General features: G+C 37.8%; 2 protein-coding genes across 2 annotated transcripts; one reads left to right on the top strand and one right to left on the bottom strand.

Annotated features, from left to right (window-relative positions):
• Positions 1–12,498: 12,498 nt before the first annotated feature.
• LOC109211290 lies at positions 12,499–13,553 on the bottom strand. The gene is made up of 2 exons (XM_019374813.1): positions 13,373–13,553; positions 12,499–12,944 (listed from the first exon to the last, which is right to left on the bottom strand). Exons 1-2 carry the CDS (start codon positions 13,551–13,553, stop codon positions 12,499–12,501), a joined length of 627 nt encoding a protein of 208 aa, XP_019230358.1.
• A 4,907-nt stretch (positions 13,554–18,460) lies between these two features.
• On the top strand, positions 18,461–50,599 carry LOC109211296 (protein tesmin/TSO1-like CXC 5). Its single transcript, XM_019374818.1, has 8 exons — positions 18,461–19,393; positions 20,242–20,352; positions 35,053–35,230; positions 36,750–37,106; positions 37,398–37,501; positions 37,576–37,670; positions 43,157–43,540; positions 50,146–50,599. The coding sequence occupies exons 1-8, from the start codon at positions 19,038–19,040 to the stop codon at positions 50,394–50,396; spliced, it is 1,836 nt and encodes a 611-aa protein (XP_019230363.1). The 5' UTR covers positions 18,461–19,037; the 3' UTR covers positions 50,397–50,599.
• Positions 50,600–72,089: the final 21,490 nt, after the last annotated feature.

Here is a 72,089-nt window from a genome sequence, read left to right as displayed (position 1 = left end):
ACAGGAAGAACCACAAAGGTTCAATCACACAAAGTAGCTATACTAGTTGGGGTTACAGGACAGGGAAAACACAAAAGTAAATAGGTTGTTTAAGACCATATTGGATACTTAAGCAAATAGACATGCTGATTAAAACACTGAACAAGAGAGGGTGAAACTTAAGCATACTGATCACACTAGCAAACGGGGGAGAATAATTAAGTGCCTAAGCAATTAAACTAGTGCAGAAAGAGACGTGGATTCAACAAGGAGCACATAGATTTGAATTTTGGAATAACATTGAAATAGGAACATACCAGTTAAAGAAGCAAAAGCAGAAAGTAAAGTGAGTAGGGTTCCACAGTCTAGCCTTGGCTTTCAGCCGGCTAGACAAGCAATGAGCACAAGTAGCAGAAAGAGAGATGAGAAAAAGTTTGTGTGTGTGTGTTTTTTGAACTATTGTTCATGTCCTTGAGGCAGAATGAGAGTGCATATATATATAGGAGTCTAATAGTGTAGGTAATAAGGCAAGGCAGATTGACATTGCAAAATAAGGTAAGGAAGTAATCAAGTAATCAATCAAGCTTGATAGGGGACAGAAAATTAAGGAGTTATACCCATTGTTTACCGTGAAAATGGTAATAACAATTAAATTTGATTATGGGATTCTAAAAACACGTGATCTATTTTTATGCTGGTTGTTAAGCAGTTGATGCTATGTGTGAGACTTAGAAATGAGATAAGAGTTAGGAATAAGGTGATAACCAAACCGATAGGTTAGCAATCGGGGCCTCGGTCTTGTCGATTCGGGGGCCTGGAGGTCGATTCCGATGCTCGGTTGGGAGCTATCAAAAGCAATCGATGAGCGAATAACAGTGAGAATAAGATCAATGGAGGCTCTTTATGGCCAATGATAAATAAATGATGAACAATAATGAAGATAATAAATGGAAGCAATAATATCGAGAGAATGTGTTAGAGAGAGAATATTCTTATGTATTTAGTATGGAGCAACTAGTGGTGCATAAAATGATAGGGATCCCCTTTATATAGTAGGAGAAATCCCAACGTAATCCAAACGTATTAATTACAAATAAATGGAGATGGGACAGCTAGATACTGCCATGGTGCGGGCTCAGACTAGCCTGACGGACTTTGTCGGCTCTAGCTGCACGCCTTGGGAACTCCCCATCTCTACCATAGCCGAGGTCAACATTGTCCTAAGATCGAGCGTCGACGAACCTTGAGGGAGGAAACTCGACCGTAGCCTCGAGCCTTCGAGATGATCCTCTGAGGTGCCTCGATGACGAGGAATTGGACCCTACGATTTCACCGTATACACCCATAAATAACTCTGATTGAATTTCAAATAAGGCAAGAAGTGGGTTTATCAGTCAATTAGGGTTAGAACCCTTAAATCAGGTAATCAATTTCACACATAAGGCAACACGGGTAATCAAAGACCAATCAAGGGTCAATTAACCCGTAAATACGCAAGAGACATAAATTAAGAACCTCAAGATTAAGGAAAACAAATAGAAACAGTAAATTACTTCAGTAAACAAATGAAACCCTAGATAATTAGGCTAATCAGTCAATTATTCAAACAATAACGGACAAGAGTTTGAAATCAAACAATGCATAGTCGGACAATTGAACCAAAAACATAATCATGAGAGAAAGATTAAACAAAACATAAGGATCTCAGAAAACCTTTCGCGAAGCCAAAACCCTAATTTGAAAAATACCTGAAGTTGATTAATAGTGGGAAAATCAGAGGACCCTTAAAGAAAATAGCCATGGAAACTTGAAACACTTCAAATATGCAGAGATTCAGACAACAAATAACAAGGAAACCAAAAACCCTTCGTAACATAGTGCTAAAAATCGGTTAACAATAGAGAAATAAGAGAATCTTAAAGAAAAATCAGTGATGAACTCAGAATCGTTCCAGATCTACAAAGATCTAGACAGATTCAAGTCTAAACATTAGAGTTTTGAAGAAAAAGGAAAGGGTAAAGAGAATCTGGCCTTGAACCAGAGATTTGCACCGTAAAACATCGATAGAAAAGCACTCACAGACCATAGACGGACTTTCAGAGAGTCTTGGACAAGATCTAGACTAGATCTCTTCGAGATCTTTCCATGAGATCGCAAGAACGAGCAACCAGGAGACGTAGGAGACAAGTAGAAGTCTCAAACAGCCATGGAAATCCATGGATCGAATAGGAATCAAGGGGATTAGGGCTGGTTTTGGGTGGCGACAGCTAGGGTTAGGATTAGGTCTCAGGGAGACGGAGAGGATCAGGGATTCTAGGGCGGCTATTTGGTAAGAATGAATTAGGTTAGGGGGTCATTCAGGTTAAAAATGGTAAGAGTGAACGGTGGTCGTTGATCTCTGTGATCAACGGCCAGGATTGAAAGGTTTGGGGGCCGGGTTTTAATTCTATTTGGGCCTGGTCTTAGTGGGTTAGGGATTTGGGGTTGAAATTGGGCCATTTAGTTAGGCTAGGTCCGAAAATAAAGGGCTATTTGTTAAATACCCATTTAATTGCTAAAAAAAATTTTAAAATAATAAATAGATTATAAAAAATAATTTTCATGCCTAGAAATGTTTTAATATAATTACTTAATATATTAAAAAATGTAAAAGGTTATTTTCTAGTAAAATAATGTAATAATGTATGCATGGGCTATAATGGCAAAGTAATTGCAATTCTAACCCCAAAAAATGCAAATGTGGCTATTTGTGAAGTAATTAAAACTTAATACGAATGGAAAATGATAAAATCAAGCCATAAAAATTATTATAAAAGCATTTGTGATGCAATCAGTGATTGTTTATATAAATAAAATACTGGGATTAATTAATTAAAATCTTTAAAAATGCAAAAATTACGGAAAAATATTAATTGATGCTAATGCATAGTTTTGAAAATATTATAGAAAAAAATTGGGTATCAACACAAGGCATGCGAATGGAACAATAGTGCTACCTCGATATCTCCAACTAATCTGGATCCAGCTCACAAGTAACTATCACGATCAGCAACACCTGGATCTGCACATGAAGTGTAGAGTGTAGCATGAGTACAACCGACCACGTGTACTCAATGAGTACTGACAGGTTTTGTTAAGGTCCAATGCTCATTTTCACAACCAATAATAGCAATAACAGCAGAATAATAGCATATGAAGGAAAACATCTCAAATAATAACAGGCTCAGCTTAATACAACAGAGGGAGATATAGACATGCTTTTCAGATTTGGCAGTCAAGGCATAAACTTCCATAGAATCCACTTAGACAGGTATTTACAAGATAAAACTGTAATATCAAGCTCTAAATATCAGGTTGGGTCATCAAATACCAATTAGCATGACGGATAATATAATTGTATGCCTGCATGTCAGTTATACATGTCAAATCAACAAAGAATCTTAGTTTAAATATCAAGTGTACATAATCTCAGCACCTTTATAGTGCTTGAAACAAAGTACCCTTAATCATACTCTAAGCATGCTCACGGTGCCTGGCTCAAAGCCCATGGACCCTCATACACACATACATACTCTTAGCATTGTACGGGTGCTTAACACAAGTCCCTCACCCAAGCACATATATATGACCCTGTGTATATGCCCACAGTTATTACCTAACTCTGGAGGGGCGGGTCCTTGCCCAAGCGCTGATCGAATCTAAGTCAACAATCAATATGACTTATCCTAATATGGGGCTTGGCGCACGCATCACCTCATAATTATAACACTCTGCCCAACATGGGGCCTGGCGCACACGTCACCTCATTATCAATATCAAATTAGCTCTATTGCCCAAGATCAGTCATCAATCTGCTCAAGTCTCCATATGCCAACATCCCACGGAAATATAATTCAATATACCACACCGAATATACCAATGTACAACAATTCAACTCAAACTCATTTCACGATCAAGGACACCAACAACATGTGAGATAACATATCAAAAGTGTACAAAGACAAATATATAACGCGCGAATATAATATCATGACTGAAAAGTATGACTACGACTAAGGCAAATAGATCAACATAGAAAACTTAGCCCAATCATGCCTCAACAAGTAAGCAAATAGCCTAGACATGATTTCTAGCATGAATGATAGCTCACGTAGTCATACAAATGGAAAAAACATGATATCAAAAAAGAAATATAGCCACACAAGGCATATGATAGCCTAAGATCTACCCGGATCATTAATAACCATGGTGCACGCGTATACGCTCGTCACCTCGCATATATAACACCCCAATACATAACAAATATCATATCCAATGGGGAAATTACCCTCAAATCAATACCCTCAAATCAAACTTAGGCAAGATACTTACCTCGTATGGGCTAATCTTTAACCTCAAATCGCGTTAAAACCTCGATCTATCCCTCCAATCGTGCAATTCCAAGCCAAACCTTGCCGAAGGAAGTCAACAATGCCATAGGAAACGGTCACAATCCATAAAGATTCGATCTTTGAAGAAATTCTCAAAAGTTAACAAAAGTTAACTCGGGCGCATGCCCGAAATCCGAAACCAATACCAAAATTTAATGACCCATAACCTGTCGGATAAAAATATGTAATTAGTTTCAAAAACTGAGTTCAAAGTGGTACTCAAATCCCGAAAATACACTCTGTCAAAGTGTAGGCAAAAACCCCTATTTTTTCGTAGATTCACCAATCAAATGCCTAAAATCGAAGATACAATTAAGAATAATAATCAAATACAAGTTAAAAATACTTACCCATTCCAAGTGGGTGAAAATCGCCTAAAACGTTGCTCTAATACGAGTTCCCAATCTCAAAATATTATAAACTCAAGCTAACCCCCGAATATAATGTTCCGCCCAGTGGTTTTGCATCTACGATGACTTTTGTCGCTTCTGCGGAGTTTCTTCTATGACCAAAGGCCCGCTTCTATGAGTTCCACTAACTTCCCAACCAACTACACTTGCAACAAAACATCTGCTTCTATGGATCCGCTCATGCGAACAATCCATCGCACCTATGCAAGCGCTTCTTCGCTCAAAGTTCCGCATATGCGGTCTCCTAGCCTAAGGCTATACCTCGCTTTTGCACTAAATTCCTCGCTTCTGCAGCTTCTCAAAAGTGCAACATTGACTGTTTCTGCGACCTCGCATCTACGCCAAAATTCTGCAGGTGCGATACACCAGAACCAGTTCTTCCCACATGCCACCTGACAATCTGAAATCAATTTGAAACACCCATGATCCCCACGGAGATTTATAGAGGGACTTGCTTATAGTATTAGAAAGATGGCTAGAAAGGCTAGGACTGAGACTTTTTTCCTCAACAATAAGATAGCTAGGAGGATCGAGCACATTCGTAGCTAGGGAGAGAGGCGACTCTAACAAGAGGCCTCATCATTTTGGTGGTTTCAGTAATTCTTCGTCTAGAGTTAGGGGTCATTTTGGTAGAGGTCATGTTATCTGTCCAGTTCAATCAACACTCTAGGTTTCTCGTGGTACTTCATGTGGCCATGGTACTTATGGTCCTCGCTCAGAGCAGTCATAATTCAGTGTGTCTCCAGCTTATAGTCTCATCAGTGCACCTCCAATATGGATTTTCTATGGTGGTGATTCGGGACGTTAGGGACAGTGTTAGTCATAAAAATTATACCAGTTGAAGGGTTGCTTTGAGTGCAAAAATACAGTTCTCCATTAGGGGGTATTGTCCTAGGTTGCAAAGTGGTAAGCCACAGCAGGGTACTCAGGTCATGTTTCTAGAACAAATTGCAACACCGCTAGCCTAGCCAGCTAGGGGTGGGGTTCAACTAGCTAGAGGTGGAGGCCAACCGGACAGACTAGTAGAAGTTAGGCTTGTTGTTATGCATTTCCTGGTGGGCCTGAGCCTAAGTCGTCTGATGCAGTTATCACAGGTATTATGTTAGTCTGTCATAGGGATGCTTCTGTGTTGTTTTATATATTTATATGTATCTTTATATATTGCATCGCACTTGAGTATGCCTCATGATTCTATTGATATTCTTATTTCTATATCTACAACGGTTGGAATTTCTATAGTAATTCATCAAGTATATTTGTCTTGTATTGTTATTATTAGTGGTTTTGATACCATGGTTGATCTTTTGTTGTGGATATGGTGGATTTTGATGTGATATTGGGCATGGACTGGTTGTCCCCGTATCATGTTATCTTGGATTGTCACACCAAGATTATGACTTTAGCTATGCCAGGGTTGCCTATGCTAGAGTGGAGAGGGACCATTTGCCATTCTATGAGTAGGGTAATTTCATTTTTGAAGGCTCGGTGCATGTTTGAGAAATGGTGTTCAGCGTACTTGGCTTACATTCGAGATTCTAGTATGGAGGTTCCTTTTATGGATTCAGTACGGGTGGTAAGGGAGTTTCCAGAAGTGCTTCATGCACATCTACCGGGCATGCCACCTGATAGGGAATATTTGTATTATCTTGGTTTTGGACACTCGGCCCATATCTATTTGGCCATACCATCAGGTGAGTCGAAAGAGTTAAAGGAGCAGTTGTAGGATTTTTGTGATAATGGGTTCATTAGGCCGAGTATTTTTCCTTGGGGTGCACCAATGTTACTTGTGAAGAAGAAGGATGATTCTATGAGGATATGCATTGGTTATTGGCGATTGAACATGGTTACTATCAAGAACAAGTATTCATTACCTCGTATTGATGATTTGTTTGATTAGCTTCAGGATGCCAACATGTTCTCCAAGATTGATTTTAGATCTGGCTATCGTCAGGTGAAGATTAGGGCTTCGGCTGTCCCTAAGACGGCTTTTAGGACTCGTTATGTTCATTATGAGTATTTGATAATGTTCTTTGGGTTGACTAATGCTCCAACAACTTTCATGGATTTGATGAATCGAGTGTTCAAGCCTTACTTGGATCCTCTCGTGATTATGTTCATTGACAACATCTTGTCTTACTCTTGTAGTACAGAGGAGCATGAGCAACACTTGAGAGTAGTACTTCAGACTTTGAAAAAACGGAAGCTTTATGCCAAGTTTTGGAAGTGAGAGCTATAGTTGGACTCAATTGCATTCTTAAGTCATAGTGTATCAGTGATGGTATCAAGGTTGATCCTAAGAAGATTGAGGCATTACAGTATTGGCCTAGACCTACTTTAACTAAAGATATGTGGAGTTTCTTGGATTTGGCAAGCAACTATCACCGCTTTGTGGAGGAATTCTCATCTGGTGCATCTTTATTGACTAAATCGACTCATAAAGGCATTCCTTTTATATGGTCTGATGTGGGTGATGGGAGCTATCAGAAGCTCAACATTGACTTGACTATAACCCCCATTGTTGGTGTTTCCCACAAGTTCAGGGCCCTACATGGTGTTTTATGATACTTTACGCATTGGCCTAGTTGTGGTGTTGATATAAGATGGTAGGGTGATTGATTATGCATCTTACCAGTTGAAAACCCATGAGAAGAATTATCTAGTTCATGATTTAGAGTTGGCAGCTATTGTGCATGCATTCAAGATTTATAGGTATTACTTGTACGGCGTGTCATGTGAGGTTTACACCGATGATCACAGTCATCAACACTTATTCAAGCAAAAGGATTTGAATTTGAGGTAGAGAAGGTGGCTTGAGTTTCTTAAGAATTATAATATCATTGTCTTGTATCATCCGGGCAAGGCGAATGTGGTAATGGATGCTTTGAGTAGGAAGGCGGAGAGCATAGGCGGTTGGGAATTTATTCCAGCTGAGGAGAGGCATTTGGCTATAGATGTTCAGGCCTTAGCTAACAGATTTATGAGATTGGATATTTTTTAGTCTAGTAGGGTTCTTGCTTGTGTTGTTGCGCAATCGTCCTTGTTTGAGTGTATTAAGGCTTGCCAATATGATGATCTACATTTGTTGGTGCTTATAAGGTGCAACAAGGTAGTGCTAGAAAGATGGTTATTAGAGATGTTGGTGTATTGTGACTTCAGGGTCAGATTTGTGTTCCTAATGTTGATAGCTTGAAGGAGTTGATTCTTGAGAAGGCATACAGTTCGAGGCATTGATCCAGGTGTCACGAAGATGTATCGTGACTTGAAGCAGCATTACTAGTGGTAGAAGAGGAAGAATGACATTGTTGGGCATGTTTCACGGTGTTTGAATTGTTAGCAAGTGAAGTATGAACATTAGATACTAAATGGTTTGACTTGGAAGTTGGTTATACCATAGTGGAAGTGGGAGCGCATTACTACTGACTTTGTGGTAGGCTTACCACAGACCTTGAAAAAATTTGATGGCATTTGGGTGATTGTTGATAGATTGACCAAGTCTACATATTTCATTCCCTTGATGACTTCTTACACTCCAAAGAAGTTGGCTTAGATTACACCGGAGAGATTGTCCGTACAATTAAGATCCAAAGGAGAAATTCTAGCCTGTGCAAATGAGGCGTCCAAAGGCTCCACTAGAGCTGTGGATTGGCGCCCAAATTAGGGCTAATATGGTGCCCAAATCTTATCATTTTTATAATCTTGCTTTTGTAGGATTGTTTCATGGTTTAATATGTGTACTATTTATTGTTTTTCTAGCAAAGTAGAATTTCTTTTCTTTTCCAATTATTTCTAGTTTTTCTTACCTATCAAGTTCTAGAATTATTCTTAGAAGTTATTTTCTTAAGTGTTGCCTCCCTATAGTTCCTTAAGAGTTGGTCATCCTCCTCTCTTCATATATAATGAGGTTCTTCCTTTCAATGTTTCTACTTTGGACGTTGATTAATAATATTATTATCGTGAGTTTCGTTGAACCTTTGTAGGTTTACTTTAAGATTTATCTTTCAATCTATAACTAGTTCATAGCTTAAAGTACTGAGATAACTCTTCCAATTTGATATCTCTAATTTCTTCTTAGTATTCTTAGAAAGTGATTAGTATCCATTACTAATCATTGTCCATTATTGCTCACAAATTGGTCGAGATTTAAATATAAGTTTTGATTCACTTCTAAAATAAAGGTGTTTGATTCATCTCATAACCAATTCGTTATTGCCTGGATCTTGTTAAAAACTCTAGACTTGCATTATTGGAAATTCTTGTATCTCTCGAATTTTCTCATATTTCATTTATTTGTTGTTTCAGTTTTTTAATTCTTTTAGATCTTTTGCTTTTGTGCATTGTTTAAATTCGTGCTCTAGTTTGAGATTTCTGACCTTTTATAATCACATGTTTTCTTCATCCCTCCTCTTTTTTTTTTACCCTACTTCATTTTGATATTTAAAAAATACTTTTGTCATATGCAGTTCTTGACCAAGTTGCAACTCCTCTTCATTTTATTTTTTTGCCGAGGTACTTTCTCTTTTCTTGCTTTTTCGTCCTTTATAGTGCTTATTCATGATTTTTCCTTATTTGGTCTATGCAACCTTTTCGATCTGGCTTTGATGACATCTCAAAGCTATGAGCTTCTGAGATTTTTCTAATGGAGAAAGATAGTTTATTATTCCAATGGTAGATTTTAATAAAGTTTTTGATATTTTTCCTTCTCTATTTTGGGGAGAATTTTTGGTAGAAATGGTGGTGAATAATGGGGCTATCAGTATAGTAGTGTTTTCAGCAGCTAGAGAAAATTTTAGGTGGGAATCTAAAACTGGGTGATGATGTTACTGGTGGAGTTGGTGGATGAGGCAGTGGTGTTACTGATGGAGTTGGGTATCATGTATGTGTGTGTCTATATATATATATATATATAGTACTGATATATTGATGTACATATTATATACATATGTCGTCATATTAAATTTTCATAAAACCCTATAGTTTAGAGTATAATTATCAGACTTAACTATTGTGCCTAATTACGGTTCGTAGCTTTCGTTGTATCAATGCATATAGTCGCATTGGATAGAGTCACGATATGTTGTATGTGTTTGCTCAATTTTGTTGTATCAAGGCATACAGTCGCGCTCGATGCAGTCATACAGTCAAAATAAGTTGTATACACTCGCTCAACAGAAAATATTTTATCTCTTATATAACGAAATACAATGTAATATATACAAAGAAGAAGAAGATTCAAATTTTGCCGTATCAACGCATACAGTCACGATAGGCTATATGCGCTCACTCAACAGAGTGTGTTTTCTCTCTCGTACAACTAACTACAGTGTAGATACATAGGGAAAAAAAGAAGATGACTCATATCTATACATACAAAACATACAATCGTCCGCCATTGAAGATACATACAACATATAGTCGTCGAATAAGAAGAAGACCTAGATCTATGCTTTTTTCCTTCGTATAAATACCAATCACCAAAATAAAATTACTAGACAATTCCCTCCGTGCATTTACATCTCCTTCTCACAAAACAAAGCTCTTTCGTCTCTCTTTTTTACATGGCCTCTAATTCCTTCCTTGGAATCTCTCCGAATAGTTTCTCTTACACCTTCAACGGATGTATTTTGAGATTCGCAAATGATTCATGCTCATCGTGGAACGACTTTGGAGAAATTGAATTAGTGGAGATAGATGAGCAAGTTGGATAGATCTTAAGGCCTCGAGAGAATCGAAACGGAGGAATGAGGTCTTGAGAAGGAAGAATCGTCTACCAGGACCAATGACGATGACAACAGTGCTGAGGCGCGTGGGACTGTAATGGTTTCCATCACACCAACCACTAAAAGAGAGTTTGCGTTACCAAAAAAGGGAATGGATCGTGATTTAACAAGCCAGCCATGTTTAATGGAAAAGGTTTGGGTATTTGCTATTAAACTCAAAGTGTAGCTATATATTATATTATTTTAAAGTGTATTTATTTATAATAAATATAGTGTATAAGTTAGTTACACCATGTAAATTTTCCTAATGTTATCCTTTCTCGAATTCTTAGAACTCTCTAAGAATATGTTTGAGTTCATAAGGTCATGGTTAACATTTATCTACGAATATTTTCGAAATCCGGGGCACGTGGGACCGGGGGTGACTTTTAGGAATTTTCCGATTTGGGTTAGAAAATTACTATCATAGATGGATTATGAACCTTTGAGAATATGTTGATTAGTTTATACGAATTTTGACTACTTTTCGGGTTGCTTGGCATTTTTTTGAGGCTATTAGTGTTGTTTGGGGGCCGAGAAGAGAAATTACTTTACAAAAGCATTGAGTATAGATTATAGGAGTAGAGTAGAGATATGCCAAAGGTGTTGGTTGGACGCATGGTACACTGGTACATGGTACACTATGCATGGTTGCATATTCCCCAGGTCTTGACAGGGCAAATGTAAGCCTAAAAGCATGGCCTCGTTTTTGATATCATATGCTCTTTTTATGTTTGCACGAAATGGTTTACGTATATGGTCAACTCGAGGATAGGAGCATTGGTACGCATCATACGGTTGGTTATATCGCTAGAATATGTCATTGGTCGTGGTCTATGTCGCTGGCCTATATCGTTGAGCGTGACCTATGTCACTGTCCTATGTCTTTGGGTGCGCCCTATGACGGTGGACTATGTCGTTAGGGACGGTCAATGTCTATGGCCCTTAGCAAGGCTCTTCAAGGTTATTGCTGTTAGTCGGCCTACGGTGGCCAGTGGGCAAGTCAACATGTAGTGTTGGTAGCCTACACGATCATTCCGTGCTATATAATTGGCATCCCCAAACTACGTTGCATTCGGATATCCGTTTTACGGGATTCTTTTTGTATTTTGTGTGTTTCTCGGAGATCTAGTGGGATAAAACAACGTAAGATGGATTTACTATGTCAGTGTTGAGAAAAGTGCATGTTATCCTGTTTAATTGTTCCCCTAAATTTATGCATATTTTTGTAATGGACTTGTAAGTTTGATATTAAATAGTAATCGAACAAGAATTGAAACTCAAATTGGGATTTTATTGATTCAATCAACAATTACAGTAGAACTGAAAGATTAACCCAATAGGAACTACAACTAAGAATTAAGCCCAAATGATAACTACAACTAAGGATTAGGTCCCAACTCCATTGATGAGCTCGAGTAACTGAAAGAACAGAAATGAAGGTGAGGAAGGTTCTAGAAGAAGAGAGAGACAGAGAAGAGAATTTAGAAAGAAATAGAGAGAGGGAAATGGGAATTTACCGGATTCTAACTTACTCCTCTTCTCTATTCTGTTAGTTGTTATAATGGCTAAGAATCAATCTGGGTCGTCCGATGATCTATAGTGCATCTTCTAATCTGGACCGTTTATTCCTTTTTTCTTAGTCATCAGCTCCTAACCGTCCACGTGTCCTTCCCTTTACCAAATACGCCTAATATCTACCACTATCTTCTTTATTTCTTCAGGCCCGTTTTCCTTTGCTTGTCTCCTAACAAACCCTCTTCGTTCAAATCAACCTTGTCCTCAAGGTTGGAGTTGGGCCACAAATGTCGGAAATTGACTCTCGATATAACCCAAATCCTCCCAAGTAGCTGCATCGTCACCCAAACTAGCCCATTTCACTAAAACCTTCACCCCCACTGCGTTATTAACCTTGACCATTTTTCATTGTAAAATAGCCTCTGGTTGTATCAGAATCCTTCTGTCGGAGTCACAAGCTGGAGGCTGCTGTTGTGGTGTGATATCTGGGCCAACCCTGCGTTTCAGTTGTGACACGTGGAATACTAGGTGGATCTGTGAACCTGGAGGAAGATCTAAACAGTTAGCCACTGAACCCACCTTCTGTATGATTTTGTAAGGCCCATAGTGCCTAGCACTTAGCTTCAAATTTCTCCTCACTGCAACTGATGATTGGTGATATGGTTGTAACTTGAGATACACCAAATCCCCTTCTTGCAGTTCCCTATCTGTTCTGTGTTTGTCTGCGAAAACTTCATTCTTGCTTGGGCTTGCTTTAAATTTTCCTTTAGATTTTGTAGAAATTATTGTCTCTCTGCTAGTTGTAGTCCAACAGTAGTACGGGTAATGTGGGGTAAGGACCCCATAGGAATCTGGGAAGGGTTGTACCCATAGAGAGCTCGAAATGGGGTAGTATGTAAAACACTATAGTGATTTGTGTTGTGCCACCACTCTGCAAGAGGCAACCACTTCATCCATCTTCTTGGTTCATTTAGCACCATGGCCCTAAGATAAGTCTCAAGGCACCTATTGAGCCTTTCCGTTTGGCCATCAGTCTATGGATGATAAGATGTTGACATGGTTAATTTGGTGCCAGTGGCTTTGAATAGCTGCTGCCAAATCTGACTAGTAAAGATAGGATCCCTGTCAGACACAATGGTCCTGGGCAGTCCATGTAATCTATGTATCTCTGCAAGGAATAATCCAACCACATCTTAAGCTGAAAAGGCGTGTTTAAGGGCTATGAAATGACCATACTTAGTTAGTCTGTCAATAACCACTAAGATAGTATTTTTTTGACCTGAAAAAGGAAGCCCTTCAATAAAATCCATAGCAATGTCTTGCCATGGTAATTCTGGGATAGGAAGGGGCTGCAGGAGCCCTGGTGGTTGAATGTTCTCATTCTTTACTCTTTGGAAAATGTCACACTCAGAAACCCACTTAGAAATATCTTTCTTCATGTTTGGCCAATAGAAAACCATGTTTATTCTTTTGTATGTCCCCTGCTGTCTTGAATGCTCTCCCAGTGGTTATTGATGTAGTGATTGAAAGATTCTTTCTCTTAAATTGGCTCCTCTGCCTATGAAGATCCTCTGATCACACATAATAATGCACTGAGCTAGAGTGTAATTGGCCTTGCTTCTTGGGGTTGCAATCAACTCAGTTATTAGCTGCAAGGCTGTGGGATCATGCTCATAACTCTGTATGATCTCCTCCATCTATGTAGGCTCCACTCTTGAAATAGCATTAAGGGTAGGACTTTCTTCATCTCTTCTTGATAATGCATCAACCACTCTGTTTTCTGTCCCTTTTTTGTACTGCACCTCATAATCCAACTCTAGGAGTTTAGTTAGGCCCTTTTGTTGCAGTGCTGTAGTGACTCTCTGCTCCATGAGGTACTTCAAGCTGTGGTAATTAGTTTTAATAATGAGATGGCCTCCCTGTAAGCAGTGCCTCCACCTATCTATTGCTGAAAGAACTGCCATGAACTCCTTCTCATAAGTTGATAGGCCTAGCTGTCTAGGGGCTAAGGCCTTGCTGAAATATGCAATGGGTCTTCCTTCTTGCATCAACACAGCCCCTATTCCTTTTGAACAAGCATATGTCTCAATGATCAAAGGCTTAGAAAAGTCTGCTAATGCTAAGACTAGAACAGTAGTCATAGTTGTTTTTAACTCCTGAAATGCAACTTCTGCTTCTTCATTCCATTTGAATGCATTCTTCTTCAGTAAATAGTCAAGGGCCTGCAAATCAACTCATACGACCTCACAAACCTTCTATAGTAGCATGTGAGTCGTAAGAATCCTCTCAATGCCTTGATAGATTTTGGATTTGGCTAATTAGTCATGGCTTCAATCTTAGATGGATCTGGGACCACTCCTTTCCTAGTGATTACATGGCCTAGATACTCCACCTTACTTAGCAAAGATTTGTTCTTTTCGTAGAACCTCCATAACTTTTTTGACATGCTGCACGTGCTCTCTCATAGATGCACTGTACCAATATCATCAAAAAACACTAATACAAACTTTCTCAAGTAAGTAGCAAACACTTGATTCATCAGACTTTGGAAAGTAGCTGGGGCATTAGTCAGCACAAAAGACATGACTTTGAATTAATAATGCCCTAAACGAGTCCTGAACCCTGTTTTATGTATATCCTCCTATTTTATCCTTATTTGATGGTAGCCAGCCCTTAGGTCAATCTTAGAGTAGACATTAGACCCACATAACTCATCCATCAAGTCATCCACCAAAGGAATTGGAAACTTATCCTTAATGGTCATTCTATTCAACTCTCTGTAACCAATGCAGAATCTCCAACTGCCATCTTTTTTCTTTACTAGCAATACTGGGGAAGAAAAAAGGAGAGTGGCTAGGTTGAATTATACCATTACTCAGCATTTCATTTACTTGTTTCTCAATTTTAATTTTTCGGAAATAGTTGTATCTGTAAGGCCTAATACTCAAAGGTGTTGCATCATTCTTCAGGGGAATGAGATGGTCATGACTTCTGCTTGGTGGCAAGATTTTTGGCTCAGCAAAGACATTAGGAAATGCCTGCAAAACTTCTTGGATTGCCTCAGGTATCTCCCCATCCTCCTTGACTTCTGTGGCTGTGATTGTGAACAAGTGTGCCCATATGGCCTGGCCTTTCTTTAGGAGTTGTTTCACTCCTTTTTGCAGTCATACTCTGCAATTCTGCTTGGTGGTGTATCCCTTTCAACTCCACCATTTTTCCCTTATGTGTCACCTGTGCTTTATACTCCACAAAATCTAACAACACTGGATTATGACCCCTCATCCAATCACCTCCTAGAATCAAGTCATTGCCCCCCGGTCTAACCAGCCTGACTGCATCCTCAAACTCTACCCCTTGTATTCTCCACTTAAATTTAGGACATTTGTGCCAGCTTGTGATATAATTACTATTAGCTACTGTAACTCTCAAGGCCTAGCATTAATTAGGCACTCTATCTTTTTGGCAGTCTACCAGAATCCAGCAATATAGTAATTTTGTTCTTCTTAGACTCACCTCCTAGCTTGATGGTATTGGGTACCTCAGTCCCAGACAAGGCATTAAGACTTATTGCTTCATCCAGTACTTGCTCCTCATGTAGTTCTACGATGTCATCATTATTCACCAACCCTTCCGGTTCTTCCTCTTGGGTTTCAGGTGCTGTTTCTGCTATCATGGCATTAATATGCTTCTGCTTGTATTGATGACCTACGAAGTATTTCTCCCCACACTTGTAACACAACCCTTGTGCTATCCTAGTTTCAAACAACTTATTCCTTTGAGTATTGTAGGTATTGGTGGTGCCCTTGTTGGGTTGTGTTAAGTACCCTGGTGCTGTATTCTTACCCCACTGTACCTTCTCTTTTTTGTACAAGGATTCCATTAATTTTTTCTTGTGTCTAGCCTTCCCCACAGCCTTGCTGAAAGAATAGGGGTCTAACATCTTAACTATTTGCCTGATTTCTTCTTTCAACCCTTCAATGAAAAATTCTAAGAAGAATTCTTCTGGAATAGTAGGGTTTCTTACCAACACCCATGCCTTCAGTTGTTCAAGTTGTTCTAAGTATTCATCCACAATACTTGTTTGCTGTATATTCTTGAAGGTCCCAATTAGATTAAATTTACTGTTGGCTGCACTTACAAATCTGCTATAGATTTCAGCAATGAAATCTGCCCATCTAACATTGCTTTTACTCATGTGGTAGGAGAAAAACCAAGACTTAGCTTTCCCATTCAAATGAAGAACTGCTTCCTCCAATTTTTGTTGGGGATTAGTGATGTGATTGTATTGGAAGAAGCGCTCACACTTCCTCAACTAAGCACAAGGATCTTCACCATCAAAATAAGGAATCTCATATCTCGAGTGGGAATTATGGCCATGATTCCTTCCCACAGAAGTATCCTCTTGATCTGCAACTCTAGGTCGATTGATCGCACCGTTGATATGAGGATTCTCCAAAGACGCACTACCCAATATCCCATCTCTAATATAAAGAAGAAGTTTCTCCACAAGATTATCCAACTTCTTACCCAGATCTTCCATTCTAGAATCATTGACTGCCATGTAACTTTTTAATTGCGATTCCAATTTCCTCACAGTTTCATCAATTGTCTTCGAACTTGTGTTCTGCTCCTGTCATATTGAATGGGCCACGTTGTGGCTCTAATACCAATTGTTATGGACTTATAAATCTGATATTAAATTGTAATCGAACAAGAATTGAAACTCAAATTGGGATTTTATCGATTCAATCAACAATTACAGTAGAACTGAAAGATTAAGCCCAATAGGAACTACAACTAAGAGTTAAGCCCAAATGATAACTACAACTAAGGATTAGGTCCCAACTCCATTGATGAGCTCGAGTACATGAAAGAACAGAAATGAAGGTGAGGAAGGTTCTAGAAGAAGAGAGAGAGAGAGAGAGAGAAGAGAATTAGAAAGAAATAGAGATAGGGAAATGGGAATTTACCGGATTCTAACTAACTCCTCTTCTCCATTCTGTTAGTTGTTATAATGACTGAGAATCAATTTGGGACGTCCGATGATCTATAGTGCATTTTCTAATCTGGACCGTCTATTCTTTTTTCCTTAGTCATCAGCTCCTAACCATCCACGTGTCCTACCCTTTACCAAATACGTCTAATATCTACCACTATGTTCTTTATTTCTTCAGATCTGTTTTTTTCTTTACTTGTCTCCTAACAATTTTCATTCTTCATTTTGGGTAAAACTTTAAAAATTTAAATTTCTTCCTCAAAATCAACTACACAATTGAATTTCAGAACTTGGACAGTTGACTGGTGCCTCCTTTGAAAGGAATAAATTTGGGCCTTAAAGAAAAAAATATTTCTTAAAATTTATTTTGTCTTCATCTTGATTCAAAATAATTCTTGAAAGAGAGAAGGGATAGTGTGTGGTGTAAAGGTTCTGGGTTTGTGACTATACTGATGGTATAAAGGTTATGGGTCTGCGATCGAAATAGTGGTTTAAAGGTTCTGAGTTTGTGTGAAACGGTGGTGTAAAGGATTATGAGTTTGTATTTTTAAAAATGGTGAGAACACTGTTTGATGTTATTCAAAATCGTCTGTAATTGTTTTGGTAATAATGTGTAAAATCGATTTTAGGAGATGCCGAGTCTAAACATTTGAGAAAAGTTTTATATTTATGAAATTTTCCTTTTAAAAGAGTTAAAACCCAAGAAGATCCTTACTATAAGGTAGTGCAATAATAGTTTTCTAGGTTTATAAAATTCTTCGTATTTAATCAAACTAAACTATAATCGTCTCTTCTCTCTCATATAACATACAATACCATATTTTCTTTTTTTGGTTATCATAAATTTAATTTTTTTTCATTACTAAAGGTACAAGCACATGGGTTGAGTGAGTTGGTTGAATGAGTGACTTTCTATGTGAGAGATGTGAGATGGATTCCCTTCACTGTGGCAACCTTCTTCTCAAGAATTTTTTTCAAAAAAAAAAAAAACATTAACATACAATAATACCCTATATTTTAAGATATAAAACATCTTTGTTTTGGAACAATTCGTAGTACGCATTTTTGCTGAAACAGAAAGAACCCGTCATTTGGGTGAAAAATGAAGATAGAAGAAAGAACCACTTATTTCTGATTCTCATCGGATCTGCAAACATGAGTCAATCTTGAATAAACAACACGATTTATTTTAAACTCCAAGTAGAATCCCTCGTCAATCATGTCCGTCTATTTCTAAACCTTGCGGAGCAATCGTCGCCCTTCGTAACATTTTCACCCAACCCTGCACTTTATAACTTATTTAGCGCCAAAATCCCTGCACTTCTTAACTTATTTTTATTCCACTATTTTACTTTTAACCCAAAACAAAAAGAATCTTAGGTAGCGCATTTCACTCCCTCCAGATTATCATAAGCCACGTGGCGGTAAATGATTTGATGAGTTTTATATTCCAAGCATCCTAGTGTAAAGCAGCCAGTCATCTAACGGTGGATAAGAAAACCTTCCATACTTCTATGAATTTGAGCCGTGAGATTAATTCTCGCGATATTAACCGTAGGATGAGGTTGATGTGACGATCTTACCGTAATTACGAATTGAATTTCAAAAGCTAGAGAGGGAGAAAGGGAGAGACAAAGGCTCTTTCTTCTTCTTTGAAAAGATCCCCTCTTTTCTCCGTCCGTCCATACGTATAGAGGATTTACACGCATGCGTATGTAACTGCGAATCGAGATTTTGTGGATTAAGTTTGAAAATTCCAGCTGATATTGGGGCGATTCTTCTCTTTTCTGTGAATGACTGAATGTCACTGTGTGAATGACATAGCTTCTTACTCTCGGATTTTGAATTTTTAAGATTTTCAATTCTATGAATTTCGAGGAATTTCCGTGAGAATTTCGCAGGAGAATCAGTGAATTTTCGAGGATCTTTTTGTACTATTTGTTTTTGAATGGAGAAAACTGAGGGAGGGGATTTCCCTCCAAAGAAAGCTCAAACGGAGCCGGCAGATACAGCGGCTAGTGCTCACTTGGTAACGGATTATCCGGCGAAGAAGCTAGCGAGGCAGCTGGATTTCACGGGATTCGGGGGAGCTGCGGCGGCGGCTTTGCCGGAACAAGCTAAGCAGATTCAACAGCAGGTAATGAAGTCTGGTCAGTTACCAGTGTCGATGAAGTCAACACAGATGACAAGGCCACAATTACAGACACAGACACAGGCACTGCCGCAATCGCAGCAACAACATATACTGTTGATGCCGATGCAACAAACTCCAGTGCTGCCTCCTCATCCTTCAATAGGACCTGTGTAAGTTTAGCCTGCAATTCGCGAGAAATTTCCAGCTTTTCTTTTTTTTTTTTTGGGGGGGGGGGGGGGAGGGATAATAAATATCGTTCTATTGAGCTAAATTCGTTATTGAAGGTAGGTGCTTGAATAAATGTTTTCACAAATTCTAATGCAATTGTTTGAAGTCCACCCGAGCAGCCTTTTTGAGCTCGTATTAACAGATTTTGACATTCCCTTCACCAAACATATGGCTGTCCATCTCCAACATTGATGTAACTATGACAGATTATTTGGCACTAATACCTAGACATGTTTCTGAGCTTTGTTTCTTGTATTGTATATTTCACTAGGATTTTATTAGAGTTTGGCTGCTTCTATAGATTTGTTGATTAGCTAGGCATTCTATGAATTCAGAAACAGAAAAGCTCATTTCTTGCAAGCCAGGGGAACTGTGGGATGTGCTCGAAGGAACTATTAAATAAGAGTTGTGTTCTCCCTTCTTTCTGTTTTCTCACATGGTATAATAGCAGGCAGAGGTCCCGATTTCAATTCTCACCACCCAACCATTAAGAATTTTCAATTGCTTGGCTCATGAAAAAGGAAAAGAATTAGGCCAACACGTGAGGGGGTGTATTGAGACATTAATTAGTTAAATAAAACCTGCGTTCTCTCTTCTTTCTCACATATGATCTTTGACAACTGATGCTAATCTATTAGGATACTGCGTGTGGTGTTATTTGTTATTCATATTCGAGGCTATCCACTTCTTTCACCTCCCATGTCTAGCAAAGAGGAGGAGGGGGAGGCATGTAGTGTTCTCTAGCAACACTTGTGAGATCTGTATATCCTAATACACTTCCTCTTTCCAGGAAACCTGAATCACCAAAAGCCAGGTCAAGGCAAAGTGCCAATGAAGCAAAAGATGGTACACCTAAAAAGCCAAAGCAGTGTAACTGCAAACACTCTCGATGTTTGAAGTTGTAAGTACTTCCTCCTTTCATGCACAATATATGTAGAATCTCCTACCAATATTTATGGCTAATAAATGAAGGTTTATTGAACTAGCTCCCAGATTAGGAAGGCCATTACTTAGTAATGATTTAAACTGGACCTGATAAGCTTTGGGATATCTTTTATTTTGTCCCTTTCTCATATCGCACGCAGTTAACTTGAGATAGTGACAGCATAAAACCCCTCTAACTTTTCAGCATCCATTGTCTTTAGCCTGTGGTGGGAGTATTTTTGCTGTTTCCATTGCAACTATGACTTCTCTATCAGAAACAAGGTAGACTTTTTCTTGTATATTGTTATGTTTTGCTAACCACCTCTGAAGAGGCAAGCTCCAAGTAGGAAACTAATGAAAGAAGGAAAAGCTCCAAGTAGAGCAATAAAAAGAAGGAAAAGCTCCAAGTAGGAAAGCAATGAATGGAAGATGGAAAAGCTATATATTAATTAAATACCTTTTGTTCAATATTTTAGAGAAGGCAAAGAAAGAAATGTAATCATCATTTATAGAAGAAAAAACCTGTTGTGTAGCCTGCATGTAATCCAACAACAGAAGCAATAGGAATCTAGGTAGAAGTTCTTTCCTTAGAAAACATGATCATTGAGAGAGATTCTTCCAATTGGTCTAATGATTTAGTGTTGCTTGGCTTACTAGGCTTATCTTGGACCTGAGTGCAGTTTATATTTTGCTATTAAAATCTTTGACATTAAAATATTGCTTTGCCTTTGAAAGGGATATTTATTTGGAGGCTAAAGGCCCAAGGAGGCACTATGAGTTGGAAAAACGGTTCCACTAAATTGAGGCATGAGTGGAAGTATATAGAAGGGGAATAGGGGTTCACCTTAGTTTAAAATTTTGTGCAAAAAGTATTATACTATTTTCCCTGCATGTTGACGAATTTCTGTCCTTTGAAGTGGATTTATCATATTGACTAATACAACTATGTTTTTATAAGCCAGATAACACAACGATTTCCTTTGTTGAGTCATAAATTGCACAATTCCCAACAAGAAGGGGATTGAGAATTGGAAAATAAAAGGAGAAATGAGGCTGTTTGTAGACATCGTTTTTCCTTTTTGTGTCTTTAGCATGTTCAATCACTTGCTCAATCAAATCAATAATACCTTAATCCCAAACAAAGTTGGGATCAACTATATGAATCCTCTGCAATCATTCTCATCTGCAATTGTTTATAGCTTTCCACTCTATTTGTGCCCAAATAATTTAAACTTGTCCACACTTTTCACTTAGACACTTCATTTTAAGGTTGTTCCATCTAAACACTCCAACCACATCTCAAATGTGTCATCTAGACACAACTTGGTGATGTGGCATAGTGCGTGTATTGCATTATTTTTCAGAGCGTGAGAGAATAATTTTTCCTTCTAATTCTTTTCTCTTTTTTTCTTCTCCTATTCGTTCACACACAGTCATCTCTTTCTTCGCACACCAGGTCAGTGCCTTCCTATCTTTTCTTTCACAATGTTTTGCTCCTCTTTTTTGTTCTTTATTTGCTATTGTCACCCCCACAAAATGAAGAAAAGCTGCCTGTTTCAAATTTACACAGAGAAGCATGGAGAAGCAATAGTAATTTCAAAATAGAAAGGGAATACATAATAATGCATTTACTGAATAGTCCATGTTCGTTTCTTTGCATTTGCAAACCTGGGACAATATTAAACTTTGTGACTTGAATCAGAAGAAAAATCACATTTACATCTCAAAAAATTTTCGGCGAAGCTTCATTTTTTCGGGCGAAGTTTCATGAATCTAAAGAAGAAACAAATCATATTTGGATCTTTCAAAATTTTTTCACCGAAAGCTCCAACGTGAAGAAGAAGAAGAAAGAAAATGACCAAATTTCTAGAGAAGAAAACAGTTGGAAAAGAAATGGCTGGTAATTGATTTTTTCCGGGAAAAGAAATGGCCGGAAAATGACCAACATAATGTAAGTGTACAATAAGAACTAAACCTTAATGTCAACTTGTTGATATTGCTAGTTTGGATACTTTGCTTCCATTATATTTTGTCCTTAGCTAAGCCTGCATGATTCCGAAAGGTTGTATGTCTCTGAGAAAACTTCCTTCCATTTGATTTTAGATCTATCTTGTCCCCTTTTAGCACCTTTAACCATCATAAGGTCGTGCCTGTAAACCAGTCCATTGGAATCTATGACATAGCCAAACCATTTTATGTAACCTTCTCTAATTTGTCCTCTATGTGTGCTACTTGCATTCTCTATCTGGTCTGATTATTTTCAACCAAGAACTTAATAATTTACTACATTTTAAGAAATTCTAGAAAATTTTGATTGAAGATTTCTTTGGTAATTTTGCTGAAGGATGAATGATCGTGAGATATGGTGCTGGAGGGTGATTGATTGTGAGATATAATCAATCCTACCAATCAACTCTCATGATCAATTTGATTAGATGTCTTGTACAGCTAATTTGGTGAAATGCTCAAGCGCAGTAAAATTGCATTTGCAATTTTGCAGCAGTCTCTGCACATTATTTTCTTGTCTATCATAGTAAGGACTGATTTTATAGTCTTTGTATTTGTCGATGTGTGCATGTGCATGGTGGCGGGGTTTATAGAAAAGGAATTACTTGCTTTGGGATCAATAGTTGCCTAGTTACTCACGCTTTTAGATTGACATGGATTAGCATTCTCTTGTAACAAAAGAATACAAATCATCATATGGAATTTGATAATCAGTTCCCTGTAATTGACGGCGTTCTTTGAAGTGATATTCCATATTTAACTTGTTATTTTGAATGGATTATTCATGTTCACTTATTCTGGTCCTCCATGTTGGAAGGTCTTGGATTGAAAATTGATCTAGTTCATCTTATTTGAAGTCTCATGAGGAGTTCTGCTGTGTTTTAACTCTTACAAGCCTACCCTTGGATTAGCGAAATGAGCTCCTATGACTACATTGATGATATCCGGACATTATTTTCTTTCGCCACTGAAGGACATAAACATCACAAGTTGTATCTTTTTAACAAATGGTGGTTTTGTATAATCCTTCTCCTTCTGTCCGTTGTCACAATCAAATCATTCAGCAGACATAAAACAGAAGCTACCTGTTGCTGATTCTGATAAATAGAATAGATAGTTATGTAAATAACCTTAGTCCCACATAGAATAGGAGCAGAATATGTCTTGTATATAGTTATAAATAGGGCAATTGTAAACACTTAATAGAGTACATCAATAAAATATATTTTTCTCCCGTGCTTTCTCACATGGTATCAGAGCATCAGTGAGGAAAACTCGTTGTGCGTCATTCCAGCGACATCCGGGAACAAAGAACTCAATCACCATGCAATTTTCCGGTGACCTAAGTGACTAATTTGCGTCATCTCACGTTTGGTGAGCGTCGTGCACAAACCAACACCACCATTAGACTCGGAAAACTCCGGCGACCAAGCCCTACTCAGATTCTTCTGCAACAGATAGCTCACGTGCCTCCACGCGCTTGTCAGATCTGTGACTCCGCCGGCTCACCTGTCCCACGCGCCGGCGCGTGCGTGCTTCTCCGGCCTTTTTTAGCCGAGCTTCTTCAGGACAGCTTGTTTACAAGGCAATTCCGACCCTACCAAGCCTGTTTACATCTAATTTCGACGACCTTTTTTTCTCGGTGAGCTATTTGAAGTTTCCGGTGACTGTTCCGGTGGCTAGTTCCTTTTTCTAGCAAGCCACAATTTCTGGGAGCTATAGTGGTGGTAGACCTCTCTTTAATCCAAACCATACAACTTTTAGTCAAGAATTTGAGAAATTGGTTGTAGCAAAATGAGATGCAATACTATGAAAAGTTGTATGGTTTGAATTGAAGAGAGGTTTAGCAACACTATAGCTCCCAGAAATTGTGGCTTGCTAGAAAAGGAACTAGCCGCTGGAACAGTCATCGGAAACATCAAATAGATTACCGGATGGTTTCTATTATCACGCCCCAACCTCAGGAAGTGCGACCGGCGCTCAACCGAGTGGACTCGATCGAGCAAGCCTGTTAGACACTTTCTACCGGACTCACTTATGATCAAGAGAGGGCATGTTTTCATTAATTAGACATTAAGAAGATCACGTATACATTACTAAATCATTTCATTAGTTACATCATTGTTAAGTTTCAAAATACACACATTCTATTCTTATTATAGAGTGGAACAAGAGTCTAAAACACAACATAATCCGTTGACCTTTCTAACACCCATATACAACCCACATAGTGTCTACGGAGCCTCTAAAGATACAAAAGAGTGTTAAGATAGTGCCGGCGACAAGGCCTCGGCTTTACCTCAAAACGTGACAACATTATGAACAAGAGATACCATACATGACCTCGGGATGAAATGGGGCTCACCGAGTCCGCTGGGAAGAGGATGAACCACTATCTGTTATCAACACTGTCCGCTATGGAACCACCTGCATCCATTTAAAGATGCAGCGCCCCCGGCAAAAGGGACGTTAGTACTGTCGAATAGTACTAGTATGTAAACTAAACACCATCTCAATAGAATGAATAGTAATACAGGGGAAACAGTCAAGAATTCAATATAAGCTTCAAATAACACTAAAACATCAAGTTAAGAATCACATAGATTTTCAAGTCAATTTCCACGTTATTAGGTTGGGTGATTTTTAGTGTCGATATGCCACAATCCACAATACCACCGTGTTCTTACACGGAGTCCGATCTCGACCCAATCGGCGAGGTCATCTCATTTGAGACATCAACTATATCCACAATTTCAATTACCAATTCAGCATATTTACCACCATGTGTACGGCATGACGTCCGATCACGGCCCGATCGGCTAGGCCATCGCAACCTTTTCCATAGCTTGATGCTTGAGGTTTGGTCCTATCAATTCAGCTTCCCCAGTCTCGAACCACCCAATGAGAGACCTACATCTCTTACCATATAGCGTCTCAAATGGTGCCATCTGAATACTAGCATGATAGCTGTTGTTGTAATCAAATTCTATGAGTGGCAAATGATCATCCCAGCTACCCTTGAAGTCAAGAACACAAGCACGCAACATATCCTTAAGCGTTTGAATAGTCCGCTCTGCCTGCCCGTCAGTCTGTGGATGAAAGGCTGTACTAAGATTCACTTGAGTACCTAAACCTTGCTGAAATTTCTTCCAAAAGTTAGCTGTGAACTGAGCTCCTCGATCTAAAATGATAGAAATTGGAGTGCCATGCAGCCTGACTATTTCCTTAATATACAACCGAGTCTACTGTTCTGCTGTTTTGGTAGACTTAGCTGGCAAGAAGTGTGCTGATTTCGTGAGTCGATCCACAAAAACCCGAATTGAGTCAAATTTGCTTGGAGTGCGCGGTAGTCCTACCACAAAGTTCATATTAATCATTTCCCACTTCCACATTGGAATTTCTATGTTCTGAGCCAACCGACCGGGCCTTTGATGCTCGGCCTTCACTTGCTGACAACTTGGACATTTTGCTACAAAGTCCACTACATTCTTCTTCATGTCATTCCACCAATAGATTTCCTTGAGATCATGATACATCTTCGTAGAACCTGGGTGCACGGAATATCTGGAAGTGTGAACTTCAGCCATGATTCTTACCCGAAGACCATCTACATTTGGGACACATAGTCGCCCTTGGTAACGTAGTGTAGCATCATCCATGCCAAGAGAAAAAGTTGTGGTCTTGTGTTTATGAATCCCCTCCTTCAGCTGTACCAACAATGAATCATTGTATTGCTTCTTCTTGACCTCCGCCACAAGCGATGATTCAGCCCTATGCTGCACAATTACCCCTCCTTCATTAGAGTCCGCAAGACGAAATCCCAAACTAGCCAACTGGTGAACCTCCCTGGTAAACGGTCTTCGGCATACCTGTAAGTGAGCCAAACTACCCATAGATTCCCGGCTAAGTGCATCCGCCACAACATTGGCTTTTCCTGGGTGAGATAGACGATGTCGTAGTCTTTGAGTAACTCAAGCCATCTTCTCTGCCTCAGATTCAACTCCTTCTGTTTGAAAATATATGTAAGGCTTTTGTGGTCCGTGAATACATCCACATGGACCCCATACAGATAATGACGTCAAATCTTCAATGCAAAAACCACCGCCGTAAGTTCTAAGTCATGTGTTGGATAGTTCTTCTCATGTTTCTTGAGTTGTCTAGAAGCATAAGCTATAACCTTGTCGTGTTGCATTAATACACACCCAAGCCCGATCCTTGAAGCATCGCAAGATACCACAAACCCATCTGTACCTTCTGGCAGTGTCAACACCGGCGCCGTAGTCAATCTCGATTTCAACTCCTGGAAGCTCTTTTCACAAGCATCGGACCATTGGAACTTAACCGCTTTCTGAGTCAATTTAGTGAACGGAGAGGCAAGAGTAGAGAACCCCTCCATAAACTTCTTGTAGTACCCTGCTAAGCCCAAGAAACTGCGAATCTCGGTTGGCGTTGTAGGTCTAGGCCAATTCTTCACCGCTGAAATCTTTTGAGGATCAACCTTAATTCCTTCGCTGGAGACGACATGACCCAAAAATGTGACAGATTCAAGCCAAAATTCACATTTCAAAAAACTTTGCATACAACTGGTGCTGACGAAGAGTCTGCAGAACTACCCTGAGGTGATCGGAATGATCCTCTCGACCCCGTGAATATACAACGATATCGTCAATGAATACTATCACAAAGGAGTCAAGAAAAGGCTTGAAAACCCGATTCATATGATCCATGAAAGCTGCCGGGGCATTTGTTAGCCCAAAAGACATTACCAGAAATTCAAAGTGCCCGTACCGGGTCCTGAAGGCTGTTTTCGGAATATCCTGCTTTCTGATCTTCAATTGGTGATACCCTGAGCGTAAATCAATTTTGGAGAAGTACCTAGCGCCCTGTAGTTGATCAAACAAATCATCTATTCTTGGTAGGGGTACTTATTTTTGATTGTGACTTTGTTGAGTTGCCGGTAGTCAATACACATCCGTAGCGACCCATCTTTCTTTTTACAAAGAGAACCGGTGCGCCACAAGGCGACACACTCGGTCGGATGAAGCTCTTCTCTAACAAATCCTTCAATTGTTCCTTTAGCTCCTTCAATTCTGCCGGTGCCATTCTATTAGGTGGAATAGATATGGGCTGCATGCCTGGCATCACATCAATCCCAAAACCAATCTTACTGGCTGGTGGAATCCCAGGGAGCTCATGGTGGAATCCCAGGGAGCTCATCTGGAAAGACATCCGGAAATTCATTCACAACCGGCACAGATTCAAGTGTAGGTGCCTCAGCACCGTGTCCGTGACCCGGGCCAAATTTTCAGGTTTTTAGGTAAGATTTTACGGGGCCTTACTTCTCTACCGGGTTATATTGAGTTACTTCTGTACAAAGCATGTAAACAGACATCTTCAGAGATAGCTTCCGTTGTTCAAACAGGTAGTAGCATGACTTGTGGCTCCCAATCTTCAACCTCCGAGTCTTGGGTCATTGATTCAGGTGCATCCGATCATATTTCTGGTAACAAATCTCTTTTCACAACTGCTTCATGTTCTCAATCTCTTCCCACAGTCACAATGGCCAACGGGTGTCAAACCGTGGCAATTGGAATTGGTCAAGCAAGTCAACTTCCTTCCTTACCTTTATATTCAGTTCTTTATGTCCCCGATAGTCCTTTTAATCTCATAGCCGTTAGTCGCTTAGCCAAATCACTTAAATGCTCTATTTTATTTCTTGATGACCTTGTTTTTATACAGGGGCGTAGTACGGGGCGAATCATTGGTACCGAGCGTGAATCGAATGGACTTTATTACCATATCTGCAAAACCACATGGACTCACATCTTGTCTTCTTTCAACAACTTGTCATGTTACTGATTCACCAGATTTATTACATAAACGGTTAGGACATCCCAGTTTGTCAAAACTTTAGAAAATGGTACCTGGTTTATCTCACTTGTCCACTCTAGAGTGTGAGTCATGTCATCTCGGTAAGCATACTCGCTCTCATTTCCCTCGGCGTCTTGATAATCGAGCAGAGTCACCTTTCATTTTAGTCCATTCAGATGTTTGGGGTCCTAGCTGGGTCAGTTCTACCTTGGGATTTCGTTACTTTGTCGGTTTCATTAATGATTATTCCAGGTGCACTTGGATATTTTTGATGAAAAATCGATCAGAGTTGTTTTCTATTTTCCAGACCTTCCACGCAAAATTTAAAATCAATTTGGGGTTTCTATCCGCACATTTCGTAGTGATAATGTCCTAGAGTATCTGTCTTCCCCCATTTCAGTAGTTTATGAAATCTCATGGGATTATTCATCAAACATCTTGTCCGTACACATCCCAACAAAATGGGGTAGATGAAAGAAAGAATACACATCTTATTGAAACTGCTCGTACCCTACTCATACAATCTCATGTTCCATTGCGTTTTTGGGGGATGCCATTCTTACACCTTGCTATCTTATTAATCGCATGACATCCTCAGCTATCCGGAATCAAGTTCCATTGTCTGCTTTGTTTCCGCACTCACCTTTGTTCTCTCTTCCACCCCGTGTCTTTGGGAGCACGTGTTTTGTTCATAACCTTACTCCAAGAAAAGATAAGTTAGCTTTTCGTGCTCTTAAGTGCGTATTTCTAGGTTACTTGAGAACACAAAAGGGATATTGATGCTATTCACCTGACCTCCAATGGTTCCTCACGTCTGCTGATGTTACCTTCTTTGAAACCCAATCATACTTCACAGGTCCAGGTAATCACTTGGATATTTCTGAAGTGTTACTAGTTCCATCTTTTGGAGCTTCAATCACTATCTCCCATTCATCTTCCTCTACAACTCCATCTCCACCACCTACAGTTCTAGTTCCAGACTCCTGACCAGTGTTTTTGAGAGCGCAAAGCGCAAAAAAGCGACAAGGGCTCGCCTCGCTTCAAAAGCGAAGCGCACGCTTTATTAAAGTGAAGCGCAATTCTTAAAAAACATAATGTAAAATTATAAATAATCAAAAACATCAATTTAAATACTTAAAATTAGGTACTAGGTACCACCAAATCATCCACAAACCATCCACAAACCATAGGACAAGCAAAATCAAAGCTACTAAATTACTAGAAGTCAATCAACATCTTATTCTTCTACTCTTCTTCTTCTTCAAGATTGTCAAAATCTTGAATTCCTCTAGTATCTTCATATTGCTCGTCATCTTCTTCTTCCCCCTCCTCTTCATGATCACTTTCCTCTTCATCAATTAGGGATAGGGATCGACTTGTAGTAGCCACACTTTTTCCCTTCCTAATAGAGCTTGAACTTGGAGTATATCTCCTTAAACCATAAGGATTCTCCCCAACTCCACTACCAACCGCAACATCACCCCAAGTGAAATCGGAGTCGCCTTCAAATACTTCTTCATCTTCACAATTTTCGGGGACTCCGGTTAGCCACTCATTAGCCTCATCAATATTGTCCAAAAGAATTGGATCAATTATATTGCGGTGGTTGTACCGACGCCTCAATGCTCTATTGTATTTTATAAACACTAGATTATGGAGGCGCTTCAAGGTTAGTCGATTCCTTTTCTTTGTATGAATCTGCAAAAAAGATGTGTCAACTAATTAGTATTTAGTAGGAGTTTGGACAATTGAGATATAATCTACTTTATCTCAAAACACGAAATAATTCTTTTTATTTCTCACGTGTTCAAAAACACTCCAGTTCCTTTCACATCCGGATGAGCTACAAGTTAAGCTTAGAACTTTGATGGCGAAAGCCTGTAACTCCGGAGTCTCTACACCATATTGGTCCCACCATTCAACTATAGAAGTCAAAAAAATATTCAAGAGTTAATAAGTATAAAAAATACATTGAAGTTAGAGCTATAAAATAAAGAAACACTTGGTCACCTGGCGACTTCGTCGTTCTTTGTTTAATAGCAAGTCGAAGCTTAAAAAGTCCTTCAGCTGCCTTGTAAGTAGCAAACTAATCTACTATCTTTTCTTGCAAGTCTTCATCTGGGTTCAACTTGATAACAACCTGATGGAATCCTGTCCACACTTCTTTAGCCAATGAATTCTTCTCATGCTGCTCATAAAAGAGTGATGGGTTCAGAATAAGTCCAACTGCATGCAAAGGTCTATGAAGTTGCTCATCCCATCCTTGCAATCAATAATCTGAAAGACCTTTGCATATTTTTGCTCATCACTGAATGATGCTTGAATAGTCTCCTTGGCCCTATCCATAGCTTCATAGAGGTAGCCCATTGATGATTTTGCCTCCCCATCCACCAAACGGAGTACTTTAACCAAAGGGCCACCAATTTTAAGAGCATGAAGGACATTATTCCAAAAAGAATAAGAAAGAATAATGCGTGCAACCTCTTTCCCCGCACTTTCCTTTGCAAATTTACTCCTGCTCCATTCCTCTGAGTGACCATCTTTCTCAAATTGTCTTTTTGACAGTGGAGACTACGCAAAGTCAAGAAAGCAATGGCGAACCTTGTCTTGCCCGGTTTCACCAAAAATTTTTTTGCATGGTGAATCTTCTCATCATATTCATAACAAGGGCCGCTGACAAATATAAGAATGTAATCTAACGCCCTGGCCAAAAACTGTAGAGATAGGGTCTTTCCTTGAAAATATCCCCGAACATCAAGTTGATACAATGAGCCGCACATGGAGTCCAATAGACATTCTTGTACGCTCCTTCAATCATGCCACCCGCTTTCACATTTTCACTTGCATTATCAGTGACCACTTGAACAACTTTGCTTGGACCAATCTTTTCGATAGTGTTCTGAAACAAGGTGAACATTTTGATGTGGTCGGTGGATGAGTCACTAGCATCAATGGACTCAAGAAACAAACTTCCCCGGGGAGAATTCACCAACACATTAATAATCATTTTCCCCGTTCTTGCCGTCCACTTGTCCATCATAATGGAGCAGCCGTACTTGTTCCACACAACTTTATGCTCCTCAACAATTTTATTAGTCTCCTCCACTTCCTTATTTAGATAAGGACCTCTTATTTCATGGTAAGTGGGAGGCTTCATTCCAGGTCCGTATTGACCAACGACCTCAATAAAGTCTCCAAAAGTGTCATAGTTGACACAATTGAAGGGGAGCCCAGCATCATAGACCCATCGTGCAAAAGCTCTAACTGCACGATCCCTCAAAATGTCTTTAGCAATTTTTTGTACATCTTTTCCACCGCCCTTTGCTCCCGGCTTATTTGAGAAGTAGCAATCTATAGGACCTTTAGTCGATGATCCAAGGCTTGACCCATCTCTTCCCCGTTTTGTTGGAAGTGACAATTCTTCAATATCGTCATCATCATCATCATCATCATCAAGATTGGTCACCATTGGTTGATGAACCATTTGATTTTTTTGCTCCTTTTTCTTCTCAACAAAATTCTTTATTTCTTCCCTCACCTCCGGTGGACATTTCGGACAACTTGTGACGTTTCTATCGCCACCAATTAGATGGTATTTAAAGCGATAAATTCCACCCGTTGTAATCTTGTTGCAAAACTTGCATACAACATTTGTATGCTTCTCATTAACTCTCTCGCCATATCGCCAAGCCGGGTCTCTTTCGAACTTTGAGACATTTTAATATCTCTATTAAGATATAAGAAAAACATAATCAATAAACTGAAAATACATATAATATATATAATAATTAATTATATAAACTGAAATATACATTTAAAAAATCACATAAACTAAAAATAATACATATATATAATTAATTTTATATCCTGAAATATAATAATAATTTAATTTTATATGCTGAAATATAATAATAATTTAATTGTATATGCTGAAATATAATAATAAATGAAATACATATAATAATTAAATATATATGCTGAAAATATACACAAACGAAAAGGAAAAAGAAAGAAAAAATTGTTCCTTAGTCCTTACTCTGTTCTGGACTGGAGAAACAGAGAAAGAAAGAAAGAAGAAGAATGAAAAAAAAACGAGAAGAACTGAAGAACTGAAGAAGAAAGGAGAAAGGAGAAGAAGAAATTACTTGGGTCAGCAATGGCGAGTGTCGCGAGCGAGAAAGGAGAACTCGAGCGAGAGAGAAAGCGTCAGCAATGGCGTCTCTGCTTTTGGATTTCAGCTTCAGCAGGTAAAAAACCCTAGGTTTTATGAGTCAACTCTGTTTTGTCGAAGGGGAAGGGGTTTTTGGTCGATTTAGGGTCTGTTTTGTCTAATAAAATAACAGACCCAAAGTTTTTTTTTAAAAAAAAGACCCCCTGCGCTTTTCTGGAAAGAAGCGATCGCTTCATCGCTTTATCCGCTTCGTCGCTTCATCGCCTTCTCCTGTGAAGCGCTCGCTTTCTCAGATCGAGTCGCCTCAGTGTGCTGGAAGCGACAATAGGTCGCGTCGCGTCGCTTCACGCTTAAAGCGACGAAGCGCGCGCCTTTCTAAACACTGCTCCTGACTTATCATCGTCGTCCGCGCCCAACATCAGGCCCAGCTGATTCACTTCCTGCACCTGACCCTACTAATACTGCGGACCTGTCTCCTCTTAGTTAATCGATTGCACTGCCGAAAGATATACGGTCCACACTAATCCTAATCCTCATTATGTTGGTTTAAGTTACCATCGTCTGTCATCACCCCATTATGCATTTGTATTATCTTTGTCCTCTGTTTCCATCCCTAAGTCTACAGGTGAAGCATTGTCTCATCCAGGATGGCAACAAACTATGATTGACGAGATGTCTGCTTTACATACGAGCTGTACTTGGGAGCTTGGTCCTCTTCCTTCGGGTAAATCTACTATTGGTTGTCGTTGGGTATATGCAGTCAAAGTTTGTCCAGATGACCAGGTTGATCGACTTAAGGCTCGTCTTGTTGCCAAAGGGTATACTCAAATATTTGGGCTTGATTTTAGTGATACTTTCTCTCCCGTGGCTAAAATAGCATCAGTCCGCCTTTTTCTATACATGACTGTTGTTCGCCATTGGCCTCTCTATCAGTTGGACATTAATAATGTTTTTTTTTCACGGTGACCTTGAGGATGAGGTTTATATGGTGCAACCATCTGGTTTTATTACTCAGGGGGAGTCTAGTGGCCTTGTATGTCGGTTGTGCCGGTCCCTCTATGGTCTAAAGCAGTCTACTCGAGCCTGGTTTTGTAAGTTCAACACAGTTATTCAGGAGTTTGGCATGATTTGTAGTGAAGTTGATCACTCTGTGTTTATCGGCATTCTGCTTCAAATCTCTGTATTTATCTGGTGGTGTATGTTGATGATATTGTTATTACCGGCAATGATCAGGATGGTATTACTAAGTTGAAGCAACATCTCTTTCAGCACTTTTAGACTAAAGATCTGGGGAGATTAAAATATTTTCTGGGTATTGTGGTCTCTCAGTCTAGCTCAGGTACTGTGATCTCACAATGGAAGTATGCTTTAGACATTCTTGAGGAGACAGGAATGATAGGCTGTAGACCTGTCGACACTCCTATGGATCCGAATTCTAAACTTCTGCCAGGACAGGGTGAGTTACTTAGCGATCCTGCAAGATATATGCGGCTGGTTGGTAAATTAAATTACCTCACAGTGACTAAACCTGACATTTCCTTTCATGTGAGTGCGGTGAGTCATTTTATGGATTTTCTCTGTGATAGCCATTGGGATGCAGTTGTCCGCATTCTTCGATATATAAAATCAGCTCCAGGCATATGGTTATTGTTTGAAGATCGAGACCATGAGCAAATTGTTGGATATTCAGATGCTGACTGGGCAGGATCACCTCCTGATAGACGTTCTACATCTTGATATTGTGTTTTAGTAGGAGGTAATTTAGTGTCTTGGAAGAGCAAGAAACAGAATGTGGTTGCTTGGTCTAGTGCAGAAGCAAAATATCGAGCAATGGCCGTGGCAACGTGTGAGCTACATTTGCTCAAGGAGTTGAAATGTAGTGAAATAAGCAAAATGAAACTTGTGTGTGATAATCAAGCTGTCCTTCATATTGCATCAAATCCGGTGTTCCATGATATAACTAAACACATTGAGATTGACTCTCACTTCATAAGAGAAAAGATACTTTCAGGAGATATTGCTGCAAAGTTTGTGAAGTCGAATGATCAGTTTGCAGATATTTTCACCACGTCCCTCACTGGTCCTCGTATTTGTTACAAATGTAACAAGCTTGGTACATATAATTTGTATGCGCCGGCTTGAGGGGAGTGTTAGATAGTTATGTAAATAACCCTAGTACCACATAGAATAGGAGCAGAATATGTATTGTATATAGTTATAAATAGGGCTATTGTAATCACTTAATAGAGTACATCAATAAAATATATTTTTCTCCTGTGCTTTCTCACAGAGGTCTCAATATATTCCTGTTTGCCATTGCTTCTTAGCCTTTTCCTTTTTGAGATCCCAGTTTTACATGATGGTATTAGGGGATATGCAGGTTTTTTCTTCTTTAGGGATGGTTAAGTGTCTTCTAGACGACAACTTCTTTTGTTAGGTAATTATCTGTTTTTGTTCTTTGCTTTTGGCAGCACAGTTTTTCCTTTTCTTTTTCCCTTCAGTTGCTCAACCGTTATCCAGATCTTTTGCTGAAAATGTTTGCATGAATTGAAATCCTGGCTACCATTACATATGCATTGTGATTATCTTTGATTGCTTCTATATATTTTTTGTTAAATTTTGGGTCAGGTATTGTGAATGCTTTGCTTCTGGCATATACTGTGATGGGTGCAACTGTGTCAATTGTCATAATAATGTCGAAAATGAGCCTGCTAGGCGAGAGGCAGTTGAAGCTACTTTAGAGCGTAATCCGCATGCATTCAGGCCTAAAATTGCCAGCAGTCCACACGGAGTTCGAGAAAATAGGGTATTCTTTTAAATTTAAGCAAATTCATGGATGATGCATCATTAAAATATTAAGCACTGATGAAATTATCCTTATTTTAATTCTGTATGAGGTCTGAAAGTATCTTTGGTATATGGTTCTGGTTGATGTATAGTTTCTTGTCTGTGGAACTGTTTCAAATTTTTTTTTGGGGTGGGGGTGGGGTGGGGGGTGGGGTGGGGTGGGTAAATAAAGTTCTGGTCTTAGTAACAAACTGAAATGGTGCAATACTATATGAAAGTTATGTAACTGGTTTAACCAGAAATATCTATCAAGCTATCCTGGTCATCTATACATGCGGAAATGTTCTCTTTACACCAAAAGAGTAAATGAAATAAAACTATTTTCTTAAACTCTTTACATCCTTTTCATGATTTGGAAAATTATCCTGTTTCTTTTGTTCCAGATAATCCAAAAAGTGCATGATGGTGTGGTTCTCCAAATTACCTTCTCTCTTTGCCAATCTTCTTAACATTCAAGCTCGTGACTGCTTTTCCTAGACTTTAGTAGGACCCAAGAAATATTAAATAACGATAATGCAAGACTTCGAAGCTGATTAGTGATCTTGCAATGCACCCAAAGATCCATTTCATCTCCATTATCCTTTCAGTATTGTATCCCTCAACGCCCACCATGTGAAAAATGTTACTCTTCAATTTAAATGACACACTTTCCTTATTAGTCCGTTCCAGAAAGAATGACATATTTTATATTAAGAAATAATTTAAGTTTAAACTTTTCATTTTAAACACTTTACTCTTAATGAGAAGCTTGACTAGCCATCATATATTTCATGGCACCACAAAACTTTTGTCCCTTAAGCTTTTAGGACAACATATTTCAAAAGTCTTCTTTTTTCTTTAACTTTGTGCCAAGTCAAACTACATCATCTAAATTGAAACGGAGGGAGTACTTTTTTGTTGGCACCTTGGTGAAGGATAAAAAGCGGAATGAACAAAGAAAACTGTTTTTCCTTGTATTTCAATTGTTGTTAGATAAGGCCTCCTGTTATTCTCTAAACTTTGAGAAATTAAGTCAAATATCAGTCTCCAAACTGGTCTATCTAAGAATCAAATGAACTTGGTTAACTGCACGTGCAATGGGGTATTTGTCTAACAGAAGCAAATGAATTTGAGTCATCAAAGTAATAATATTTATTTTTGATGACTAGAGTTTTCTCCTAGTTCGAGGCAGTACGGCAGTATTGTTCTTCTTGTTTCACTTTATGCTTCTTGCTTTGTGTTATTAGTCCTAATTTTTTAGCTTTTCCTGTTTGTGATAGTGTTGATTTCCAAGATGACCTAAGTGATTTTTCTTTTCTTTTCTATAATTTTGTGGATTATCTAGAACTGTTGCATGCAAGAAGTTTCTGAAGAGACGGATCTTGATGCGTTTGCTTGTAATGGATTACAAACAGCAACTGTAATTTGTTGCTGTACTGGAAAAACTTGCATGTCTCTGTCCTCTATGAAATCTTAGAACTGATCTTCAATCTATGCAGGAGGAAGCTGGGGATGGCTTAGTACTGCCAAAGCATAATAAAGGCTGCCACTGCAAGAAATCAGGTTGCCTTAAGAAGTACTGTGAGTGCTTCCAAGCCAACATTCTTTGCTCTGAAAATTGTAAATGCATGGACTGCAAAAATTTTGAAGGAAGCCAAGAGAGGCAGGCTCTTTTCCATGGAGATCATGCCAACAACATGGCATATCTCCAGCAAGCAGCAAATGCTGCTATAACTGGTGCCATTGGATCCTCTGGTTATGGATCTCCTCCAGTGAACAAGAAAAGAAAGGCTCAGGAGCTGTTCTTTGGGTCAATGATTAAAGACCCTGTTCATAGGCTCGGTCAACTTCAGCAGGTAAACAATAACTGTTGTCCAATTCAACTTGACGTGTTTCTCAATTGTGCATGTCATCTTCATAGTCTGGCATGGGATCTGTTCTGATAATAATATAGTAGAATTAAAGGTCATAGGTTTCATTATAAGACATGGAATTTGTAATGAACAACAAGAAATTGTTTTACTTGGTTTTGTGATCATTTATCAGTGTTTCTATGCTATCTAATAAGCAGGAGAAACAACTTGCTGTAGCTCTGGCTTAATATTTGTGATAATAGTTGATTAGTGAACTCAAATCATACCATACAGGAAAGCCAAATCAAAGTTTCAGTTCCACCATCTCCGCTGTCTTCTATTCCTGGTCCTCGCGTTGGTAATGCTGCAGCATTAAGTCCTTCAAAGTTTACCTACCGGTACTGCTAACTACCCTTGAGAAATTAACACCCACTGCTCCTTCAGCAGACTAATTGTTGCCTCATTGTTGTAGGTCTCTGTTAGCAGACCTAATCCACCCACATGATATCAAGGAGCTTTGCTCTGTTTTAGTTGACTATGCATGGGAAGCGGGCAAGATGCTTGCAGGTATACTTTGATGTTTATTAAGAACATGGCTTCATTCATATCTACTTGTATCACCAGTACTTTAAGTATATCTTTCATTGTATTGACTTTCCAGCTTGTTTGCTTTAAGGTTGTTTTGATGATTTTTCCATGGGGTGTACTTACAATTGTTTTTAAGTCTTTTCTTGAATCATCACTGAAGTTTCTTCTGTCTATATTTGTTTATTACTTTAACGGAAAATGTCCAAATATACCCCTGAATTATGTAAAATGGTTCACATTTGCCCTTCGTTAGTAGTTGGGGGCAAATATGTCCTTGCCGTTACTAAAATGGGTCAAATATTCCCTTATTTCAAATGGAAAATTATTAAGGACTGATTATCTTTAATTAGTCTGATAAGCATAGTTTGCTGCTGACGTGGATAAAACTTAGCCCAAATCCTTCGTCTCCTCTTACTCTCTTCCCCATATGAAAAGAACCAAAAAGATACTTCTAGTCAATAACAGCGAGGTAAGAGTTTTCAAGCTTTCATTCCCGTTCAAAGCAGAATATCGAGCAATGGCTATGGCAGCATGTGAGCTAGTTTGGATCAAACAATTGCTCAAACTCAAAGAGTTGAAATTTGGTGAAATCAATCAGATGGAACTTGTGTGTGATAATCAAGCTGCCTTTCATATTGCATCAAATCTGGTGTTCCATGAGAGAACTAAATACATTGAGATTGACTGTCACTTCGTCAGAGAAAAGATACTCTCAGGAGATATTGCTACAAAGTTCGTGAAGTCGAATGATCAGCTTGCAGATATTTTCACCAAGTGTCTCAATGGTCCTCGTATTAGTTATATATGTAACAAGCTCGGTACATATAATGTGTATGCACCGTCTTGAGGGGGAGTGTTAGTTAGTTAGTTGTTATGTAAATAAGCAGTCTTACATGGAATAGGAGTAGTATAGGTATTGTGTATTGTTATAAATAGGGGTACTTGTATTATAGTTAGGGTAGATTAAAAATATAATTTTCCTGTGTCATATTTCTCACACTGCTATTTGCACGAATCTGGAAAATAATCATGCTATTGTGTTAGCGGACATCGCCCCTATAGACAGATTTGGACGGTCAAAAGAATCTGGGCAAGTACCTCCCCTCCTAAAATTGGTTTTTTTATTGGACTGAAACTTTGGTTATGAAAATTGTGGATTTTGAGATGATGGGATGAAGAAAAAGGAAAACAGAATGGTGGCTTTGGTGAGTTGCAGAGTGCTTAAATTGGATGACCAAATTCCACCATTTTCACAACCAAAAAGTTACATCCGGTAAACACTAGTTGAATGAGTGCTAAATTACAATCTACCATTATTAGCGTTTTGGATTTTCTTTGGTTGGAATATATATTTGGTTATGAAAATGGTGGAATTTGAGATGATAGATGAAGAGAAAGAAAATAGATTGGTGGGTTTTGATGAAAGTTATTTTACATAGTAAAATAAATTATACGACCAGCAGTGTGTGAGGAGTAGTTTTAATTTTGGAAATTGGTGATTCAGCTTGGGAAGTGGTTTTTCCAAGAGAATTTTCGATGGTAATGAAGATGATCTATTATTAAAAAATACTTTAAAATAAGATAAAAGTAGACATGGCAAAACTTGGTGATAATTAGTACTAATAATTTTTCCATTTGAAATAAGGGTAAATGTGACCCATTTTAGTAACGGCAAGGATATATTTGCCCCCAACTATTAATGGAAGACATATGTGGACCATTTTACATTGTTCAGGGATATATTTGGACCTTTTCCGTTACTTTAATTATGCCTTTTTCCTTCTTAATACCTGGGATCTATGACCCAAGTAGCAGTACCTTTAATTTTTCTCCGAATCTAATACTAGGTAATAGCTTAAATGGGGTGATAATGTTTAGATTAGATAATACTTTTCTGCCTCTGTACTAAATTGAGATCAAGTAAAAACATTCACCCAAACTGAAAATATCAAACTTTAGAACTATGGAAACCTTAGCTAAATGGGTCATATGTGTGGCATGGACAGCTATTTGAGATTCATTTATGTGTTTAATGCTTTTTATCCATTACTGAGGATTAAACGAAGCTGCTGGTTTTGTTTCTGTTTTTTTTTTTTTTTTGCTACTTTTCTTCTTTTCTTGTGTGGGGATTTAGGATGCGTAGGGATCACCTTAATATGGCCTTCGGGCAGGGTACTAGAGTAGTTTCCATCATGTCAAAGACTTCTTTTCTCTATTTTTTATCTGTCCTGGTTCATTTTCTTTCCCATCTATTTCTTCTGAACAGAACCAAGCAGGAAGAGGACACAAATTTTAAAAAAATGAATGGAAGGAAAAAAAAAAGAGAATGGAAAAGATAGGAAGAACGGGCACAAGAGCAGACTAAAGGAGGGAGACTTAAGTACTGGGGATACTGTAGACATGTTGCTGAAAGTGATCTAGAGATTAGGGAGATCTATATACTTGTTAGATAGTTAATGTACATAGTTAAAGTGTGTATAGTTATGCTTAATGTTAGTGTCGCAGCATTGGGAAAACATGATTATCTACTACGTACATTGTGGATAAAGGGCTCAACATATGACAATTGTTTTCATACATCTCCATAATCGTTTCTCCTGTGTCTTTATTTCTCACGTGGTATGATAGCCTGGTGAAAAATTTCGCGCTATGGAGTCACCAGCGACGTGTCTGGAAAAGGAAAAGCTAGTCAATGCACATTTATTCCGGTGACTTTCAGGGCTGTTTGCGTCAACTATCTGTTTCGTGAGTGTTGTGCGAAAACCAACACTGTCACGGGGTTCGGGACCTTCTGGCGGCCAAAGCCAATAAACCCTTAGACTCAACCTCCAGCCTCTCGTTAACACCACCCCGCATCTCGTCAATAAGAACAATGTCATTAGCAAATAACATATATCGTGACACTTCTCCTTGAATGTGTCGGTCAATGCGTCTATTGCCAAGGAAAATAGAAATGGGCTTAGAGCAGATCCTTGGTGCAACCCTATCACAACCGGAAAGTGTTCCGAGTCTCCTCCCGCCGTCCTAACCCGAGTCTTGGCTTCATCATACATGTCATTAATCACCCTAATATAGGCTACTGGGACCCCTTTAGCCTCCAAACATCTCCAAAGCACCTCTCTCGAGACTTTGTCATAAGCTTTTTCTAGGTCAATGAACACCATATGCAAATCCTTTTTCATCTCCCTATACCGCTCCACCGATCTCCTCACAAGGTGAATGGCTTCCATACTCGAATGCCCCTCTCCCTTGCTTCAACCACCCTCTCCCAAACTTTCATCGTATGACTAAGCAGCTTAAACCTCCTATAATTATTGCAACTTTAGATATCACCCTTGTTCTTATACAGTGGAATCATCGTAAACTAGAACTAATGTAAGAGTTATTATTGAATACTATGTTCTAACAAGTTAGAACACTTAGCTACTAGAACCCTATCTAAACTAGTGGATAATATATATATATATATATATATATATATATATATATATATATATATATATATATATATGTATGTGTGTATATGTATATATATGTAAAATAAAAAAAATATGAGTTTGGGGGGCGTTGTTGTTGCATACAAAGAGAGAATAGTCTACTGCTAGATTTAAGCTATTACATTCTGAAATGTTTCTATAGAAAGTAGTTCCTAGAATGTCAGCCAATAGTGCTTCATTTGCAAACACTAGAAGAACTGGCCCCTTCCTTAGCTAGGATGTTTGCCACTCTAGTTGATTCTCGGTGGCTTACGGCCGGATTCCCCAACCTTGCTAGCAATAACCTGCATGCAGAAATTACGGAGTTATAATAAAGGTTTCCTTTGTTAATCATGTGTATTACCTCCGATGACTCGCTGAGTCAATAGCCTCTTCAAGGGGAGTGAAATTGTTATCCACAGCTAACTGCAACTCCTGCAATCGTGCTAGTAATTTTGATCGAGAGTTAGTGGTGCGTGCTAGACCTTTCATGAAGCCCATTACCTAGTCACCACTGGGGGTATCAAATGGGTAGGTTGAGCCGATTTTGGGCGGTCAAAATAAGCTGAGCAATAAATGGGCGGGTCATTGGCCCCGTCCAAAAGTTTGGGCTGAGATGGGCTGGGTCAAGATGAGCTTAAATTTGGGTCATAGCCCAACCCGCCCAACTCTTACTAAGTTTTAATTAATATGTGTTGTTTTCTTATGAATTGTGTAATTACTAAATAAGACTTTTTTTCTTTTGTTATGGTCATATATAATATATCAAACAACAAAGAATTATTTCTAAGATATTTTGGCAAAGTTACTAATAGATCAATTTGGACTAAAAATCAACCCAACTTTAAATGGGTTGAGATGGGTTGGGTCAAGATGAACTGAGTTCAATAAATGGACGGGTCAATAACTAGCCCAACCTTGGGCAGGTTGAGCGGGTCATTTGGGCTTGGGCCAAATTTGACAGCCCTAGTCACCACTACTATTTCTAAACCCCTTCCTATACCACCTGGATTTGTTAAGCTAGAGCCATGAGTGTGTAGCTTATAGGAACCCTTGTGTGGAGGTTCCCATTTAACATTGATGGTCTGCTTAGTAGCGGTTGAAAGTTTGTCTTAGCAACAAGGAGAAATTCCACTGCCTCAGCAATGGTGTTCTTAATAGGTAGCCTCTTTTTGGTTATTGAACATGTTGCTATTTCTGGCTAGCCAAATGTGCCAGAAACAGAATGGGAGGTGTCCCCGGGTGATGTTGCTGTTAAAGTCCATACTCCTAATTTTGGAGTAACAGACCATTCATGAGCTTGGAAGTTAAGAGCATTTGTACAAGAACTGTAGGTGCATTCTTGAGCAATGCTCATCTACAGTGAGAGATAAGATTATCTACAATTTCTTTATTACAAAATAACAATAAATAAAAGTTAATAAAACTGCATTTTTGAGATGCATATATTGTATATGAAAATTTTATCTGCCTTTTCCTATTTAGGGAGTATAGATAAGATCAGAATTACTTAAGAAGTTTGCCAAATTAGGAATAAATGGAAATTGCATCTATGTGCTTGAGTATACCACTAAAAGTAAACCAGAATGCTCCTTACCAGAGCAAGAAAGTCAGGCCATCTATTTCAACAGTTTAATGCAAGCTCCTGAGTGGAGGATGACTAAGCTCGGGCACTTATGCATAAGCTGGTACAGCGCTTCTGGTTTAGATGATAGCTAATTTAAGATCTAAATTTATTTACAAATTAGTCTGATATGGAAAAAAGCTTTATTAAAAAGAAAAAAAATTGTTGTATCTCTTTTACCAGATAGAGGACCATATCATGATAAATTATCATTTGGACAATCATCAGGATTTCTTTTTCTTTTTTTCACCATGGAGAGATTTAGCATCTATTATCTGTTGGTTTTTCCATGTGATTGTTTGGTTTTAGCTGACATTTCCACTATGCATAATGTTTTAATTGATTATGTGTTGGAATGCTTTCAGATGAAAGAGATGCTTCACTAAAACAAGCGAAGTGCCACAGTGAAGCTTCTTACCCTTCATCAGGTGTTGAGAAGGTTATACCTGATGATTGTTCAAGTGCAGTCCGGGCCGAGAATATTGATGAGTCTAGTTTGGATAGTGCTAATGTACCAAAAGAAAGGCCAATGTCTCCGGGAACATTAGCACTCATGTGCGATGAACAGAATACGATTTTTACTGCGGCTGCTGCTCCCCCTAATGACCGAACAAGCCTTAGCAATAATACATCTTCCCAACTTCCTCATGGGCAGGGCATGAAAGAAGTCTACCCAGAACTGGAGAAGATCGTATTGACGCGAACCCGTGATTGCCTTAAAAAGCTGATCACTTTAGGAGAATTAAAAGGTAGGTTTCTAATCTTCTGTCTGAAAATCTGATTCTACTTCATTTATTGATAGCACTTGCCAAATGCATCTGAATCAATGAAACCAATAATAAGCCCTAAAATTCCTATCAATGAATATATGCCCTCAGAATGATACAACAAGAAAGCTTCTCAATTGTAACGACCCAAACTCCCACCGGAGCCGTGACGGTGCCTAACACGGCTTGCTAGGCAAGCCAATCCTTCCGCAATAACAATAACTAAATTAACAGAAGCTTAATAATCTCAACAACAAGCTTAATAATCTCAACAACAGTAATATCATAACATATCTGAGAAAAACAACAATAACACAACTACAATCATCCCAATGATCTGGTGTCAATGAGTGCATGGACACTACAGAGTCCCAAAATACATAGTAAAATCCTCGGTACAACTATCTGAATGATAAAATAGTGATAACAGAAATAAACAAAAGAGTACTTCAAGTTCTGCGAACGACATAGCAGCTACTTCATAGTCTCCACAAGCTGAATCCGATGCAAACCTCTAACAATCGCCACGCCCCGAAGTACCTGGATCTACACATAGAATGCAGAGTGTAGTATGAGTACAACCGACCCCATGTATTTAATAAATAACAAACCTAACCTTGGGCTGAAAGCAGGGACAGATCAGAAGAAAGTCAGTGTTCATCACCAATAATCAATAACAACTTATAATATAATGAAAACAGTAAAAGTAAATAACTCAAAAGATATCATGTTCAACTCTTTCACAATTATAGAAAATTAGACATGTTTTCCAAGTATGACAGTCAAAGCCCAATCTTTCACCAAAATTTCTAAAATATGAGATTATCGAGGAATTTGTGATTTTTCCAAACTTTCAACAACAGATAAAACATTTCATTTATCAACTAGCATGAGGAAAATATATTTCTATGCCTACATGTCAAGTCAATAACATCAAAGTGAAATCATTAAGTACACTCACTCTCAGCACACTCAAGTGCCTGGAACAAATGCCCCTCACCATTACACACTCAATCACTCAGCAGACACTAATGCCCCTCACCAAAACACATATATATCACTGCGCCTGCGTTCATTGTAATATCAGATTCCGGAGGGGCGGATCCTGGTCCAAGCGCTAATCAATAATCAATATCATTCCGTTGCAGCGTGTAACCCGATCCAACATAACCCACAACACGGCTCTATGGCCCACATCAGTCATCAACCGCTCAAGTCTCAATAGCTCACATCTCATAGAACTCGGCCCAACTAGTATCACATATAGAAGGAAAAAACAACACGCGATATGACAAACAAATAATGTACAGAGACTGAGATACAACTTGCAGATGAGGAATTATGACGAAGAATATGACTAACAATTAAGGCAAACATCTCAAAATAACAAGATCATCCCTATCATGTCTCAAACAAATAAGTTCATAGCCTAGGCATGATTTCTAGTACGAGTCATAACTCAAATGATCATACAAGTAGATGAAACACAGATATAGAGGCATGAAAGCAACCAAGTCACATAGTAGCCTAAACTCTACCCGGATTATGAACATCCCGGTGCACGCACACATGCCCGTCGCCAGCACGTGCGTCACCCCCAAAACATCTCAAGTATCATAGTTCACAAGGATAATTACCGTTAAACCAAGTTTAGATATGTTACCTTAAAGCGGGGAATCAAAACTCCAAAAAGCTCTTCCCACACGAATCGACCTCTGAACTGCTCGAATCTAGTCAAAAACAACTTCATATCATCAAATAATGTTGTAGGAAACAACCCCAAACAATAAAGCTTCAATCTTGGACAAAATTAAAAAGTCAACCCAAAACGTCAACCCGAGCCCATTTCACGGAATCCGACACAAGTCACAAATTTCCAACACCCATTCGTATACGAGTCCAAGTGTCCAACCATACTAGTTTCATCCAGTTCCGACTCCGAATGGCGGTTCAAATCCTCAAATTTCATTTAGAAAAGTTTTTACTAAAATCCCCAATTTCTTCACTTAGATTTATCAATCAACCCTAAAATCAAGGTTGGGATCATGAATAATGAACAAATCCGAGTCGAAAAATACTTACCCCAATCCAAATTGTGAAAATCCTCTTCAAATCGCCCAAATCCGAGCTATATAACTCAAAATGTGATAAAATAACTCAAATCTCGAAAATGATATTTTAAAGGTCTGCCCAGGCATATGCATCGCGACCGTGGGAACCTTATCGTGATCGCGAAGACCAAAAATTTCACTTCCATAAAAGACCTTATGCAAACGCGGCCCTAGGCTCGCGATCGTGATTCACTAGTTGCCAAGCCTACGCGAACGCGAACATTCCCACGCGATCGCAAAGGCTAAAATCCTGACGCGCCCGACCATCCTTCCCTTCTACCCGAATGCGACTCCCCGTATGCAAACGCAAAGGCCACTGCCCCACAAGGTCCGCGAACGTGACCCCTCCATCGCGAACACAAAGAGCAAAACTCACCTGCCACCAAATACACTCCGCGATCGTGACCCTCCTTCCGCGATAGCGATGAACACCAGAAGACAACTCATGCAAAACAAGGAAAATTGGTCCAAAACCACCCGAAACACACGGAGGCTCCCGGGATCCCGTCCAATCACACCAACCAATCCCAAAACATAATACAGACCTGCTTGAGGCCTCAAATCACATAAAACAACATCAAAACCACGAATCGCACCTCGATTCAAGCCTAAGGAACTAATGAATTTTCAACTTCCAAAACTCATGCCGAACCATATCAAATCAACTCGGAATGACCTCAAATTTTGCATACAAGTCCTAAATGAAGCAACGGGTCTATTCCAGCTCCCGAAACTACAATCCGAACCCGATATCATCAAAGTCAACTCCCGGTCAAACCTATGAACCTTCCAAACCTTCAACTTTCCTACTTTCGCCAAAAAGCACTAAATCAACCTACGGACCTCCCAATCCAAATTTGGACATATGCCTAAGTCTAAAATCACCATACGAACATATTAGAACCATCAAACACTATTTCGGAGTCGTCTACACAAAAGTCAAACTCCTGTCAACTCTTACAACTCAAGCTTCCAACCTTGGGACTAAGGGTCCCAATTCACTCCAAAACCTCCCCGAACCCAAACCCGAACCAACCATCCCCGCTAATCATATAACAACAATTACACATATGTAAAACATCAAACAAGGGAAACATGGCTAAAATACTCAAAATGACCGCTCGGATCGTTACATCAATCAACCAATCAACCGGCTTCGCCTCAATTTGAAGCTATGCAGGGACTGCCTTCTGTATAAATCCTCTTATAACTATTCCATTCTATGTGGTCCCAACTCATTCCAATATTAAGACAAACTAGGAATTCACTGAAATAGGGTAAATCTCAGACTTACAATACTGATATACAAATCTACAATCAAGCTTAAACACTTACCAAATACCAGACTTAAAGTTTGGCCTTTGTTACCAACTAGTTAGTATTACCCATATGGATTATTTTCTTTTAGTATGCACATGTAGTTTGATGAAAAGTATGATTTTTGGAAAAATCTGAATAAGAAGTTATAGTTGTGTGCTGAAATATTTATGGATTCCTGTCTCCATGCCAAGGACTGCGAAAGTGAGGTAGGCCTCAATTAGAAACTTCCATTAAATAAACTTGGCAAAATACATAAGTTACCCATGAACTATGGACCAAATTCGTGTTATACATTTTTTGCGAATGAAGTTCACCTTACACCACTCAACATTTCTAGAGTGTCTAATACACACAACTTTGCCTACATGGTCGGCGCGTGGTTTACCAACAAAATGAGGCGTGTGCAGAAACAAAAAAATATACTTGATGCTTTATTTGAACGATCCAGATCTAATAAATTGATCCAATTTAAATTGATTTTTCTATTTTCTTTTCCTTCTTTTGTTCCTTTTCTTTTATGTTGTGTTTTTCTTTCTTCAACAAACAAAACTCCTCCCATGTTTGTCTTTTACAGTCCCCATCGTCCCCGGATCCTCCATTTGTTTTCCCAAAATTCCTCCCTTAAAATTAAGAAGAGTCCAATAATAAAGCTTGATCGCCTATGGAACTTTAAAGGTGGAGAGGGATAATATATAGTTTTGAAGAGGGATCTTCTAGGTTTGTCCAAATTATTTTGGGATTTTTTTGAGAGGATTGTTCAAATGAAGGGATTAGAAGTAGAGGAAGAGGACAAAGCTAGTGTAAGTGTTTGCATTCCGCCTAAGTATGCTTTGCTTTTAATGAGATGTTGCGGATCTTACTAATCGTTTCTAGGAATGACCTGCTCAAAAAGAAAAGAACGAAGAAGAAGAAGATAAGAAAAATAATGGAGAAAGTGATGTGAAAATAGAAACTATGCAAAGAAATTTGAATGGTGGCCGAGGGGATGATAGCCATGGTGGTGGATTTGATGAAGAAGATAGGTTTAACTACAATTTTAAGTTTTTTTATTTTTTAATACGTCAATGACACATGTCACTATTTCATTGGAGCGTGACATTACACATGTTTTGAGAAATTGGTCAAGGAAAAAGTAGTGTGCATTAGGCAAACTATGAAAAGGTTGAGTGTTCAAGGTTATTTTCGTCCGCAAAAAGTATATAATAGAGATTTGGTCTATAGTTCAAGGGGTAACTGTATTTTTCCATTAAGCTTTCTGGTAAATCAGCTGGTTAGGTAGTTTCAAAGCTGAAATAATAGTGCATAATCAGTTGCCAAGAGCTGAAAAGTTTGGAGTTTAGATGAGACAAGTAACCACATAAAACTAGCACAAGTCCCATGCAGTGGCATATCTAGGTTGGGGGCCTGGGTTTACGTACACCCATGTTCCCCTCCCTAGATCATGTATAATAATGCTATCTCTCTGTTTCAATTTATGTGAACCTATTTCCTGTTTAGTCCGTGCCAAAAAGAATGACCACCTTCCATATTTGAAAATAATTTGCCTTTATGCAATGATTTATAACCACAAAAAATATGTGTGTCTCATTTTGCCTTACAATTTCAAAAGTCTTCTCTTTTTTCTTAAATTCTGTGCACAGTCAAATAGGTTCACATAAATTAAAACAAAGGGAGTATATTTTCTTATAAAATACTTAAACATATGTGTAGCCAAGTTCAAAGTGTCATATGGTGCAATAATCGTTGTGTGCACCTCTTTAAGTGAGATCGGGGGTTCAAATCCTATGTGTATTTTGTTGCTTTTCCTTTCTTTTTTCTAGAATTGGGTCCACCCACGAGGACAGGCATGTCTGGTATCTGTTCTTGCATTTTATTTGGGTACGTTTCTCTTTTTCTTATTTGTTTGGTTTATTTTTTCTAAAATTCCAAGTCTGACACATTGAAATCCCTATTTTCCTTTTGTCGCCGTAAAGTTTTATATAATTAAAGCAAATGTGTATATTAAAACTAGTAAAAGTAAAGGATGTAGCATATAGCCAATGGGTTTAACTGATCTGAACATTTTTGCACGGAGATATATGTAAAAATTGCTATTAATTTTATTAAGCTATAATTTTAAAAGCGTAATGGGTTCAATCGTAAGAACCTAAAAGTTGAACCCGCCAAATTTATATCCTGGATCCACTTCTTCGTAATAGTGCCTCCATTCTCTCGAAATCTTAGATTCTGCCCCTGGTCCTATGAGTGCTGGAAACCAAAGGCTTACTGAGCGGATGCCACTATGTCATAGGATGATAATCTCAAGTTACGACAGGAATTAATTCTTGTTCGTTTGGTAAAAGTCTAGCCGAAGAAGTCGAGTTGGTAGACATACTCACAAATAGGAAAAAGGCATTGATCGGTAGATAGAGGTGGCAAAATGGTTAAAAGAAAGCAGTTATCCATCCATATTATCCATTAAAAAATGGGTTGGATAATGAACTTCTAAAAACGGGTCGAATATGGATAAGAACTATATTATCCACTTAGAATATGGATAACCAAATGGATAACCAATGGATAACTAATGGGTTTACCTTTTACATTTGTAAAGCCTCATATTGGGTTCCTCAAGTTTGGGAGACTAGGAATTCTCCTAAAAGTGATCATATTCAAGAAGCTGTGGATAATATGGATATCCATATTATCCGCCGGATAACCCATTTTTTATCCGTATTAAATATGGGTCGTTCGGATAAGTTATCCGTTTTTTGAATTAGCCGTTTTCGACCCGTTCATATCCGGTCCGATCCGACCGGCCCGTTTGCCACCACTATCGGTAGACAAGACCTTCAAAGAGTGGTCCTCTGCACTTGTAAAGAATTCACTTTCGTGTTCTCTTAATCTCTTCTTGCCCTTAAATTGAATAAAGCATTTTCTTAAAACTATTTTGCAATATACTTTGAAATTTCATAGCCTGTCTATCAGGAATATCCTTTCTTTCTTATTATGTTCGAGGGGGGTGGGACCTTTGAAACTGCAAAGTATGCTTGGTTCATTTGCAGTTTTGTTATCCCCTCCCCGCTTCACAAGAGGAACACAGTCCATATGTTGATACTGCTATGTTTCATTTGGGATATGTTGATTTGTTACTAAATACGTCTATTCTGAATACAGAAACAAAATGTTCTTCAATGGTGCGAGGTGCCGATTCAGGTAGCCAAAATGAAGTGAATGGCAACGGCATAGCCATGACTGATTCAAGGAATCAACATGAACCTTTCAGGAATAGTCTTGCCAATAGTGTTCCAACTCCTCCTCCACCTCCACCGCAAAAGGTTGAACCTGGAACTACTGCTTTTAGTAATAACCCATGTCCTAAAGTTCATCCTCCGGATGAGAATGGTGACGTGAAATCAAAAAGCTGAAATAAACTGTAAAGAGATTTAGGATGAGGTTTGCCTCGAGCTGCTGCATCTCTGTAATATTAGGCTATTCTTTATTCAGTTTGTCTTCGATGCAGTGCAAGGTTATTTCAGGCCTCATTTGTTAGAAGTTAGAACTAACTAGCACCACTCATGTAACCTTACTACAGTTTTCCTTAGTATAATTTTATTGAAAGTTACAATTATTCATTTTTTTTTTCTTTCTGAAATCATGTGTAACTGGTAAGGTTTCTGTCATGTGACCAGGAGGTCACGGGTTCGAGCCGTGGAAACAGCCTCTTGCAGAAATGCAGGGTAAGGCTGCGTACAATAGACCCTTGTGATCCGGCTCTTCCCCGGACCCTGCTCACAGCGAGAGTTTAGTGCACCGGGCTGCCCTTTTCATGTGTGCAAGAAAACTCGAACAAAATGCTAGATTTTCCGTGTAAAGATGTAATGCTCAAATCTTCTTTCTGCTTTTTGCTTGATCCTTTTCCATTTATTTTTCCTAGTGAAGTTATGCAAAAAGGTGCGCAAACTAAGTTTTAATACCATTGCTTATTATTAAGCACATAGTAGCGCCTGTAGTGCTGAAAATTTTAGTCTTAATGGTTAGTTACGTTGATATTTGATTTCTTCTCTCCTGATTGCAAAGACTTATTACTTCTGCTCTAATTTGAAAAATTAGAAAAAACGTTTCTTCTATTTGGATGTATCAGTAACTAGTTTCTGGATACAGGTGTTGTGCATGTACCCCGTACTATAAGTATAAACACTAAAAAGTTATAATATTATTAAAAGTATATTTGAGTCATCAAATAAAACTTAGATAAAACAATTTGTAAGTTCCTTAAAATGATGATCATTCATTCTATTTATTTAACTCGATGAAGAAACCTGTCACAACAAAAGTCCTCTATCCTCGGATGCTGTATTCTAATTTTGATATATTAATTTTGTATTTACTTAAAAAGTCAAGACAAAAGTACACACTCACTTTGGAGTATTTTTGTTTCATTTATAGGTGTGAATGACATAATGAATTGCTACATATAGATGGAAAAATACATGGAAAAAAAATTGAAGCAAGAGTTATGCTTTTAATTCTCCAAGCTAACAACAAATGAAATATGCACCATTGTCGACGCTTAATTTTCCCTCCACTCCCTTTAAATTTCAGTTTGATAATCAAATATGCATTTCATCAATCACAAATAAACTTGATTTTCACATCCACAAAGAAAGCTCTTATCACCACTGAATGAGGAAAAATCCTAGAGCCGCCGTCAAGAAACGATTTTCCCCCACCTTCCCCTCTAAAAAGTCAAGCCACCACTACAATATTATTAGTCTAAACTATTGCAAAGGACGAGTCCTTCCTCAGATATATCTGAATGTGAGTGAGATGTTTCAGACGCACTCTTGAAAAACTCATAATTTTACATGTTACCAGCAAATGATGAATGGAAATTTCAATCTTTTTTCAAGCATACTATTCAAACAATGGAGTCGAGCTTATACTCTACAAAAAAAAATCTGCTATAAATAATTATATCGATATAAATAAAGCAAAGGAGGATGGAGAAGTGATTGATTCTTTGTTTGTATTTATAGGATGGTGGTCAGGTTGCATAATTTGGGATACGTATAGATTTTGCATGGAGAATGGGAAATGAACCATCCATTTATTTAAAAGTTATTTAAGAGATTTTATTAGAATATAACGTGGAAGAAACTTTTCAATATGAAGTGGACAACATGAGTGGGATGAAACGGACAACATGACGGGGTGCAATAATTTAGATTAGAAATAAAAACATAAGGGAAAAAGTGATTTTAGAATTTAGTGTTGCATTAAAGAGTAGAAATGATTGGAAGCTGGAGAAGCTTAGGGACATTATTAATATGAACTTATTTATTGTAAGTGTATTTACACTTTGTATATTTCTAAATATTGAGTGGTTAATATTTTTAAAAGGATATAAACGCCAATCATATATTTTAGAGATATTTTTGTCTTTTAACTTTAGACTTAGGACTTTCCCACTTTTAGTATAATATTATATATTATATATTATATTATAATCGTGTTACTAATGTTAATGTAATTATCACAATAAAATAGCTTAAAGATTGTACCCATTTGATAGAAGAGTTTTGTTCCGCAACACCATGTAGAATGGGTTCTCTTATATGGAGACTCTTCTCGATTAGATGGTGCCAAGAAAAGCTCCTTCATTTGGCGTAACATTCTGAAAGGACAGAATATGTGTGATCTAGAAATGGAAAAAGTATAAATTTCTGGACCACGACATGGCTATCAATAAGGATGGAATATTTGTAAAAGGTATATCTTGGTCCATTGGAATGGAAAAAATATGAATTTCTGGATCACGAAATGGCTATCAAATGGTCAGGATATCCGCAATTTTATTTATGGTCCGCTAACTGGAAAAAGAAAAGTTAATCTTAAGGCTAGTGAGTTAAATAATCCATAATGAGCTCATTGATTTGATTTACAGTGTCCATAGTGCTTTTCCACCTAGTTCTATCATTAAGCCCCAAATAACCCCCAATAGCAACTTTAAATTATCTGGAAACTCAATGTCCCAAAAAAGTTTTTAAACTTATTGTTGGCTTTGTTATCATTAGGGGTTGCAAACGGAAGGGTCGGGTCGGATATAGATGGGTCGAAAATGGGTAATACAAAAAAAATGGGTAAATTATCCGACCCGACCCATATTTAATACGGATAAAAAATGGGTTAACCGGCGGACAATATGGATATCCATATTATCCATGGCTTCTTGAATATGATAACTTTTGGGAGAATTCCAAGTCTCCCAAACTTGAGGAACCCCCAATTTGAGGCTTTACAAATATAAAAGTTAAACCCATTAGTATCCACTTGGTTATCCATTTTCTAAGTGAATAATATGGTTCTTATCTATATTTGATCCGCTTTTAAAAAGTTCATTATCCAACCTATTTTTTAATGGATAATACACACTTCTGGGTCGTTTACTCAAAAGTCAAACTCCGGTCAACTCTTATAACTTAGGCATCCAACCTTTGGACTAAGTGTCCCAATTCACTCCAAAACCTCCCCAAACCCGAAACAACTAACCCGGCGACTCACATAACCACAAATACACTTATGTTAGTCATCAAATAGGGTAAACAAGGCTAAAATACTCAAAATGACCGGATGGTTTATTACATTTTCCCCCTCTTAAAACAATATTCGTCGTTGAACGAGTCTAGAATCATACCTGGAGTCTCAAAAAGGTGAGGATATCTGCTCCACATCTCCTTCTCGGTCTCCCAAGTAGCCTCCTCGACTGGCTGACCTCTCAAGTGAACCTTCATCGATACTATATTCTTCGACTTCAACTTTCAAACCTACCGGTCCAAAATGGCCACCGACTCCACATCATAAATCAAATCCCTATCCAACTGTACCATGCTGTAGTCCAAAACATATGACGAATCCCCATAATACTTTCGAAGCATGGAAGCATGAAACACTAGGTGAACTCCCGATAGACTAGGTTGCAAGGCAAGTCTGCAAGCCATCTCCCCAACTATCTCAAGCACCTCAAAAGGACCAATATACCTAAGGCTCAACTTGCCCTTCCTCCCGAACCCCATTACACCCTTCATGGGCGAAACTCTGAGTAGAACCTTCTCACCCACCATATATGCCACATCGCGAGCCTTTTTGTCAGCATAAGTCTTATGCCTGGATTGTGCTGTATGAAGCCGCTCCTGAATCACCTTCACCTTCTCAAAAGCCATGCGCGTGCACCGGGGTATTATCCATGCTCGAGGTAGTGCTTATCCTATGATATGCTTTGAATTGATTGCTAAGTTTTATGTTGTTATGTTTCTTATGTTTGAACCCTTCTGTGAGCTAATTGGATCGTGTTAGAGGTTACATATAGGTTAATATCCTGATTGAACATGATAACTGCTATCTTTGTGATGAAATGGCCTAATTTGAGCTACGGTAGTATACTTCACACAGGCATACACTTTAGCATGTCACTTATATAAGTCCATGAGTATGTCATTTGATATTTGTTGTTCAAGAACATGTATTATTGTATATATTCTTTATGTGTGATATGGATTGGACTGATATCACGTGAGCGATTCGTGCGGATCCGAGTTATTTTATTAGTACGTGAGTTGTCCATGTAGCGTATGGATAATGATCCATCTCCCTAGGGTCATCCTTTCATGTTTCTCTCTTGATGGTGTACATACAGGTTGTGAGAAACCGGTGGGTTTTTGGTTGATGTGGATTTTTGTAATGTTGATCATTTTTTGGACTTTGCATCTCTTCTCTATTTGCAAATTCCTATGATTTTACTGTATCTTTTCTCTATTTGCTAGTTCCGGAGTGAATAATGCATTTATGCATATCTTCTCTATATGCTACCTTACTTGATGAGATGAGACACGATGCATATAGTCTCTATATGTGAATCTCTGTGACTTGACTTGTTTAATCATGCATGTCTTCTCTATATGCAATTGTTCAAGGATCAATTAATGTTTCATGCATATCTTCTCTGTATGCAACCGATGAAGCACTATCTGGTATTTCACACATATTTTTTCTATATGCAAGTTTGATGATTTAATGACATCGGACTTCTTTATATGCTGGATTGACCGCACATTGCCTCTTTGTGCACCGATGTGGTTTAATCTGTGTTATATGATTAGATGGCACCATTGCTATGTACTTGTGAAATTCAAGAATTGAACAAGCTATTAGCGAGTATCATTAATAATTCTTGCCACTATTATAACCTCAACGAGGTTAGTTATGATACTTTCTTAGTACATGGGGACGGTTGTACTCATACTATACTTCTACACCTACCATGCAGATCTTGGAGCTGATCTGCTGTGGATGACATAAGCTGGCATTGAATATGTACCTTCTTTTCGGATATAGCTACCACTTATCCTTGGTAGTTTTGGATTCGTACTCTATTTATGTATATTTCAAACATATGCTGTATTTATTTTCGTACCAGCTTTGTAAATCTAAATCTTAGTGGCTCATTACTTGTATTACCAACCCTTGGGATATTGTATGAAAACTTAGCTATTTCATTTATTGAGTATACGATCTTTATTAGAATTGTGTAACTATTGTTTGCCTTACCTAGCGGGTTGGGTTAGGTGTCGTCACGACTAGGTGGAGTTTGGGTCGTGACATTTGCTTCTATCAAATTTGATGAAAGTGACAGTCCATGGTATGATAATGGCAGTTGTTCCAGGCATTTTTAGGGTCACAGATTGGTTTGAGTTGGTTTGCTTACCATTACCTGGCAAGCAGTTTGAGGCGGGGGATATGGATGCTCAATGACTTATTGAGAAGGAATACCATAGACTCGGGGAGTCATTAGAGTGATTAGTTGCTTTTTTGTAGATTTGTCATATTTGAGTTATTGCTTGTATAGTGCACAAACCATGTCGTTTGAGATTCCATGTGGAATTTGTTGTGTTTTGGATGTATTTAATTAATATATTAAATACTTAAAAGAGGGTAAATGGGAAATGGAGGGAAATAAAATTTTTTGAGTGAAATTTTAAGTTTCCCCCCTTGGCAAATGGGCATTGTCCCATATTGGAAGAGGAAGAGGTTTTTTATGGGTATATAAGCAATTGCTCTTCTTCTAGCTCTTAAAGAGTTGAGAAGAAGGCAAGCATCGCGCTGTCGTCGTCGTCGCTCGCTCGGCTCAGCTTCGGCTTCGGCTTCGGATTCGGATTTGGTCAAATGATCGATTGATTGATTAACTTTTTGGACCAAATTTGTTTGTTAATAGTAAAATATTAACAGAAATGTTATTAAATATTTGTTTTAATAACAGAATATTAATATTAAATTCAATCCGTTTTTCTGTTTTGGTAACAGAAAAGTAACCACCCTCTTCAATTTTTCCTCTTTATTGTTGAGTAAATGGCCATTTATGTAATGGCATTTATGCTATGGGTGTTTTGCATAAACAACCATTCTGAAGAGTTGCACCTCTTCAGATTTTAGCCCAACTTTGGCTATAAGTACAACACTATTCTGCTCAGAATTTCACTACGATTTTCTGAGTTTTCTCTCCTTCTTCTGCATACTTTTAGCATCAAACAAAGCAAAAGTAAGTGTGATTTGCTACCGAACTTTGCGTTCGCTGAAACACTGGGGTTTGAAGTACCACTACACCAGTGTGTGATTCGTTCTATCCTGGGAGAAAATAATCCATAACCTTGGGTACTAGGAGGGGATTAAATTCCTTAACGAAACACTGTGAATTCAGTGGGCTCGAATTGGTTTTCTAACATTTCTGTTTATGTTCATTTCTGTTTATATTCATTTATATTTCCAGAATTATTTTACAAATACAGTCAACTAACAAGCTTAAGGAATTTAATTATTTTCTGTATTTGTACTTACTGTTTCTAGAAGAGTAAAACCTTTGTGGTTTTGTACTCTATTAAAATCTACGTGATTTTAACGTTTGTGTCATTCTTTTACAAATATGACAAATGAGAATGAGAACCAAGCTGTTCCAATGGTGACTGTCAATGCCTCAACAAGCCGAACGACACCGACAACATTGGCACCGGCGAAAAAACCCGAAAAATTTTCCGGGATCGATTTCAAGCGTTGGCAGCAAAAGATGTTCTTCTATTTGACTACTTTAAGTCTCCAGAAGTTCATCAAGGAAGATGTTCCTGTGCTGTCCGATGAAACTCCAGAAATTGAACGCTTTCTCGTGATTGAGGCGTGGAAGCATTCAGATTTTTTGTGCAAGAATTATATTCTAAGCGGGCTGGAGGATGCTTTGTATAACGTCTACAGTGGCGTGGAAACGTCAAAGGAACTGTGGACTGCGCTTGAAAAGAAATACAAAACCGAAGATGCCGGGTTGAAAAAGTTTGTTGCTGCAAAGTTTTTGGACTACAAAATGGTAGATAGCAAGTCTGTTATTACCCAAGTCCAGGAATTGCAAGTGATTATTCACGATCTCCTTGCTGAAGGTATAACTCAAATTGATATTGATGTTGAAAGTAATAATCTTAGTATTTTTACTAACAGAAATTTCATTGAAGGTCTTGTCATCAATGAAGCATTTCAAGTAGCAGCAATGATTGAGAAGTTGCCTCATTTGTGGAAGGACTTCAAAAACTACTTGAAACACAAACGCAAGGAGATGTCCTTGAAGATCTCATTGTTCGGTTGAGAATCGAAGAGGACAAACAAAACTGCTGAAAAGAGAGGCTGTGGAAACTCAACAATAATGCGAGCAAATATTGTTGAAGAGAACAAAAAGAGGAAGAAGGCTTCTGGACCGAAATACAACCCAAGCAAGAAGCGGTTCAGTAGAAACTGCTACAACTGTGGAAAAACCGGACACAAATCTACGGAGTGTCGTGCTCCGAAGAAAGACAAGAAGAAGGGTCAAGCAAACATAGTTGAAAAGCATGATGATGTTGATGATTTATGTGCCATGCTTTTCGAATGCAACTTGGTGGGCAATCCTAAAGAGTGGTGGATTGATTCTGGAGCCACTCGCCATGTTTGTGCTGTTAGAGAAGCTTTTGCTTCTTATACTCCTGTTGGACCCGATGAGACGATTTCTATGGGAAATGCTTCAAAGGCGAAGATTGAAGGATGTGGGAAGATATTTCTCAAAATGACGTCCGGCAAAGTGGTGACTTTGAACAACGTCCTTCATGTTCCCGAGATTAGGAAGAATTTAGTCTCTACTGGACTTCTTGTTAAGAATGGGTTTAAATGTGTTTTTGTTTCCGATAAGGTTGTAATAAGTAAGAATGAGATTTTTGTAGGAAAAGGTTACCTCACTGAGGGCCTTTTCAAGCTGAATGTAATGGTTGTTGAAAATAATAATAAAATTTCAGCTTCGTCTTACTTACTTGAGTCAAATGAATTATGGCATGTACGTTTGGGTCATGTCAATTATAAAACCTTACGGAAAATGATTAATTTGGAAGTATTGCCCAAGTTTGAATGTGACAAATCAAAATGTCAAGTATGTGTGGAATCTAAGTATGTTAAACATCCTTATAAGTCGGTTGAAAGGAATTCAAATCCTTTAGACTTAATTCACACAGATATTTGTGACATGAAGTCAATACCATCTCGCGGTGGAAAAAAGTATTTCATAACTTTTATTGACGATAGTACTCGATATTGCTATGTTTACTTACTTAATAGTAAAGATGAAGCAATAGACGCATTCAAGCAATACAAAAATGAAGTTGAAACGCAACTTAATAAGAAAATCAAAATGATAAGAAGTGATAGGGGTGGTGAATATGAATCTCCTTTTGAACAAATATGTCTAGAATATGGAATTATTCATCAAACAACGGCCCCTTACACGCCCCAATCCAATGGGATTGCAGAAAGAAAGAATCATTCATTAAAGGAGATGATGAACGCATTATTGATAAGTTCTGGTTTGCCACAGAACTTGTGGGGGGAAGCCATTCTTACGGCTAGCCGAATACTAAATCGAGTACTCCATAGCAAAACACAATCCATTCCATATGAAAAATGGAAAGGAAGGAAGCCCAACTTGAATTATTTTAACGTGTGGGGGTGTTTGGCAAAAGTGCAAGTTCCTAAACCCAAAAGGGTAAAAATAGGACCGAAAACCGTTGATTGTGTTTTCATAGGATATGCGACTAATAGTAAAGCATATCGATTTCTGGTTCATAAATCAAAAAATCCCGACATTCATAATAATACGGTTATAGAATCAGATAATGCTGAGTTCTTTGAAAATATATATCCGTATAAAAAGGAATGTGAGTCGATTGGTGAATGATCTAAACGACCTCGGGAAGAAACAAAAGAAAGTACACTTAACCAGGAGGATCCAAGACGTAGTAAACATCAAAGAACATCTACTTCTTTTGGACCAAATTTTGTGACTTTCTTATTGGAAAATGAGCCTCAAACATTTAAAGAAGCTATGCCTTCTTCGGAATCATTGTTATGGAAAGAGACAGTCAATAGTGAAATAGAATCCATACTGAACAACCATACATGGGAATTGGTTGATCTTCCTCCTGGAAATAAACCGTTGGGTTCTAAATGGATCTTTAAGAGGAAAATGAAAGATGATGGCACTATTGACAAGTATAAGGCAAGACTTGTGGTCAAAGGGTATAGACAACGAGAAGGTCTTGACTATTTTGATACATACTCTCCAGTTACAAGAATTACGTCCATACGAACGTTAGTAGCGTTAGCTGCAGTTTATGGTCTTGAAATTCATCAAATGGATGTTAAGACGGCCTTCTTAAATGGAGAGTTGGAGGAAGAAATCTGTCACGACCCCAGTTCACCCTCCATGAACATGTCGTGATGGCACCTAGTTCCTACAACTAGGTAAGCTTAACAGTGCGGAATAACAAATTAACATTTGCGGAATAATTAATTGAAACTGAACATACGGAAATAACAACTGTATATTCAGTTTTAATTAATTATTCCGCAAATGTTAATTTGTTATTCCGCACTGTTAGGCTTACCTAGTTGTAGGAACTAGGTGCCATCACGACATGTTCATGGAGGGTGAACTGGGGTCGTGACAAAATCTACATGGAACAACCTGAAGGGTTTGTGGTTCCAGGTAAAGAAAAGAAGGTCTGTAGACTTGTTAAGTCCTTTTACGGATTAAAACAAGCACCCAAACAATGGCATGCTAAATTTGACCAAACAATGTTGTCAAATGGATTTAAGATAAATAAATGTGATAAATGTGTGTACATTAAAAATGTTCCAAATCACATAGTCATTGTTTGCTTGTATGTGGATGATATGCTCATAATGAGTAATGTCATTGCCAACATAAATGCTACTAAGCATATACTAACTAGCAAGTTTGATATGAAAGACTTGGGAGTTGCTGATTTAATTATGGGAATTAAGATCCATAAGACTTCTCAAGGTCTAGCATTGTCACAATCTCATTATATTAAGACAGTACTTGAAAAATTCAAGCACTTGGGCTTTAAAGTTGCAAAGACTCCAATTGATGTGAATCTTGCATTAGCAAAGAACAAAGGCCAGAGCATATCACAATTGAATTATGCTCGTGTGTTGGGTTGCTTAATGTACATCATGAATTGTACACGACCAGATATAACTTGTGTTATAAGTAAATTGAGTCGATATACGAGCAATCCAGGCCAATCTCATTGGATGGCCATGAAACGAGTTTTGAGGTATTTAATACATACCCAGGACTTTGCTTTGCACTACAATAAATATCCTGCTGTCATTGAGGGATACTGTGATGCAAATTGGATCACCGGATCAACTGATTCTAAGTCCACAAGTGGATATGTATTCACTACTGGTGGAAGAGCGGTATCTTGGAAGTCATCCAAACAAACTTGTATTGCCCGCTCTACAATGGAGGCTGAGTTCATAGCCTTGGATAAAGCCGGTGAAGAAGCTGAATGGCTCCGGAATTTCTTGGAAGATATTCCATTTTGGCCCAAACCGTTGGCACCAATATGCATACATTGTGATAGTCAAGCGGCAATTGGAAGGGCTTGGAGCGTTATGTATAACGGTAAGTCTCGTCATATACGACGAAGACATAAAACCATTAGACAATTACTCTCTAGAGGAATTATCACGATTGACTATGTAAAGTCAAGTGATAATGTGTCGGATCCACTTACAAAAGGCCTAACTAGAGAGGTAGTTGAGAAGTCATCAAGGGGAATGGGACTGTGGCCGAGAACAAGTCATAGTGGCGGTAACTCTACCTAGAAGACTGGAGATCCCAAGATCTAGGTTCAAGGAGATCAAACAAAGTCATTTATGACGGTTCAACATTGTCAACTAAACTTTTGGTCCATTCTCGTGATGAGACAATGTTCAGTACCAATGATAAAGCATTAAGGCTTTTTAATGATTTCTAAATTTGATACGGGGTATATCAAATAGTGTATCTGCGGGATGACACGTTTAAGAATCACCTATGTAAGTGTGAAGTGTTAGCCGCTTCAAGGAGAATATTGTAAGGCCAATTCTCTACGCACTTATGAAACCAGGCGGTGTTCATGGCTAAAACGAACACAACAATGAGAACCAAAGACGGTTAAGGGTTGGTTGTGTGACTTGTGGTAGTCTAGGTATACACTAAAGTTCGACGGTTCAAAGATATCAAACCTACTGATTGATCGAGTATATCCAACATAAGTTCACTACGGAAAGTTCAAAGGGAAACCTACTTATCCAGATGCAATTAATCCTTACTTGCGAATCACACAGTTTTTCATGCATACTTCCGTGATATAGCCATTCCCCATTCATGTGGGGGATTTTTAGGTTTTTGATGTATTTAATTAATATATTAAATACTTAAAAGAGGGTGAATGGAAAATGGAGGAAAATGAAATTTTTTGAGTGAAATTTTAAGTTTTCCCCCTTGGCAAATGAGCATTGTCCCATATTGGAAGAGGAAGAGGTTTTTTATGGGTATATAAGCAATTGCTCTTCTTCTAGCTCTTAGAGAGTTGAGAAGAAGGCAAGCCTCGCGCCGTCGTCGTCGTCGCTCGCTCGGCTCGGCTTCGGCTTCGGCTACGGCTACGGCTACAGATTTGGATTTGGGTTTGGATTTGGATTTGGTCAAATGATCGATTGATTGATTAACTATTGTTAATAGTAAAATATTAACAGAAATGTTATTAAATATTTGTTTTAATAACAGAATATTAATATTAAATCCAATCCGTTTTTCTGTTTTGGTAACAGAAAAGTAACTACCCTATTCAATTTTCCCCCTCTTTATTTTTCCTCTTTATTGTTGAGTAAATGGCCATTTATGTAATGGCATTTATGCTGTGGGCGTTTTGCATAAACAGCCATTCTGAAGAGTTGCACCTCTTCAGATTTCAGCCCAACTTTGGCTATGAATACAATACTATTCTGCTCAGAATTTCACTACGATTTTCTGAGTTTTCTCTTCTTCTTTTGCATACTTTTAGCATCACACAAAGCAAAAGTAAGTGTGATTTGCTACCGAACTTTGTGTTCGCTGAAACACTGGGATTTGAAGTACCACTACACCAGTGTGTAATTCGTTCTATCCTGGGAGGAAATAATTCATAACCTTGGGTACTAGGAGGGGATTAAATTCCTTAAGGAAACACTGTGAATTCAGTGGGTTCGAATTGGTTTTCTGACATTTTTGTTTCTGTTCATTTCTGTTTATATTTATTTATATTTCCAGAATTATTTTACAAATACAGTCAACTAACAAAATTTTGTATGAGTTGTTGGTCGAGCATCTTCTATTAGATGATATGAAGTTAACAGACTTATAATTAGTGCAATCGAATTTGGATAAGGTTGGTTTTCAACAAAAATTAGTATTAGGAAGCTCAGAATAGGCAATGGTTCATATCAGAAGAGAGAAATCCGTGACTTGTTCCTATGATAGGTAGTTATGAGCCTATACAGGTTTGTTTCTTTATTAGCAGAGTCATGAAGATCTAGAAGAAGAATCTATTTGAGTTGAGGCATTTTAACTGGTGTTGGGTTTGACAATGAGCAGTATGTGGTATTGCTATGGATAAAAAAAAGATGTGGGATGCATCATGTGGTTACATTGCATAAGTTCAACTATGACTCAATACAGGTCTTTCAGATTGAGATATTGGATATATACAAGATTTGGGCTTTTGAGGAGGTTCCAGCTTTTAAAGATGAATTCATGAGCTTGTAGGCTAAGGTTGACGAAGAAATCCTCAGTTAAGGGGTTCTAATGGTATTTCTGTATGGACATCGCATTAGATGACCGACAGGAATGTGTAAGATGAGTTTTAATAGTTGCTTGATGGTTTGGAAGGATTATTGGTATGTTCGAGGACGAACATATTTTAAAGTGGGGTAGGATGTAAGACCGAATCGATCGTTTTGAGTTCTAGCATTCAATTCTATAGTTTAAGACTTCACGTAGGTTTTATTTGGTGATCTATGACTTGCAGGTATAGATGGTTCGGGTCTGGGAGGCTCAGGGGTGTTTTGGTAGGCCTATTTGACAACTAGAAATCTTAAAGTTCAAAGAGTTGACCAAAGTTAATATTTTGGGTAAACGAGCTTGGATTCATGATTTAAAGGTCCTGATAGGTTTATATAATGATTTTGCACTTTTACATATGTTCGGTTTAGCACCTGAGGGGCCCGGGTACGATTCGGATGAATCTTGTGAAAGTAATACTTTGAAGAACTTGAGAAAGTTCATAAGTTTAGTTTGGATCTTGATTTATAGTTAATTAGTTATGATATTTCCGTATGTGTTTTGAGCTCTTGGACAAGTTCGAATAGGGTATATAGACTAGTCGGGATAATTTGGAGGGGTCACGGAGAGCTCGAGCGAATTTTGACCTGTTTGGAGCATATTAAAGAACTACTGAAATTAAGACAGCCGCAGAAAGTGTGGTATCGCAATTAGTGTGGTCAACAATTTTAATTATTGAAGTCGGCACTTTGGAACAACACTTAGCATTTTGAAAAGAGTGACTCGCACTTTAAAGTGCGACTATCACTTTTTTATAGAAATTTCAGCAAGTATAAATACCGAAATTTTGTAATTTTTATTTCATTCTTCACCATTTTAGGAGACTTAGGAGCTCGATTTTGAAGGGTTTTGACTTAGATCTTCAACACCGATTTGGACTTGAGTTTTGAAACAAGTTACATATTTGAACTCGTGAGATTATGGGTCAACAAAATTTTATTTTGGTTTTAGGTTTTGACCAAGTGGGCCCGGTTTAACCTTTTATTGACTTTTGAGATTTTGATAAAGATTGAATCTTTTTTTTATGGGATTGATTCTTATGGTATTATTTGACTATATTGAGTATTATTTGACATATTATGGGTGACTGGAAGTCATAGTGAAAGAAAAAAGAAGTTTTGAAGGTTGAAGCTTAACAACTAAGACTGCATTAAAAGGTGCTGAAGTGACTGTAGGCAACTTACAATAGCAGCATGGGAAAGGTGTACAGCTTCCTTTGATTGTGTCACGACCCAAATCTCACTCACCAGTTGGTGATGACACCTAACCCAACCAGTTAGGCGAACCAGCTCACATAAAACACAATCCAAGCATACAAAATTTAATACAAACTATCCTAAAAACTGATGTGACAAGTTATGAGCAACTAAAAGTAGAAACTTAATACTGATATGAGAAAATTTTATCTGTTTGAATATACATAAACAAAATACAAGTCCTAGGCTACCATAAATAGATGACTACTAATAAGTATGACACTTGTATGTCTTCAATGCTCACTCTCGAACTCCACAGCAGCTCAGTTCTAAAATCTGCACACAATGTGCAGAAGTGTAGTATAAGTACAACCGACCTCATGTACTTAGTGAGTATCCGGACTAAATTCAACGAAATAGTGTCGAGATTTTAGTCAAAAGACACTCACTTTATATATCATGTGCAATTCATAAGCATACACAATAACAGAGAAATAGTCAAAAATAGCAAATATCAATAATAAGGTGCACATTCAAAGAGAAAGATAATAAGCATGCTTCTTCAAATAACAAAGTCAAATATATATATATATATATATATATATATATAGAGCATAACACTCTAGCATAAGAGATCCTATCATATTCAGCGGTAAACTTATCAGTATACAAGAGCTTGTTTGGAAAGCCACATTGAAAATAGATTTGGGTGTAATTGGGTGTAATTGCACAGTTTGGCATGTTTGTTTGATCAAATAATTACTTGGTCAGCATGGAATTGGGTGTAATTGGAGGGGTGTGAATTGGTGGTAATTACACTGTATAATTACAAGGTTGCTTTTTAGTTTCGTTCTTTTATTTAAATTTATTTTCTTTATAGCTTTTTATTTCTATTATTTTAATTTTTTAATTTATTTTTACCTTTTAATTTCTTTTGAAATTTTTAAATATACTTTCCTTTGTACATTATTTATCTTTTATTTCTCTACCTTTACTTCTTGTGATTCCATGTAATTGCTTATATTTTATTATTCTATCTTTTAAAACTACACCTCCTAATATTAGAAATAATGAGCCATTAACAAACTTGGAATATAATGAGTGATGCAATTAAAGTGGAATTTCGTTGTTGAAAGTGGTTATAAACTTATTATGCCTCCTAATCTTAAGTTGTAGTGGAACTTACTATTATTATGTTGGAATTTGACATATGTTAAACTAATTATTTTTTTTTTTGAATTTTGAAATTGTGTTATATTCATGGTTCCAATTTACTTGTTTTAGTAGTATTGGCTCACAGTGCATATTGTTCATTTTTTAGTTAGAATTGATTGATTAGTTTTGTTAGATATTTGAATAATATTATGATATTATATTTATAAATATTAATTTATTTTATCAAATATGAATTCCATGATTTTCTTACAAAAAATATTTTTACTTTTTGTAAGTATCTAAACTAAATATTATTAATTTGAATATATATATATATATATATATATATATATATATATATATTTTACAACAGGAGCTATATTTCTATTTTAAATAAACTGTTACAATAGCCTACCAGAACCGTTGCGATAGGACACAAATGGCGTTCCATTAGAATGTAAACCGTTCCAATAGGTAGTTAAAACTGNATTTTATCAAACATGAATTCCATGATGTTCTTACAAAATGTATATTTTTAGTTTTTGTAAGTATCTAAACTAAATATTATTAATTTAAAAAAATATAAATTATTTTTACAATATTAGTTATAAATATATGATTACTAATTAATGTATATTTATGAAAAAATATACATCTTAAATACCAAATATAATATCATTTATACTTATAAAAATTTATAGACATATATTTATTATATTAACTTTTAAGTTTGATAATTACGTCATTTAAAATTTAATCTAACTGTGCAATTACACTTGTGCAACCAAACAGTAAATTTGTAATTACACTATAACAAACAAACAGGTCGTCGTAATTATACAACTATGTAATTACTAGGCTGTGTAATTACTACCCTAGTAATTACACCAATTTTATTTACCCGGTGACTTTTTAAACAGACCCTAAAGGTTTCCCCACAACTCTTGCCAATTTATTCAGAGCTTCACTTGACCAATACCCCACTAAAAGTCTCGGGAATTTGACCCATAAAGGTATAACACTCAATAATCAGGATCAAAACAAAAAATCAATTACCCATTTCTTCAAAAAGATTTAGCTTATTATAAAAAGTATAAGGCCCTGCCTGCATAACTAAATCTAGATTCTCAACTATCTGGAACTTGAAGATATAATGTCCTTCATCATGATGAAGAATTTTAGGTTTTGAAACATAATCCCATTCCTAATAAACATAATTCTCCATCGACCACTCATAAGGGTTATCACCTATTACATAACCAATTAGAGTAGAATTCTAGTAGTACTCTTGCGGTTTATATCTTCCTTAACAACTTTGACCACAAATTTTCCATTATGCATAGTAGGAGGAACATAGGATAAGGGTTTACTCATTTGTGAACTTCAATTTCTCTTCATATTCAGGCGGCTTCAAAGGTGTAGCAATATCCTTTAGTGGACTCAAAGGTGCAACTCTATCCTCAACTGGAGTTGGATGTGCAGAGGTTCCAGCTTCCGAGAATTGAAGCGTTCGAGGGGTATGTATGGATTTCTTCTTACCTTTGTTAATTTTCTCTTGCGCTTTCGGAGAAATTTGTTCTTCAATTTAGATTCATATTCAACTTCCTCTTCAACAGATTAAAATTTAGGAGGAAGGAAGCTTCTAAATGTTTACAGGACCAATTGTTGTTGAGTACTGTTAGACTGTGGAAATCTGCTGGTGCATTTTCAATTAAGGAACTGGAGAACGACATAGATTTGCTGTGTTTACGCTTCAAGAGGTAATCCGAAAATCTCCATATGTGCTAGTTGTTTAGATTACACGTGAATAAGATACTGGGATTGCTTCCGCTGCTTATTATAATCCATCAATTGGTATCAGAGCCTACTCACGTCTAATTAAATAATTAGGATAAACCATAAGGATTAATATCATGTTCTATATGTAAAGTTTTGAATTACATGCAAAGCTTGTTTTTCTGAAAACCTGCACTGTTTTGGCATGATTATCTGTTATGGGTTGTATTGATTATTCTGAAAACTTGATTTATCTTTTTAATATTGGTGAGGTTGAGTTGGAATAATCTGAAAGTTGAATTTTATCATGTAAAACGGAAAAACAAGTTTTGCCGAATTAGGGCAGAAAATCGGAGGTCAAAAAGTTGACGGACTCCGATTGACCTGAAACTTGGCAGGTCCATGCGAAACGGCCTAGTGAACAATACTCATGGATACCTAAGTCGTTTTTTGGGCTTTCGGGGTCGTTTAGATGGTGTTTTTGCTGTTTTTCTAAAATTCTGGAAAAAAAATTGTTGTTTTTAATTCGAGTAATTGTGGGGATCAATTCCTTTGGTCCCCGGGGTTAAAAATCAGTGATATAACGCTTTTACACATTGACGTAGGTATTTTTCCATATCGGATAAAAATATTATGAATAATCACTGTGTTATACTAGTCATTGATTATTTGTATTTACTCTCCATCTGAGTATGCATGATGGTTCAATGGGACTAATATATGTTGAATGTTGATATTCACTTGGCTTAAATTAACAGTTTGCTCTCCATCTGAGTATGACCTGTTTAAGTTTATGGAGTGAAAATCTGTCATTATATATGTACATTGCAAGAATAGCTTCTTTCCCATCGAAATTTGTTGTTCAAGGTGCATAGATTGTATATATATATAGTGTGTTTTGAATTTTAATGTTCATAATACAAACTGATTTGATCTATTTAAATATTTAATGTCTCCTAGATTGACAATGACTGCTTTCAATCCCCTTACTGCCATTCTTACTCAAACAAACTTGAGGGTCCAAATTATGTTGATTGGAAACGAAATTTGGGTATTGTTCTAATTGCTGAAGAGTACAAATTTGTGCTCGATGAGGTGTGTCCAGAAAAACCTGGAGATGATGCCACAGATGATGAACAAAAGGCTTACCAGAAATGGATTAAGGCTGATGAGATGGCGCGGTGTTACATTTTGGGATCCATGTCGAATGTTCTGCAACATCAGCATCAGTCGATGGAGTCTGCTTATGACATTCTGGAAAATCTCAAAGAAATGTTCGGAGATCAGAATCGTGCGGCTAAGCAGACTGCCATGAAATCCCTTCTGAATACCAAAATGGTTGAAGGTTCATCGGTCAGGGACCATGTTCTGAAGATGATGAGTCTTCTGAATGAACTGGAGGTCCTTGGAGCTAACTTTAATAAGGACACGCAGGTTGAAATGATCCTGCAGACTTTGCCTGACAGTTTTCAGCAGTTTCGCCTGAATTATAGCATGAACAAAATGGATTTGTCCCTTGCGAAATTGCTGAATGAGCTGCAGTCGGCAGAGACTATTATCAAGTCCCAAGCTCATCTCGTGGCATTGAATTTTGAGGCAGGTTCTTCTTCTAAGCCGAGAGGCGGGCAGATAAAGAAAAAGGCTCAAAAACCCTCTGTTGGTGGCACAACTGCTGGTGTGAAAAAGGCTAAGGGCAAGTGTTATCACTGCAAGCAGCCCGGGCATCATATGAAGCAGTGTCCAACTTATCTGGCCAAGCTGAAAAATAAACCGGGTGATTTATATCTACTTGTCGTTGAAACATTTTTAGCGGCTGTTTCTACCATGTCATGGTGTGTAGATTCGGGAGCCACTAATCATATCTGCACTTATTTGCAGGGGTTTCAGGTAACGCGACGGCTAAGTAGAGGAGAAATCAATGTTTATCAAGCAGACGGTTCAGCAGCCCCAGCTTTAGCATTAGGAAATATTAGTATTTCATTTGGTAGTGGTAGAGTATTAGCTTTAAAAGACACATTATATGTATCTTCCGTTAGAAGGAATTTAATTTCGGTTTCTAGCGCTATGAGAGATGGTTATGATTTTAATTGTCATGACATTGATAAATGTGTTATTACTCATAATAAGCGTTATCTCTCTTTGGCTACATTGATTAATGGTCTTTTTATAGTTGACTCTATTCCTAAACCGTTACCACCTAAAGAACTGAATAATGTTGATTTACCAAGTAAGAGAAAACGTTCTTCTGAATTGAGTGAAACATATTTATGGCACTTGCGTTTGGGTCATATAAATCTAAACAGAATTTCTAGGTTGGCCAAGGATGGACCTTTAAGTTCATTGAAAGTTGAGGCACTACCAACTTGTGAATCTTGTTTAGAAGGAAAAATGACAAAATGAAATTTCCCCTCAAAAGGAAATCGGGCAAGTGATAAATTAGAGTTAATTCATTCTGATTTGTGTGGTCCAATGAATGTCCAAGCAAGAGGTGGTTTTGAGTATTTTGTGACATTCACATATGATTACTCAAAATATGGATACATTTATTTGTTGCGTCGAAAGTATGAATGTTTTGAAAAGTTCAAAGAATTCAAGACTGAGACTGAAAAGGGACATAATAAACATATCAAGACACTACGATCTGATCGTGGTGGGGAGTACCTCTCTACGGACTTCATTGGTTATTTATCAGAATGTGGAATTACATCTCAATTATCTGCACCTGGAACTCCACAATAAAATGGTATAGCTGAAAGAAGAAATAGGACTCTTATGGAAATGGTTAGATCAATGATGAGTTATTCCGATTTGCCTTCGTCTTTTTGGGGACATGCCTTAGAAACGGCGAATTACGTTCTGAACTTAGTTCCTTCAAAGTCAGTACCCTTGACAGCCTAGTCTGCGGCATATTCGAGTTTGGGGTTGTCCGGCACTTGTGCTAAAGGGGAAAACGGATAAATTGGAGGCAAGAACAGATGTATGCGTGTTTATAGGTTATCCAAAAGGGACGAAAGGTGGTTTATTCTATTGTCCTAAAGAGAAAAAGATAATTGTTAGCACAAATGCCAAGTTTCTAGAAGAGGACTATTTGATGAACCATGTTCCTAGAAGTAAACTCGTTTTACAGGAACTTAGCAAAGGAATGGAAACTCAGTCATCTGAAAATCAAAACGACCATATCCAAACCCCGGAAGTCGATTTTGACATACCATTGCACTTTAGTAGTGGGAGAAATGTCAATAGACTTAATGTCCCACAAGAACAAGTGCCCAAAGTCATACTACCACAAAGCAGTGGGAGTCATGTTGAGCAGACTGCACAACAGGAAGAAGTCGTTGATATCCCTGTGGATAGCATGGAAACTCAGGTTCCTGATGATGTTGTGGTTCAACCACAAAATCAAAGTGAAGACTTTTGATAAGCATGTAGAAGGAATGGGTGTCAAAATTGTAGACGCATGGTTATTAGTCTAAGTGGGAGATTGTTAGAATATACTATAAGCCATGCGTATTGTTATAGTATTCTTTATGAACAATTATTTATTTACTTGTTTAAATTCAATAAAATTTCATTTTAAATAGATCATGTGTTGGTTTGTGTGTCCATTGCTTACATAGTAGATGATTTAGTGTATAGAGTTTAGCTTATACACGGAAGATTAAATCATCGGTTCTTGTAAGACATAAAAGTTAATGTTCACAATCTAATGATGGAATTGGACAAACCATCGAAATGATTGTAGCACAAGATTAAATATAATTTATCTTGATTATGGGAATGGTTTAATTCCAACTTCTTGTGCTAGTACATTTTGTATGTATTGAACGGATCAAGTAGAGATAAGCATTTTATACTGACTTTATAAAATAATTTCTCTAGTCCATTTAATGTACTTTATACTCTTAATCCTGATATAATTATTATTAGCTGTGTATGTCACTTGTTGTTTTGATTTATTAAAAGGCGAGATTCTTTCGCGAGTCAATAAGCCTGGTAAATTGGATAACAATGATATACATTGGCGAAGTAATAATTAGTTGATGGAATCCATGTCTCGGTTTTGAGATTGATGATGCTCCTTTATGAAAGCTTATAAGTTTTCATGTGTAAACCCGGCCGGTGGATTTTGTATCCGACACATGAAATAAGTTAAGTGTAAGTCTAAAGGAAGTAATCAATAAATTAAATAGTCAGTAATTTAATTTGATTGATTAGTATCTGAATCTTAACATGGAGAGTTAAATAAGGTTTTATGGAAGAATTTCGAAATTGAACTAAGGAGTGCAATTACGAATATTTAGTGGAATAATTCGTAGTTTATTATGGTGGAAATTAATTTCAGAATTTCGAAATTAATATCATAATAGGAAGCCTTGTTAATTAAATTCTGTGGTCCCTACTGTGCCTAAATAATAGGAAATAGTGAAAACTGTTACTTAATGGGAAAGAAAACGTGGAAACCGTCCCTTAGTGGGAGAAGGAAACCTAACAGGTTTTGAAGACGGTTTTGACCTAAAAAAAACGCAGCTATATATATGGATATAGGGGCTGGACGTTTTTTTTTTTTTATTATTCTTGCTGCGGTTTCTGCTAGAATTTTGCCCACCCAAAATTCTCTATTTTCGGTTATTGTTTGGGTAACACAGTAGAAGACTGTGGAAATCTGCTGGTGCGTTTTCAACTGAGGAACTGGAGAACGACATAGA

This window comes from Nicotiana attenuata, unplaced genomic scaffold (genome assembly GCF_001879085.1).
Source record: "Nicotiana attenuata strain UT unplaced genomic scaffold, NIATTr2, whole genome shotgun sequence".
NCBI lineage: Eukaryota > Viridiplantae > Streptophyta > Magnoliopsida > Solanales > Solanaceae > Nicotiana > Nicotiana attenuata.
Note: the sequence above shows the minus strand (reverse complement) of the source record. Positions and strands in the feature narration are given on the sequence as shown.

What these genes read in the sequence shown, in the direction of transcription:
- LOC109211290 (XM_019374813.1), bottom strand. Translation starts at nt 13,553, where the DNA reads ATGGTTTTCTATTGGCCAAACATGAAGAAAGATATTTCTAAGTGGGTT. An exon ending in TGAAGGGCTTCCTTTTTCAG is followed by an intron (nt 12,945 to 13,372) that starts GTCAAAAAAATA and finishes AACCCTTCCCAG; the next exon opens with ATTCCTATGGGGTCCTTACC.
- LOC109211296 (XM_019374818.1), top strand. Translation starts at nt 19,038, where the DNA reads ATGGAGAAAACTGAGGGAGGGGATTTCCCTCCAAAGAAAGCTCAAACG. An exon ending in CATCCTTCAATAGGACCTGT is followed by an intron (nt 19,394 to 20,241) that starts GTAAGTTTAGCC and finishes TCCTCTTTCCAG; the next exon opens with GAAACCTGAATCACCAAAAG. An exon ending in CACTTTAGGAGAATTAAAAG is followed by an intron (nt 43,541 to 50,145) that starts GTAGGTTTCTAA and finishes TTCTGAATACAG; the next exon opens with AAACAAAATGTTCTTCAATG.